Source organism: Cololabis saira, chromosome 17 (genome assembly GCF_033807715.1).
Source record: "Cololabis saira isolate AMF1-May2022 chromosome 17, fColSai1.1, whole genome shotgun sequence".
Lineage (NCBI taxonomy): Eukaryota > Metazoa > Chordata > Actinopteri > Beloniformes > Belonidae > Cololabis > Cololabis saira.
In genome coordinates, this window is record NC_084603.1 from 38,238,816 (window position 1) to 38,310,904 (window position 72,089).

The following is a 72,089-nucleotide window of genomic DNA, read 5'->3' on the forward strand; positions in this document are numbered from 1 at the left end:
AGACCATCAGTGTTAAAATATCTTTCTCTTCATTGTCTTCCCTTAACGAACAGTAAATATCTGAACTATTTTAACAGCCTAGTCACAAAACAGCAAACATTTTTACATATTAAACACCATTAAATGATTATCTCCTGTCCATCCATCCATTCAGACTATTTATTCTACATCTGCAGGAGGATTTATCATTTATTTTATTTATTTATTCATCATTTTAAAGTTGCAGCTGGTTCCACCATTCAGTTGGTCCCTGTTGGCTCTCTGTATCAGACAAATACAGCTCCACATCCTTCAATCCTTCCCCCCCGTGTTTCCTGAAGTAATGGTCTGCTGTCTGGCTTCATCCGTCCTGTAAGGTCTTAGGCGACGTTTGGGTTCATGCACAGCTCTGTTCAGGTTTTCCTAGCTGACCCCTTCCCCCCCCCCCCCCCCCGAAGCAACACGATGGACGGCAAAGATGTGAAGTACTTTTACAGAAAAAGACATGACTGCATCCCTTTCCAAAACACAAAGCCACCAAGGTCACCCTCTAAATCTCCTTCATTTCCTTCTGTTTCTCTCAAAACAAAAGGAGATGACAGAAAGAAGCGAAGAGAGATGGGAGTAAAAGTCTTGAGTAAGCATGGCCTGCTGAGAGAAGTTCTGTGCCACCATCAATCCTCACCAGGCGTCTGGCTCTCTTGCCTCGTTAGCTAATTGAATAAGTGAGAGATTGCTCTCCGGTCCTCGGGCGATGTGCATACCTTTGGTTTTGTCTCTTTTTTTTTTTTTTACCTTTCCCACTGCTCATTTGTGTCTTTTCTGTGCTGCCCTCCTTAATTTCATGTCAAAGCTGCTTACATTACAGCAGTGGCACCGGAGGTAAAAGTCTGTCCGCCGTGGATTTCCATGCACGTGTTTGAGGTCCTGAAGGGCTGCATGTTTCAAATGACACCTCCAGATGTGAAGTTGATGAGCAGGGAGAGGAGGGAAAGGACAAAAGAGATGAGAGGGGAGAGGGGGAGTAATCACATTGAAGCAGATAGATTGGAAAGGAGACCAGGAAAGGTTTAGGGGGGAGAAAGGGAAGGAGTAAAGGGGGAAAAATGTATGAAATAGAAATAAAATCATGTAATCACAGTGCTCAGAGTAGCAGTTCGTCGCTCCAGGTGATGTTGCTGGAAACGTTGAAGTGTGAGTGTTGCTTTAAAAATGCCAAGCGCAGTGCTGTTACCATCATTAAATGCTGATGTGCAGATGGTGGGAGTCTTTTAAAGAGCGTTCGTCTCACTTCTAGCCTCCGTACTGTTCACGGCCTGCCACAACAATGCCCCATAATGCACTGGCAGCCTTTCATTAGTGTCAGCACGGCTGGTGGGGACACGTACGTCCCTCTCCGAGCTCGGACCCACGCTGGCCGTCATCTTCAGACGGAGGCTGCGCCTGCACACTTCTTTTCTTTCTTTAAATGCACCCAGGTGGCCTGGTAGCTACAGTAGCACCGTTGCCTCCTAGCAGGACGGTTCCTGGTTCTCCTCCCAGGGCCAGCAGGAGTCAGGAGTCCTCGTCCTGGTGCTCGCCTGGGTTTGATCTGGGTGCTCCACAGTCCAAAAGCATTTGAAGCCGCTGGTGTGTTATGGCGCTTTTTCCACTAGTACCTACTCGGCTCTACTCAACTCAGCTCATCTCAACTTTTGGTTGACTTCTGTTTCTTTTCCTTAAAAGGAACCCTGGTTATTAAGACTTGTAGTCCGTAATTAGCCACAATTGTTCTCTTATACTAAAATATGTTGTTAGAAACACATAAAATAATCTAATTGCTTTAAAAATCTACAATGTTTATCACATATTTTGACCTGTGGGAGGCGCCATGTTCTACCTGCGCAATGGATTCTGGGGGCGATGACGTAGAGCGGTGGCTCTGGGAAGATAAGCCGCGTTAGTTTAACTGGGACAGGTATCTAAAACATAGTTGAGCAGCTCTCTCCCGGCCGTGGAGGCTGACGAGGGAGCCCATAAGACGCCTCGGTTCAGGCAAACTGGATCAAAGTTCTGTGATGCACGGGAGATCTGCAAAAATGATCAAAGTCGTGCGCATCTTACCAGTGCATTAGGCTACGGCGTAGACGGCGTAGCTGTGGCTCTAAAGCCTGCAGCGCACCTCCATCCGCTCTCCGCTCTCCGTCCTCCAGTCTCGCCAGGATGGAGACGCCCCCCTAAAACCGGCCTCGGCTGGGTGCTGGGTCCACCGTTTGATGACAGAGCAGAGGCTGAGGGGACTGGCCCGGGACTTTGACGAAACGGGAGGCGCAGACTTCGCGTCAAATAGGCAAGAACCTCTTTATTTAATTTAATGACGCCAGATCTGGCTGGGGTTTTTATTGTAGCATCGGCTATCTGCTAGTTGAAACGTGTGGTCTGTTAGTCTCTGAGTTTTATGGTGTTTTTATAGTTCATGCTTTATGGTGCTGTACTTTTTTTTTTTTACTTTTTTGTAGGTGCGCCGTCACCTTAATGTTTAGCTGTGTTTTCATCTGTTTCTGGGTGTCAAAACAGTGGACGGGGGCTAGCAGGTGCCACCGTCTGACGTCACTACCCAGAATACATTGCGGTGTAAACAACAATGGCGACCTACAAGTTAAATTATATTTTCAAATTTTATAAAAACGAAGACATCAAAAAGGTTTTTTATATCAAATTGTTATAATTGATACCAACATTTATCTTTTAAGACCTACATGTCTTAATAGCCAGGGTTCCTTTTAACAATTCAGCACCTGGAGCAGAAGTAGGAGGTTGGAGTGAAGCTGCTGTTACGTATTTGATTGTGTATCTAAATGAAGAAGACAACAACATTAAAGATGTAGAACCTGGAGGAGATGATAGATGTGCTGCTGGATCTGTGGCTTGTGTTTGATATCAAGTTAAAAAATGAGAGTGAAAGAAGCTTCAAGCGGCAACGCTTTTATAATTTTTGTAGTTTGTTTCGGCGCTGCTGAAAAGTCAGCTGGAGCCGTGAGCAGCTATGAAGTGACAGAACTCCTGGTAGATCTGGTCGTTCCTTATCTCCGTCTAGATCCCTTTTTAATTCTCTCCTCAGCACCAGGTTTATGAACATCTGACCCTTAGAGTTGGATCAGGAAACAGACTTTTGCTGCCATTGCCTGTTGAATAAAATGAACAAGAATCCGTCAGAGTGGTCGGGTCACGTGACCGGCCGGACAAGATGGCAGCTTAGGCTCTTCGCGCTTGCCCTAACCTCCCCGTTTTTACCTAGTTTATCCCTTTAAGTCTATTTTTACCCGGATATTTTTGACGTTTTTAATTGCTTGTGACAAAATGACGGAGGCTGGGAAGAAGAACAGTACAGGTGGAGGCTCTACGAAGTCGAACAAAGGAGCTCGTGTTTCCGAACAGGAAGCTATGGCAGACATGCTAATGGAGAGACAACGTGAATATCTAGAGCCGCGGTTCGTACAACTCAACGAGACGGCTAAATCCACAGAGGACAAGCTGGACACGATTCAATCTGAGCTGACCTCACTATCGGCCAGTATTGGTGTGGTGAAAGCGGATATTTTGACTCTGAAAAGCACCGTCAATGATAACTCGAGGACGGTTGCAAACCACGAGGCGGCGCTGGGCGCACTGGAACTCAAGATGGCGGACATGGAGGACAGGAATAGACGCTGCAACATACGCATCATCGGCTTGAAAGAGGGTGTCGAGGGATCGAACGGCGTGCAATACCTGAACCGCACACTCCCGAAGTGGTTCCCGTCTCTTCAGCCTGGGCAACCGGAGATCATGCGGGCCCACCGCATATACAATGGACGTCCTGCAGGAGACCGGCCCCGCACTCTCATCTTCAACGTACTCCGCTACACGACACGGCAGGATATTCTCCGGGCGGCGAGGAAAGACCCGGTCACCATTGACGGCAGGAGAGTGAGATTTGCCGCCGATTATAGTAATCACACAGTCAAGCGGCGTCAGGCTTTCACCCAGGCGATGGACACCGCGCGCGAGAGAGGGGTTGAATTTTTCCTCCTCTATCCAGCGACCCTCAAAGTCAAGGATGGTTCGGATTATCGTGTCTTCAACAACCCCAGAGAAGCGGAGGATTTCCTCAACTCTCAGCCGAGAACGACGCAGGAGAGGTCCCCTCGGGCTCTGGCTGGCGGGGCTGTGAGCCGACACACGCGGGCCGGCGCCTCGCAGACGGCGGCGGCGGAGGATCCATTATGTCCCCGTCACATCGCCTGGATGGATGTGGGACTCATCGGCTGATAATATTCCTGAACGATGTATGCCGCAGCGGATCACGGTGAATGGACATCTCTTTTTCTTTCACGCTTCATATTCCATTTGACTTTGTGCGCTTGCTCTAGTGGTGGAACAAGGTAATTCGCATATAAGACTTTATTTCTGCATTTTGAACATTCTTAAAGTGACTGTTTAGTTTAAAGACTGGATTTCTCCAGATGCGGGTTTAATCCCTCTTATATATTTTTTTTCTACTGCTCTTATTGACAGTCTGAGTTGCTCTAATATTTTAATTTATTTTATTTATTTATTTATTTTTAATTGATTGATTTATTTATTTTTTCTTTCTAAAGTGTCAGTCACTGCTGTCATAGTTATAAGTTGGCGTCGTTTATGCTCAGCATTTTGAACTTTCTTGAAGGGACTGTTTAGCTTCAAGGCTGGACATTTTTTTTTTTTTTTTTTTTTTAATTGATTTATTTATTTATTTTTTTTTTTTAATTGATTTATTAATTTTTTCTTTCTAAAATGTCACTCACTGCTGTCATAGTTATAAGTTGGCGACGTATATGCTCAACATTTTGAACTTCTTAAAGTGACTGTTTAGCTTCAAGACTGGATAGATTTTTTTTCTTTTTTTTTTTTTTCTTTCTCTCTCTTCTAATAATATCAGTCACTGCTGTCATGGTTATGTGCAATGTCAACAACTTTGATCTTCATGAGTGTTATAAGTTACCGTTGTCACCACAGAATTCCTGCTGGATTTGATTTATCTTTAGTTTTATGGTATATTGCAGCCTTAGCAGAGGGGCATTTCTGTTTTTACACGCTCAAGAGATTTTCTCACATCAGGGGGTAGATCTCAGTTTTGCCCTTGGTGTAGCCAACACCTTAATGGTAAGGCAGCTACCTCAGTCTTATAGTTTTAATTATGGCTATTGTGTTGTATCTCATGCATCATAAATAGGTCGGTACATTTTTACACGCAGCTCCTTGTGCACGGTTCATGCATGTAGTTCTAAGTATTGAAGGGATGACTTCTTTGACATGTTTTTCGTTATTGATACAGTCTGGGAGGGGAGGGGCTGGCTGCTGCTGCCCTATTGCTGCCCTATTTCCGACTATGGTCACGGAATCAAGTATTAGGGAAGGTTTGTTAGTTAGGGCATATTTCTGGCCCTTTCGGGGGGTGGGTTGGGTGGGGGGTGGGTTTAAACGTTTATTTTATTTTTTCACTATTTGTTTTGATGTGGAGCGGCTCACATCGTGGATTTTGTGTTCACATTCTGTTTGTGTGGTGGGAGAGAGGCTTGACTGTTTTAAGTTATACTCACATCTGCTTGGGTTCATCATTTCAGAGGGTCGCAGGGGCTGTTTTCATGTCTCTGTCCGCATCCGCTATAGAGGCTTCATTCTAAATTATGCCTGAACTTAATATTTTGAGCTGGAACGCGGGCGGCCTGAATAGCCCTCACAAGAGGATTAGCACCTTGAGTTTATTTCGCAGAAGGAGAATAGATGTTGCATTGGTACAGGAGACGCATCTCTTGGCTGCTGATGTCAGACGCCTGGCAGATAAACATTATCATGTGATAGCTTCCTCCTCGTCTGGTACGAAGACCAAGGGTGTGGCGGTTGTTGCCAGACGTAACTTTAAAGTTAAAATCCATGACACATGCTCTGACAAGGAGGGCAGGCTGGCAATTGTGAAGACAGAAATTAGCAGCAGGAAAGTTGCCTTCATATCGGTGTATGCACCAAACTGTTTTGATAGGGTCTTTTACGAAAACTTGACAAATAGTATGCTGGAACTGAATGATTATTCGTTAGTGGTGGGGGGAGACTTTAACGCTGTTTGGAGTGCAGCCAATGACAGGTCAAGTAAATCCGAGACAAGGGATCAGAAACTAGCGTCCACAGCTTTACAGACGTGGGCTAGCAGCTTGGGGCTCACAGATCTGTGGCGTTCGACTAATCCATCAATCAAAGACTACTCCTTTTTCTCTGCTCGACACAAATCATGCTCAAGAATTGACTACATATTTGCGTCCCCTAAACTCTTCTCTAATATTCACAGTGTTTCTCTGCTTCCCATGGCCCTCTCCGATCATAAAGGTGTGCTTTGTTCATCGGTGCTCATTAACGCTTCCCCTCGTGCACCAAAATGGCGCCTTAACACGACCCTGTTAAGACAAGAAGAGTTTGGGGCACAATTTATAGAAAAACTTAAGGAATTCTTGGAGTTCAATGTTGGTTCAGTAGACGATCCTAGAATACTTTGGGACTCAATTAAAGGTTTTATCAGGGGTAATGCCACATGGTTTTCCTCCAACCAGCGCAAGATGCAAATTTCTAAATTACATGAATTGGAAAACAAACTTGCAAAACTAGAATCCGCGTTGTCTGCTAATTACTCAGAACAGATAGTCTTGCAGCGTGAGGTGATCAAAAAAGAAATCAATGCCATCCTCAGACGCCGATCAGAATTCTTAATCCACAGGACTAGGCAGCGTTATTATTTTCATGGGTCAAGGCCCAGCCACCTTTTGGCGATGAAGATTAGGTCAAATGAGCAGTTTTCAGATATCTCCTCTATCAAGTTACAGTCAGGAGCTATTACCACCGACCCAATGCAGATTAATGACTCTTTTCGCAGTTTTTACTCTCACCTGTATGAATCAGACATACTTTTCGACAAAGATAAATGTGACGATTATTTGGCCCAATTAAAGTTACCTCGTCTTGCGGTGGAGGCGGCAAATGAGTTGGCAAAACCATTTTCTCTTGAAGAACTTAAGAGGGCTGTGCTCAGTATGCAAAGGGGCAAATCACCGGGTCTCGATGGCATTCCGCCAGAATTTTACGCGGCCTTCTGGGACCTTCTTGGCCCGCTGCTTCTCAGTATGATCCATTTTTCGATGGAGAAGGGCTCTTTTTCTAGGGATGTGAATACAGCTGTAATCACCTTACTACTGAAAAAGGATAAAAACCCGACGGAATGTGGTAATTACAGGCCCCTTAGTCTGTTGAACGCCGACGTAAAAATTTATGCCAAGGCTCTCTCTCGACGTCTGCAACCGCATATCTCGTCACTGGTTCACTGTGACCAGACAGGCTTTATGAAATCGCGTCTAGCCTCTGACAATGTCCGCCGACTGTTGCACGTAATCGACGCCGCAACAGACATCAAACATCCGGCAGCTGTTTTATCCCTTGACGCGATGAAGGCGTTCGATCGCCTTGAGTGGTCCTTTTTGTGGTCGGTGTTGGGGGCGATGGGTTTTGGAGACGATTTTGTGAAAATGGTACAGCTATTATACTCAAACCCCTCTGCAATGGTTCTTACAGGTAACATTTGCTCCACTCTGTTCCCAGTAACTAGATCATCTCGTCAGGGCTGTCCTTTGAGCCCGACGCTGTTTGCTCTGTCTCTTGAACCCCTAGCGCAGATGATCCGATTATCACCGGTTATTAAACCCATAACTGTTCATAACACACTCCACCACCTGGCGCTTTACGCTGACGATATTTTAATCTTTCTTGGCGACCCGTTACAGTCTGCCCCCCACCTCTTATCAATGTTGGATGAATTTGGCTCGCTATCAGGGTTCAAAATTAATTGGTCGAAGTCGGCTCTGCTGCCATTGAACAAAGTGACTAGGGACTCTGTTTTACCTCCTAATATTCCCTCGGTTCCACATTTCAAATATTTGGGCATTGAGATATTTCCCTCTTTACACCTTATTGTGAAGCACAATTATACTGAGGTACTGAATAAGGTCTTGAGTGATTTGGAGAGATGGTCCAGCCTGCCCAACTCACTTCAGGCTCGCATTTCTATTGTCAAAATGAATGTATTGCCCAGAATAAACTTTGTTAGCTCTATGGTCCCCCTCCCTCCCCCTACTGGATACTGGGGTAAACTGCAGGCGGCTGTTTCAAGATTTATCTGGAATGGCAAGAGACCCCGCCTCAGATCTGCCACTGTCCAGCGCAAGAGATTAGATGGAGGTTTAGCAGTTCCCAACTTCAAATTTTATCATTGGTCTTTCTCTCTCAGACCCCTGGTCACATGGTTTGACTCTCAGACGTCGGTTTCCTGGCGCACGATGGAAGAAAGAATGGTGCACCCTTGGTCTTTGGCAGATGTTTTATTTGCGAATATCTCTGTGAGGCAGTGTCAGCTGCGCTGCGGCCCCATTGTGTCCCATCTGATTCAGGTTTGGCGCTCTGTAGAAAGGATTTGTAATATATCTTGTAGATGGCACCTACAATCACCAATTTTCAATAATAAGGACTTGCTGATCGGGGGGAGACCTATCACCTATTCTCAGTGGGAAAGGGGAGGTGTACAGTTTTTGGGTGATATATTCAGCTTAGATGGTTTACGCTCTTTTCAGGACATTAAGAATAACTTCAATTTACCAGGCACTTCCTTTTTTTTTTATTTGCAGCTGAGAGCTTCTCTTAAAGCACACGGTGTACCTTGGCAGCACCCGCTACCTACACATCCACTTCACGAGTTGATCATTACTAATAGACCCTCGAGGGGAATGGTATCCACTTTGTATTTGTACATGCTTGAGGCCTCCTACAAAACGCTTCCAGTAGACAGGATGTGGAGGGGTGATGTCCCCGGACTGGTTCAGGATTTTGACTGGGACGAGGTGTGGGCCAATATCAAACTTGCCTCTCGAAATCCTGACCATCAACAGATCCATCATAATTTTGTGCATAGGACCTACCTGACCCCTCGTAGGCTACATTTTATAAAAGTTATCAGTGATCCCTCATGCACCCTGTGTACATTAAAAACTCCTGGCACTTTTCTCCACATGGTGTGGGAGTGCCCCCCCGTCGCTCGTTTTTGGCAGGGCGTGGCCGCTGAGCTGACGACACTCATATCAGAGACATTACCTGTGACCATACCAGTGTTATTACTGAATGATCTTTACGCACTTCCAGTCCCTGAACGTCAGAAACGGGTCATATTAGCAGGTCTAACAGCTGCTAAGAAAATGATAGCAGTACGTTGGAAGCCCCCTCATACTTTGTCCATCAAACAATGGATCTTGACTTTTCTTGATGTTACTTACATGGAGTTATCGACAGCCCGTATAAATGGGGCCAAAGAGGCGAATGTGAATATGTGGCTCACCACAGCTGAAGCACTGAAGCGCTTGCTTTGATCCTCGTGTCTTTTTTTTTTTTTTTTGTTGTGTATTTGACTTAACTTGCTTAGCACCGTGAGGTTCTATATTCACTGTTTCACAAATCCACGACTCTCTCTCTTTTTTTTTTTTTTTTTTTTTGTTGCTTGCTTTAGCCGCCCTGTCTCGATTTTATTTTAATTTCATATACAGACGGCAGATAATTGTCCTGGTCTTTAATAGTTTATTTCATTTTATGTGTGTCCGGGTGGGTAGGGTGGGGGTGGGGGGATCAATGTAACATATTCAGTGCCTGTACATCATTGTTGTTTTCTGTTTGAGTGAAAATAAAATAAAAATTTGATCAAAAAAAAAAAAGAATCCGTCAGAGTCTCTTTCTCTGATTTCCTCCTCTTGACTCAGACGTCTGACTCCAACCCCCCGACCAATCGGTGGTCTGTAGTGTGATGATGTCAGATACAGCCGACTCAGCAGCTTAGAACCTCGGCAGAATAGATACAGAAAAGTATCTACTCGACACGTTAGACCCCTAGTGGGAAAGAACCAAACTGAGTGGAGGCGACGCAGTATAGTGATGCGCGGGTCGACCCATAACCCGCGGGTCGGGTTGGGTTGGGTCAAGAAATTTTCACTTCATGGGCGGGGCGGGTGAGGCGGGCCAATCCCTCGCAAGTTGCGACCCGTAACCTAGGTTACCAAGACGTCACGAAATTGCAGACAGCGGCAGCGGGAAAATCAAATCAAGATGGATGAAACGGTGAGGAAAAAAATTCGGACAGGAGAATATAAACTGAGAAAAAAAAGAAGGTCAAGCTGCTAAATCTCAAGTTTGGGATAATTTCTGTGAGGTAGTTAGTGCATCAGATGACAGCTGTATCGGTTACGTGAAGTGCAATTCATGTAATAAAGTGTATAAACACGAGAGCCACAAGACCGGGACATCCAGCATGACAAGGCATGTTTGTGCAGGAGGATCTAAGACCTCTCAGAGTGGTATGATTACGTCGTTCCTTAAAGGTATTGTGACATGAAAAACACATTTTTCTTGATTTTTTGTGTTTTGTTGGGTGTCTTGACATCAATTACACCCAAAAAACAACAAACTTTTAACATTCAGTGTATTGTGTGCTTTCTGGGATTTTCCGCATAACTATGCAAAAACGGCGCATGTGGTTTGGTGGTGGGTCGTTACGTATAGACCCGCTAAATCACCGCCCCCTCCACCCAGCTCCCTGCCTCCTCTCCTCTCCAGCGCACCATAAAGGCTGATTTATGGTTCCGCGTTACACCGACGCAGAGCCTACGGCGTAGGGTTACGCGGCGACGCGCACCGTACGCTGAACCCTACGGCGTAGGCTCTGCGTCGATTTAACGCGGAACCATAAATCAGGCTTAACACGGAGCTGTTTAGAGCGTCTTTTGTTCTAATCACCGGAGGAAAACTGCTAAGAAGACCCGCGGCCACTGACTGGACTTAAGATAAGGGGACACTGCTGCTTGCATGCCTTTATTTTTATGATTGTTTGCTGTGGTTCGCCGTGCTGCTTTTCCGTGCATGCTTCGCCTGTCGCTCCCGGCTTAACTCTCCGACGCCGCTGTGAGCGTATGGCTGGAGGAGGAGGAGGTTGGGAGGAGGAGCGAGGCAATGATTGACAGGAAAGGGGGAAAAGGAAGCGTTTTTCACGGCGCAAAAAAACACTGTCATAAAAAGCCAGGAATGGAGTACTGGAGTGAAGTTTTTCTTGTTACACTCTTTTAGACACATTTGAGGGATGTTGGCCAAGACTTTTAATATTGTTAAAAGCATGTTAAAAATGATGTCACAATACCTTTAAGATCAATAAAATCCCAGCTCAAGTCAAATCTGAGGTCACCGACGCCTGCGTTAAATTGTGTTGTCAAGATCTCCGGCCCTTTAGTATAGTTTCAGGCGATGGATTTTGTGCGCTGGCCCAGTCTCTTATTAACGTGGGTGCACGTCATGGCTGTGTGGGCGTCAGCAGCGTACTCCCTCACAGGCAAACCGTCTGCGACAGAGCCAAAGCAACGGCGGCAGAAAAAAAAAGAAATCCTTGCAAAAGAGATGAACAAAGCTCTGGACTGTGGCATTGCAATCACCACTGACATGTGGACTGACGATTACAACAAACGGGCATACACAGCATTTACTGGTCACTTTATCACTGAAGACTGGAAATTGAAGAGTCGCGTCATAACGACAGCTGAATTTGACTCTACTCTCAAAAAGACAGCTTACAACCTTCACGAGCAACTAATCAAGGAGCTGCATGACTTTGGGATTGAAGCTGATCGTTTACCAAAAGTCATGTTCGTGAGTGACCAGGGAGCCAACATTAAAGCTGCGCTCCGCAGCCACAAGTGGATGCCATGCACAGCACATGTCATCAACATCATCCTCAAGCACACATTTGATGTTAAAGAGAACACACCAGCATACATGCAAGAAGTGAGTCATGTAATTGACAAGTGCAAAAGCCTTGTGCCTTACTTAAAGAAATCTGGTACCGTTGCTCACCTCCCGCACACTGTGATACAGGAATGTGAAACGCGGTGGAACAGTAAAGTCGCAATGATGCAGTCAGTCAGCAAACAGTACCGTGAGCCAACAGGCCATGGAAGAGAAAGATCAGCTTGACAGACTGGATGGCATTCAGCTAGACGTGTTGAACACGATCACTGAGTTCTTGTTGCCTTTTAAAACTGCGAATGAAGAGCTTGAAGGTGACAAGTATCCAACCATTCAACTAGTGGTGCTTTGGTTTTATAAACTGAAGAATCACTGCGAGCCACAGTACGGTGACCCGGAGTACATGGTTTATGTTCGAGCACGGACAACCCAGCTCTTGAACGAGAAACTGTCCATCGTCTTCGCCCACAAGCTTGGGACGTTTCTTTATCCACGTTTCAAGTCCCTCAAGATGTTTCCAGCTGAAGAGAGAAACGCTGTCTACGACCAGGCCAGACGACTTGCCAGGGAATTTGACAGATGGCAAACACAAACACCCCTCCCAGCGGGGGAGCCGGAGCCGGCCACGGTTAGAGGTAAGAACGTATTCATAAAAATAAACAATACGCTTGTTGCAGCCGTTCCAATAATATCATTATTGTTTATTGTTGCTGCATTTCAAAGGGCGATTATTGTTGATTATTCTGCATATTGTTTTATAATATTGTTTGGGTAGAAACTGAGTTGTTTTGATACCTGTTGGAAAGAGGCAGTAGTCAAAAAAGTTTTGTGACCGCTGTTTACGGTAAGTTAATTCGTTACCTAAAACGGTTTTTTCGTTATAGTATTATTTTGTTCAGTTTAAACAGTAATTTTAGATCATATTTTGTGTGGTAAAGTAAGTTAAATCTCTGCCGACTCTGCTCCACCTGCACCGACTCTGCGCCGAGTCCCCCCCCGGCGGTGTTCTATGTGAAAGTAGCTCAATAATGAAGTCCAAATAGTAAAACTATATTTTTCCATTTTATTTTAGTTGAGGACGCCGAAAGAGCCAAAAGAAAACTGGCTGCGTTCAGCGAGTGGGAGGACAATGGTGAAGAAGATGACCAGAAAGATGAGGTGCAGCGCTACATTGACAGCCAGCTATTGTGGGATGGGAATGACCTTTTAAGTTTCTGGCAGTCTCAGTCACAGGTCTTCCCTCTGCTTGGCAAGGTGGCCAGAATGATTCTCTGCATCCCTGCAACAAGTGCCTCGAGCGAGCGCACCTTCAGCTCAGCCGGCCGGGTGCTCGAGTCCAGGCCAAACAGACTAAACCCCGGCACAGTTGATGCAATTCTTTTTTTGCACAGTGCTAAATGACAATGCCTTGGTTAGATTAATGTGGTTAATAGCCAATGTTCCGTTATTCAGTTTATTGCAAATAACAAAAACCAAATTTTATTTAGATTTTTTGATTTATTGATTGTTTATTCAGGCGATTTGAATTTGTTGCAGTTTCCAGTGCACTGTAAAGCCTGTTTTCACCTTTGTGAGAGTGAGACTGAATAAACGCCTTATTCAATGGCATATTTAACGTGTAATCGTGTATTAATACCGGCGGGTGCGGGTTGGGGCGGGTTGTGCAAATAGATATGGTGGTGCGGGGCGGGATGGGGCGGGTCATATTTTCTCATTAATGCGGGACCCGCGGGTTGGAAAAACCCCGACCCGCGCATCACTAACGCAGTAGTATGAAAAACTTCCTCTACCGGGAATAACATTGTTGATTTGTGTGTTTTGATGAGGGACTCTTCTGTCTATGTGTCTGTCTATAGGGAGAAGTGTAGGAGTATGATGGAGCGTAGTTTACCACCAAAGTGGGAGGAGTCAGCCGTAACATCAGCACATCCCTCCAGGTCGTAGAAGATTGCAGCCAATCACCTTGCCAATTCAATTCAATTCAATTCAATTTTATTTGTATAGCGTCTAATAAAACAGATGTTGTCTGTAGGATCTTTCCAGAGACCTAGAACATAAACATAAACCCCCGAGCAATTATTACATAAACAGTGGCAAGAAAAACTCCCCTTTAGGAGGGAAGAAACCTGGACCAGGACCTGGATTATAAGGCGGGACCCTGCTGCCGAAGGCCAGACTGGGGGGGTCGGGGGGGGCAGCAAGGCAAGCACACAGCAGACATGTGGATTGTGGTTGTTGTGGCACCACTTGGTTCATATTAGGTATAAATCATTGTATAATATGTTGTGCTGAGATTTTCACACTCATAGTTAACATTAAAACAAAAATTGCAAGTGAATCTCCAAATGTATTTTGGGTAAAATCGTTGGTCATCAACAGCAGTTTATCAACGTCATACGTCATCATCCATCACTTGTCAACAGAGCACAGTAATCCTGCAGCCTAAACGTGAGCAGGAGTTATAAACACAAAGGTGGAGCCATAAAACGCAAAGAAAAAGAAAAAAGGGAGCAAGAAAAAGCCAAATTGATGCATATTTTGTTGGCCCTAATTCTCCTCCTGTGGGAGATGAAGCTGACGTTGTTAGCAGAGATTCATCCCCGGATCCGGGCCAGAAGCTGCATCCTGGTCAGGGAGCAGGTTTACAGGTAGCTACAGTTACAACAATCACAGACACACACTGGCAGCAAGAACATGGGAGTTTGTGGTAAATTGTATAGTAGCCCGGCCTTCTAGCTTATTTCCTTCTCTGTCTCTCGGCTGTAGCGATGATAATAGAGACTCAGCAGCTGCAAAGTACAATTTCGAGAAAAAAGTCTAAATGTATTTCGACTTTATTCACAAACTTTCAACTTTATTCTTGAAATTGTATTTAAACTTTATTCACGAAATTTCGACTTTATTCTTGAAATTGTATTTCAACATTATTCTCGACATTTCAACTTTTTTCTCGAAGTGCATAATAAAAAAAAAAGATCTTCCCCTCTCAAATATTTTTTCTCCTGCATTGCACTGCAAAAACTCAAAATCTTACCAGGAATATTTGTCTTATTTCTAGTTAAAATGTCTCATTTTTGGTCAAAAAATATTATTACACTTAAAACAAGAGTCATTACCAGAAACATAACTTGTTATTTGACAATTTTCACCTGTTTCAAGTAAATTTTCACTTGAAATAAGTAGAAAAATCTGCCAGTGGGACAAGATTTATCTTCTCATTACAAGCAAAAAAATCTTGTTCCACTGGCAGATTTTTCTACTTATTTTAAGTGAAAATCTACTTGAAACAGGTGAAAATTGTTGTTTTTTCCAGTGATGAGTCTTGTTTTAAGTGTAATGAGATTTTTTTGACAAAAAATTAGACATTTAAACTAGAAATAAGACAAATATTCTTGTTAAGATTTTGAGTTCTTGCAGTGTGGCCCTAATACTCTTCCGTAAGACTCTTATGTCAGCCTTGAAATGGAAATGATTTGCTAAACACATGTACTTGCATATGCGTGCTTGATGGTTTTCTGGAAGTGCCACTGTGTGCTGGAGTGCTGGTGGGATCTGTGCACGGGTCTGCGTGCTTCCTGTTAAAGAGTAACCTTCCGCGCTCACCTCCACTCTGCTGTGGAGTAAAAGTGTGTGTGTTGGAGAGTGTGTGTGCCGGGCGATGTGTGTGTGAGAGCACGCTCTGATAACGTGTCAGACTGAATTAGACTCCGCGTGACGTCGACCTGGCACACGCCGCCGCCTGCCCTCTGCCCACCACCACGCATATGTGCCTGAGATTACAATTAATAAGCAGCGCTGCCAATCATGCTTTAAGCACAATAACGCTGCGTTTAGGGGGAGCTGAAAGGTCACGGGCCTCTGGATGGCCAATCTGGAGCAGCTAATAAGGTGGGTTTGCGGGAGCGTGTGTCCGTCTGTCTCCCCCTGATGGACTCATTCTGAGTGTTGGAGCTGCAGCTGCTCAGGTGAGCTCCAGAGGCCGACAGGACGAGTGCAGGAGTTGCTTTTATGCCCCTTTTTTGTGCCTTTATCTGCACCTGTCTTATGTGCACCTGTCTTCATCTAAAATTGCAAAAAACATTGGAATTAAAGCTGCAAGCAGCGTTTAACGGGCCCTCGCACCCTTGTGCACATTCAGGCTGCAGTGGAAGCTTGTATGACTTACATGTAGATTCTTCAGGACTGTACATTTAGCGGATGACACCACCCACGACTCTCTATATCAAACCATTCAAAAGTTATTGCAGAAAGTAGGAACTATCAGATAATGATCAATCAGAAGAAGGGGTGGGGCGAAATTTGCACCAATTAAGGTGAAGGAGTCAAAACTAAGTCCGATGACACCACCCACAACTCTTTATTTCAAACCATTCAAAAGTTATGCCAGAAAATAGGGACTATCAAATATCGACCAATCAGAAGAAGGGGCGGGGCTAATTCATGCCAATGAAGGTCAAATACTCAATACTGAGTCCGATGACACCACCCACATGTCTTTATCACAACCCCTTCAAAAGTTATGGCAGAAAGTAGGAACTATTAAATATCGACCAATCAGAAGAAGGGGCGGGGCTAATTTGCACCAATTTTGTTCAAGGACTCAAAACCGAGTCCGATGACATCACCCACGACTCTTTATGTCAAACCATTCAAAAGTTATGGCAGAAAGTAGGAACTATCAAATATGGACCAATCAGATGAAGGGGGGGGGCGCGCTTTTTGGCATCTAGCGTCGCCATGGTAACGTTTTTGACTGAGAAAAGTAATGCGCGTTGTCGCAGGATGGAGACGCACATTTTGATGTATAACACACCTGCACGTTACGGTTCGGGCGAAGAAGCGGCTGAAGAAATGGCATAAAATGCGCCAAAATTACACGATTAATTCAAAATGGCCGACTTCCTGTTCGGTTTCGGCCATGGCGCCAAGAGACTTTTCTTTAAGTTGCGACATGATAGAGGTGTGTACCGATTTTCGTGCATGTACGTCAAACTGTATTGTGGGGCTGGTGTGTAGGAGCCATTTATGTTTATTGTTGGCAGTTTATTTAATTTAATTATTGGGTTGTGGTTACATCATTTGGAGACTAGGTGGTTGTGATTAGAGTTCACCATATATAGAGGTATAGGGCACAGGAAGAGGAGGGCACAGGAAGGGGAAGTCAAACAGTTCTCACCAGACCGCACAACAGATCACACAGACAAACGGAACAGAGCTGCACCTGCAACAGAAAACTGGTATGTTAACCTTTTCTTCAATAAACCACCAACTAACTGTAACTGTCACTGCCTGGAAATTAGTCATTTGGGTCTGCGTTGGTTCACTCGTGCCCCACCTGGGAAGTAATGATTCACATGAAATAGGAAAACTTTTTGGAAGTTGGACAAATTGTAATTGTAATACCGTCTTATTCATCACATCAACTCTGCTGTTTGACAATAATCTTGTAAATCAGAGGAAGGAACTGGAGCAGAGGGAGGAAGGAGGAAAGTTCAAGTGTGACGGAGCAGAAATCCAGTCCAGAAGAGTCCTGTTCATCTCTGAAAGAAGATCCAAGCGAGTCTATCGGGTTTTCCTCCACAACACAGCAGTCTCTGAAACACTGGTGAGTACAGAAGAAAACTTTTACTGTGTTTCTGTCAGCGGGACGGCAATACTTCAACTCAGTTTACTAAATGTTGTTCTAGAAAACTCAATATGAATCTGGTCACAGGAACGTTTAGAGGAAAATGATTCACGTGAAATAGTTCATTATTCTGGAATCGTGACAGTAATAATCTAAAATCTAAAGTTGTCTTCCAGGGCCGGCTCTACTGGCCCTGCTTCCTGGCTTCGGCCACCGCTCCCCCTCCTGCCCCCCCTACACGATTCATACGCACAAAGGCAGGGGCGGGGGATCCGGGGCGTGGGGGACACTGTCCTCACAGTTTTAATAACACGGATAGGTGAATGGATGAATGAATGGGATGCCTGGGTCTGGGGCCCTCCGTTGTCGGGCCCGAGCGGGTGTCGCCCTGTTGGGGGGTTCCCTCTCTCCGGGCCCGTCTCCGGTCCCCCTCCCTCCCTGTTGGGGGGTTCCCTCTCTCCGGGCCCGTCTCCGGTCCCCCCCCCCTCCCTGTTAGGGGGTTCCCTCTCTTCCCCCCCGCTGCCTCCGCGGCGGGGCACCCTTCTGGTCTTGGAGGGCCACTTTTGTGGGGGCGGGTGCACCTGCCCGCGTCGGTGGCCGGGGCGGCTCTGTCTCTTCGGGCAGGCTGGCCCCTCGCCGGTTGGGGGTCGTTGGCCTGGAGGGTGAGGGCCTCCTGGCCACGTGTCCGGCCCGGACCGGGTGGCCGGGGTTCGCCTGGGTCGCGGTCCGTCGCCGCGGGATCCCTGGCTGCTTCTCGCTGGCGGTGGGTTGCCTCCCTCCTACCTATCCCCTCTGTGGGGTTGCTGGTGGCCTGGGTTCCGGGTTCTTCCTTGTCGGCCTCTGGTCTCGCGGGTGGCGGATTGCTCCCCCCCCTCCCCCACTATAGATACACTTCAGGTGGAGCTTTGATAGGATTATTACACACACACACACACACGCACGCACGCACGCACGCATGCACGCACGCACGCACACACACACACACACACACACGCACACACACACACGCATGATCATATACATACACGCACACACACACACACACACACATAGACATACACACTGGCTTGTTCACCTGCATGCTTGCTCTGTAGTTTTTGGGGTTAGTTAGCGGTAGCTTAGCTCAGACTGTGATTGGATCTCGAGATTTGGGTCGATTGCTGCTCGTGTTTTGGTCGGCTCCGTGTCGGTTTCGTGTTTCGTTTGTGGTTTTTGTTTCCAGTGCTTGACGTGAGGCCTCTGTGTGTTCTTGCTTCCTGTATTGGCAGCGGATGTCACCCCCCTCCTCCCCACCCCAAAAAAACCCCCCAAAAAACCACTGGGTTTGTATGTGTATATATATGTATGTGTATGCGTATGTATGCGTATATATATTAAATATAGTAACAATGCACATATACTATATGCCTTAGGTTTTTTTTTTTTTTTTTGCCTTAGGTTTTTACCAGCATGGTATTAACCATTAATATGTGTGCATACAAGGTAAAAAAAAAAATCCAAAGTTGCGTTGATGAAACGTTCCTCCTTTTACTATCAGACGGTGTTTTCTCTGAGGATTCATGACATTCTTTGTTCCATCTGTTTCCTTCTCTCTTGTTGTTTTTCTCTTCTTCTTGTCATTATTGCAGCTTTGATGTTTCACACTTTCACTTTTGTTTCCAGAGAACCAACATGTCTGCCGGCAGCAACCTGAGATCTGCAGATCAGTTCCTGTGCTCCATCTGTCTGGATGTGTTCACTGATCCAGTCAGCACACCATGTGGACACAACTATTGTAAAACCTGCATCACTCATCACTGGGATGATAATGTTCTCTACAAGTGTCCCATGTGTCAGGAGACCTTCAACACCAGACCTCAGCTGAAAGTCAACACCTTATTCAGAGAGATGGTTTCTGAGTTCAGACGTGAAGCTCAACAGAAATCCAGCAGCAGCAGCTCAGAGCAACAAGCTGCAGAACCAGGAGGAGTTCCCTGTGACGTCTGCACTGGAACCAGACTGAAGGCCCTGAAGTCCTGCTTGGTGTGTCTGCTGTCCTACTGCGAGACTCACCTGGAGCCTCATCTCACAATGTCAGGTCTGAAAAGACATCAGCTGGTGGAGCCTGTGGAGAACCTGGAGGACAGGATTTGTACGAAGCACGATAAACCTCTGGAGCTGTTCTGTAAGACCGACCAGACATGTGTCTGCATGCTCTGCCCTGTTTTAGACCACAAGACTCATGAGTTTGTTCCTCTGAGAGAAGAATATGAAGGAAAGAAGGCAGAGCTGCAGAAGACAGACGCTGAGATTCAGCAGATGATCCAGAAGAGACGACTGAAGATTCAGGAGATCAGAGAGTCTCTGAAGATCAGTAACGATGCTGCAGACAGAGAGAAAGCAGAAGGTGTTCAGGTCTTCACTGATCTGAAGGAGTCTGTTGAAAGACGTCTGAAGGAGTTCATGAAGGAGATGGAAGACAAACAGAAAACTGCAGAGAAACAGGCTGAAGACTTCATCAAAGATCTGGAACAGGAAATCTGTGAGCTGAAGAAGAGGAGCTCTGAGGTGGAGCAGCTCTCACGCTCTGAAGATCACCTGCACCTCCTCCAAAGATTCTCATCCCTGGAAGATGCTCCTCCCACCAAGAACTGGACAGAGGTCAGAGTCCATCCACCTTCACATGAGGAGACTGTGGTGAGAGCTGTGGACCAGCTGGAGAAGAACCTCACAGAAAAGATCAAGAAGCTGCACGCTGAAGTTGAGCTGAGGAGGATCCAGCAGTTTGAAGCTGATGTGACTCTTGATCCTGATACAGCAAATCCCTGGCTCATCCTGTCTGATGATGGAAAACAAGTGTATCTTGGTGATGTGGAGAAGAATCTTCCAGATAATCCAGAGAGATTCTCTCCATGTCCTTGTGTTTTAGGAAAACAGAGTTTCTCTTCAGGCAGATTTTACTTTGAGGTTCAGGTTAAAGGAAAGACTGAATGGACTTTAGGAGTGGCCAGAGAGTCGATCAACAGGAAGGGAAAAATCACTCTGAGTCCTCAGAATGGTTACTGGACTGTTTGGCTGAGAAATGGAAATGAGTATGAAGCTATTAATGATCCTTCAGTCCTTCTCCATCCCAGTTCTCCTCCTGAGAAGTTGGGGGTGTTTGTGGATTATGAGGAGGGTCTGATCTCCTTTCATGATGTAGATGCTGCAGCACTTCTCTACTCCTTTACTCGCTGCTCCTTCAGGGAGAAACTCCACCCGTTCTTCAGTCCTGAACCCAATGATGGAGGTGAAAACTCTGCTCCTCTGATCATCTGTCCTGTCAATCAAGCTGTCTGATCTTTGATGTAATGAATCTTCCTCAACTCTGAAAGTTCATTTAAAATGATTAAAGATTCACTCTGATTGATGGAAACAAATGCTATAGTTCCCTCCAAAGTTCCTTCATTCTCATTAAAGTGATCATTTTGTTTGACCATATCATTGGCGTATCTAGCTTCTTTTTAGGGGAGCTACAGCACTGAACCCTAAAATGTAAGAGATTTTAAATTTTTTGTTGTATGTTTAATAAGCTAAGGAAATGTCAAAACCTTATACAGTATATGGTTTAAATGTAATATTTTAATAACAAAGTACAGCAGCACCCAACCTGCTCCGAAAATGGTGTGTGTGTGTGTGTGTTAGTGTGTGTGTGTGTGTAGACAGACAGAAGGCCTTATCATGGACGTACAGAGGTTTTTTAGAAAAAAAGATCCAGGTTCAGGTAGGAGTGTATGATCATATGATGCGACTTCATTTCTCATTGCAACCAAATATTCAATTAGAATGATGTAATTTTGATCAATTTATATTGTTTATTAGATATAAATTATTTCATATTATATAGACTATTATACAGACTATTTCACATTTGGTTGACAGTACAAAGAAAGAGAGGAGCAGAGATAGCACTTTATTAGTATTTTTATTATATTTTTTTATTAATATAAGGAGACAGAAAAGGAGCTTACAGACCACAAATAAGAATGCACCTACTTGTGTGGTGTCATGGGTCATCCACCATGAATTGCACTTCAATTTGATCAAAATGTTGGGGTCGCCCATATGCCCATGTGAATTCTGAACTTATAAAATGTATGAACACTTTGTGAATGTGTATATTCAACTTTGAAACTGCTCAGCTGAAAATCGGCTGTAATGTGCCTCCAAAAATGGCCGCCTGTCCATGAACTACAACCCCCAGCATGCCTTGCGCGGGGGGGGGGGGGGTGGCGCCTACAAGCGGCGCGCATCCAATCGCAATGAGGCACTGATGACGTCACCGCAGCGCGCGTAGGATCAAAACGCTGCGCTGCTCCTCCATTCTGTCCCCTTTTTCCTTCATCAACCGGTGGGCCAGCACGTACTTTTGGCTCCGGGCCAAGGTCCCATCTTCCTTTCTCCCCCCGGCTGGGGGGAGGTGTAAGGCCCCCCATCGGATCGGGCCGCTCCGTTGGACCTGCAGCCCGTTGAAGCCGCGGAGCCGCTCCCATTAACTCGGTCTCAACTTTTCATCCGGAGCTCCGACTCCTGCTTCACGTGTCCCCGGTCCCTGGGAGATGGAAAGGGGGGGGGAAGCCGCTTCGAAGCTCGGCCCCGGCCCAGGGTGAGACCCGTTCCTCTTTCCTAACTTCTCTCTCTCTGCTCTTGAGTTCACCTGAAAGGACCTGTGGCCAGCCTGCCCCGCGCAGAACCGAGACGCATCCCGCCGCCCCGTCCCGGGCCACGCGCTCAGCCCGACGGGCACCCGCACTCTGAAGAAGTGGACCGGCCCCGCGCGCACCCGAGACGACGTGATAGCCTCCGGACCGGGGGGGGAGCGACCCCCCGTCCTCTCGTGATTCCAGAGTCAGGAGGAGGAGCGGGAGAGGCGGGAGGACTCTTGGATCGGACTCCGACCAAAGACCCGGCAGGAACCCCTGATCGGCACCCGGAGACCCGAGGAGGCGTGAGGTTTTGAGACCTGGGTGTATGAGTTTAACTGGGAGTGTTACAGAGCTAAATCTGTGGTCAGAGCTGAGATTACATCAGCATCATTATCATGACTGTTGTCATTAATTTGTAGTCACTACTTTCTGCTAGTCATTCATGTTTTAAAGCGCTGTTTTCTGCCGTAGTCACGTTTAAAACACCGGGAGTAACATCCGGTCTAGATCTGCACGTGGTTTAAAGAGGTTTCCGCCATCTTTAAATACCCCGGCTTCTTTAAACACCGCAGCCATGTTTTAAACCGTACATGTTCGTGATATCATTTTTATTATTGCTTTGATTTCTTTTTCCCATTCCATGCATTTAACTTTCATTTCATTTTTATTGATTGTTGTTTTCCTAGTTAATTAATTGTTTTATAATAAGTAGTGTGCCGTCAGGATTTATTGGGTATCTATTCACATCTTCTTTGATACCCGTATGTAAATAAACTCTGATTGATTTTTAATGAGTGGTTGTTGTTATTTCATGCAAGATTTGGTCACAAATTGATTTGTTTAAAGCAGAACCAGTGCTCGGATCTCACACCTTCAACTGTTATCCTGTAAGTGATGGTAAGATTTGCTGTTATGCAGGATAATTCAAATCATATGAGACTGATTTTCTGCTGTTTAGTTATCATTTTCCTCCGGAGTAAGGCCCGGGGGTGGTGCCCCTACGAGAATTATTATCATTTTGATAATACGATTTGATAAATAGTCAACTTTATTAATTATTAATAATTATTAATAATATTCATTAATATCCTTGGATAACTGATCAGCTTAGCTACCTGAGTTGAACAACAAAAATCACGCTCGGGTCCAATTATTCTTTGATAATACATTAATAAAAAGTTTTGTTCTTGCAAGTTTCAGTTAAGTTGTATTTTTCAGTCTGTAAAGTGTAATGTGGAGTTATTTGACCCTTTCTTTTAACATATTCGGAATAATACACTTGAATTTGGTTTGTTACGGTTTAATTTACTTTTTAAGATTTAGAAAAAATATTCTTCAGATTTAAACTGGAAAATGGAAATGGGTCAATTTACCCCCAGATGCAGATTAATTTACCCCTAAACTGGGGCAAGTTGAGCCACAAGACAATTTTCCTTGAGAAGTCAAATTTTCATTGCCCGTTGTCATGGAGACATTCATATCATTTCCATTGACAGGATCCTGAAATTAAGGTAGTTGTGTTTCTTTTTTGATGATGATGATGATGATGATGATGATGATGATGATAAGCAATGGACAATGAAACAACAACAATTTAGTGAAGTTTATCTTGCCTCGCCAGCCGGCACTGGATCATATTATATTTAAGGCCCTATTGTATCTGTAGGAAATGTTTTTGTTTTTCTCGTTCTCGTTTTTCTTCCGACAAAATGAGGCCCTTTTTGCCCCCCTAAACATGCCCCAAAAGTCACCAAATTTTGCAGGCCTGGTGAAAAATTTGATATTTCATGGTTTTCATTAATGGGCGTGGCCTAATGGCTCAACAGCGCCCCCTAGAAAACTTTGTGCCTCAAGCCCCACAATACGGTTTGACGTACATGCACGAAAATCGGTACACACCTGTATCATGTCGCAACTTAAAGAAAAGTCTCTTGGCGCAATGGCCAAAACCGAACAGGAAGTCGGCCATTTTGAATTAATCGTGTAATTTTGGCGCAATTTATGCCATTTCTTCGGCCGTTTCTTCGCCCGAACCGTAACGTGCACCCAGGTGTGTTATACATCAAAATGTGCGTCTCCATTCTGCGACTACACGCATTACTTTTCTCTTTCAAAAGCATTACCGTGGCAACGCTAGACGCCAAAAAGCACGCCCCCCCCCCCCTTCATCTGATTGGTCCATATGTGATAGTTCCTACTTTCTGCCATAACTTTTGAATGGTTTGACATAAAGACTCGTGGGTGGTGTCATCGGACTCGGTTTTCAATTCAATTCAATTTTATTTATATAGCGTCTAATACAACAGAGTTGTCTCTAAACGCTTTACAGAGACCCATACCCAGAACATGACCCCCGAGCAGTTATTACATAAACAATGGCAGGTAAAAACTCCCCTGGTGGGAGAAAAACCTTAAGCCAAACAGTGGCAAGGAAAAACTCCCCTTTAGGAGGGAAGAAACCTTGAGCAGGACCAGGCTCATCAGGGGGGACCCTCCTGCCGAGGGCCAGACTGGTGGGTCAGGGACGGCAACAGCACAGCAGGCAGGTGGAAGCAGCAACGGGATGACCGGGGGTGGGGACCGCAGGCCAGCACGCAGCTCCCGAAGCTCCGGCCCAATCAGCAAGTCCCAGGTTGGGGTGCAGGGTCAGGAAAAGACTTGTGCTCCGTAATGCAAGCTACAGCCACCCACAACCACCTGCAGGACAAAATAGAGAAAAGGGAGGAGAAGGGGGGGCCAGCAACGGGATGACCAGGGGTGGGGACCGCAGGCCAGCACGCAGCTCCCGAAGCTCCGGCCCAATTTTGAGTCCTTGAACATAATTAGTGCAAATTAGCCCCGCCCCTTCTTCTGATTGGTCGATATTTGATAGCCCCTATTTTCTGCCATAACTTTTGAATGGTTTGACCCAACAAAATTACAACCAATTCTTAGGTTGCAAAAAACGAGTAGTGAGAATCATTGCCTCTTCGCCTCTAAGAAGTCACTCGTTACCTTTGTTTCGTAAATTTGGCATCCTTAATATCTATCAGATGAATAACCTCCAACTTGCTCGATTTGTATATATGTGATTTTCTTTAAATAAAACTCTTCCTAACTTTTTTCACAATTTATTTTCCCCGAACAATGAATTTCATAATTATTCAACCCGTAAAGCCTCCCAGCTTCGGCCCACACAAATGATTTCCTTTCAGTTTCAGATCTCTAACAGAGGTTCCAAGATGTGTGAATTCACTTCCTCCACACCTTGTCAAACTTTCTCATTAATTATTTAAAAAATCTGTGAAACATTTTGCTATATAAATAGCTTAATAATACGATGTAAACTTCTACTTACTTACATTTGGCTTTTTTCCTCATTTTTTACAGTATTGTAGTTTTTTCTTTCTTTTCTATTTTTTGGGGGGGGGGGTATGTACTTTTTTCTTTTCTTTGTGTGACCGTGGTGTGCGCAGGGGTGTATGTGTGTGTAGTGTATGTGCTGCGTATGATATGCATTTATGTCCATTTTTATGCTCATTTAAGGAAGTCCTCTTGTCAAGCCCCTAGAGGGTTTTATTGGACCTCCTTCATATGTGCTGTCTATTGTGTTTTTTATGGTAATTGTATTACTGACTTTTGAATATGTGCTAAATAAATAAACAAACAAACAAACAAACACAGCTGTGCTTCCATTACAGTTTAGAAGCAAAACTAAAGCAATATTTCAAAATGTCAGTAAAACAGCTGTGAAATCACTGTGTTTAATGTTTTTGGACAAAGTTGTGAGGTTTTCTTCTTCCTTCAAATAATAATGTTGGATGTCCAGAACTGCTTTCCTGTTGACGGCTTCATTTTTATTCCTACAACCCCTCACGTCACTGAACACACAGAGAACTGTCACACAGTTCACTGGTCACGTCTGGGGGATTTCTGGTAGGTCATTTTCCACTTTATAGAGGTGCAGTGGCTTAAGAGTGGCTCTGGATAATCTGGGTCCAACTAAAAAGCCGGATTGTGGGAACCTTGTCTCACATACATTGCTTAGACTTGTGGTAAAACCACAGACTGTATCAAACCAACTAGACAAACAGGTTTGATACAGAGAACTTTGTTTTTACAGAGACATGGTTGGCTGGAACTCTATACCAGTTCATATTTCTCATGTAGGTAGCAAAAATTGGCTTAAGATTCATCTTTTAAAATTTAATTAATTATGATTTGACATTTGGAAGGAACTGAATGAAGTTTGAATAGAATTACAGGTAGTGTAAACCCTTTCACACTAAAGGTGAAAAGTGGTCAAGAATTCTAAGACACTATAAGGTCATTTCAGGCAGGTATTGGTTTGAAGGTGTTTTATTTGATTTCATTTCTATGTATTTATGTCTGAGAATGATGGTGATTTAGTTTCCTCTGTGTTGTTTGTGACTAAGGGAGTTGTGTCTAATATTGTTTTGTTTGTCATGTATAATGTATGTCTGTTATGTATTAAGTGTTAATGTGTGTGTTGTGTGTGTCGGACCCCAGGAAGAATAGCTAATGCTGTTGCTAATGCTAATGGGGATCTTAAATAAAACAAAGAGACCTTTCTGTGACATAAGCCGTAGGTTTCTAAAAAGTCATATGGAGCCTGAGTTGTAGATCTACGGAGGACACCGTCTCGCCGGGAGCTGACGCAGCCCAACAAAGGTTTATCTAGAGGGCAGAACAATCAGGCCTGTTGGTTGGCGGGAACAAAGCACCTATACACCAACTTACATGCTGAAACTTTGGGAGAATTAAGAAAAAGCAATGACCCCTAGGGTCTGACTTTTACAGACTGCCCCTAGTGGTCAGTCAAGAAACTGCGGGTTTAGCAGTGTTGTGCATGAACGAGTTAATTGAACACGTTCATATCTGTGAGAACGTTGAACTGAACGCAACATATTTGCAAAAAAAGAACTTGAACGTGAACTTGTTTATTATGCAGATCACGAACTGGAATTTTAACTATTCACATTATGTGAGTTTCAGCTTCACTGTTTACGTCCAATTATTACAGAATACATTTCAGCAGCGGGCGGCACATTTAAAATACTCGAGACGATGATTTCACACTACATTACCCACAATGCAGTGCACACACCAGCATAACAACGGGCACCATCTCCATGGCAACGGCGGCCCGAGCCCGGTGCATCTTTACATGACCAGTGAAGAGAGAGACGTTGCAGACGCAGCGTCAGCGAGACGTCACATGATGATCCTTATCTGCGGGAATTTTACAAATCCGAACGTTAATTTGTCAACTTCAAATTTGAAAGGTCATGTGTGAGAAAAGTGTCCAGTGTGAGAAAATATCTGCAAGTCCTTGACAATCAAACAAAGTTATCACGAAAGAGCAAGAAGACCCAACAGCCCAGAACGACCCCAGTCACTGCTGCTCCTTCAGGGGGAGGATTTACCTGCAACAGGTAGAAACACTGATAATGGACTACATTGTTGGAGATTTACAGCCTCTGAGTAAAGTTGAAAAGCCACTAGGACAATAATGATTGTATAGTGAACAGTTTTAGGATAGGGGGGCGTTTCATTTGCACTTCTCACCTAAAAATATTGAAATGAACTGAATTTGAACTAGTTCAAAGTGAAAATAGTGAACTATGAATGTGTTCAACTATGTTCATTTTTAAACTATGTGAACTGAACTTTGAACTAGCTCATGAGAAGTAGGAACTTGCAAAACTCTGGTCAGTTCAGCAGGATGTCTGCAGGCGCTGGAGGAACGTAACCCGCATCAGGTTTACATGAAGACACAGAAAGAGCCCTCTAGTGGTTGTGATCAAGTCTTCCCTCAGCTGCAGGTTAAACTACAACAGTGCAACGGGGTTGAAAGGTCACATGACCTCCTTTAATCACCTAGTCGTTAAAAACAACCTCTATAACTATTGTACGCCTCTGCTCAGCCAGCCCCAATACCGTTGACATTCTAACCTCAAATGGTAGGTTCAAACCTAAATACACATTTAATTAGCACAAAACATAAGAAACAGGACTTTTATTTGACACACTACATTTTACATTTTTTCTAGACATTGAAAGACATTGAGACATTAAGACATTGAAATTAGTTTCAGTTTAAGTACATTTTTATCAACACATGCATATTAAAACCCGTTTTGTCAGGTACTGACAAAAACAATATTGATTATCGTACAGCCTTGAATGACAATTCAACCAATAATCAATAGTGCTTCTAAAAATCCCTTTCCAGACATTTAAGAACATTTATAAGAGACAACTCCAGGTCAGTCTAAATCTGGGTAGAATCTGAATAAAAGAACAATTCAAGGTGATTTTTTGATCATCTTAACACAATCCGTAGACGGTTTAATCCAAACCTGCACCTCATCAAGCTGCAGAACGGCGGCCATTTGCATAAATAATATTCAGTTGGTTCGGAGCTTCCTGCAGTCTCCGCTTTTGGACACTGTGACGCATCCCGTAGGCGAAGTATATGATCAGGCCTGGAGAAGGCGACAGCATGCCATTTACTTTACTGTTTTTAATCACCTTTTTTTGTTTTACAAGCCTGGAACAGCACATGAGCCTTTCTAGGGGTTTGAATACGCACCGACTGCCATCCAAACAGCATAGCTGATCCATGTTTCTCCTTCCAGCTGAACCATCAGGTAGGTGTTGACCAAGACACTTAAAAGTGGAATTACAGGTACACAAGGAACCTGCAAAAAACATGTTCAAATTGTGACTTAAGATCGTCCAAGTTACTTGACTTTTATTCTTACGCGTAAGGGTCATAGATCGTATTCCTTAACCGGACTGTGGGATCAGTCACAGGCAGTGTGTGCTCCTGCTCCATTTCTTCCCTTACTGATGAGCCGGTGCCCGAGGTAAGTGCAGTCCTCCACTGGCGCTTTTCCACTAGTACCTACTCAGCCCGACTTGACTTGGTTTGGTTCTTTCCCACTAGGGGTCTAACGTGCCGAGTAGATACTTTTCTGTAACTATTCTGCCGAGGTTCTAAGCGGCTGAGTCGGCTGTATCTGACATCATCACACTACAGGCCACCGATTGGTCGGGGGGTTGGAGTCAGACGTCTGAGTCAGGAGGAGGAAATCAGAGAAAGAGACTCTGACGGATTCTTGTTCATTTTATTCAACCAGCAATGGCAGCGCAAAAGTCTGTTTCATGATCCAACTCTGAGGTGCAGATGTTCATAAACCTGGTGCTGAGGAGAGAATTAAAAAGGGATCTAGACGGCGATAAGGAACGACCAGATCTACCAGGAGCTCTGTCTCTTCATAGCTGCTCACGGCTCCAGCTGACAAACAAAATTAAAAAAGCACCCCCGCTTGAAGCTTCTCTCACTCTCATTTTTTAACTTGATATTGAACACAAGTCACAGATCCAGCAGCACATCTATCATCTCCTCCAGGTTCTACATCTTTAGTGTTGTCTTCTCCGTTTAGATACACAATCAAATATGTCACAGCAGCTTCACTCCAACCTCCTACTTCTGATCTGGGTATTGAAGAAATGAGGGCGAGGCGAGTTGAGGCGGGCTGAGTAGGTAGTAGTGGAAAAGCGCCACACTCGAGGCACCATCTCGCTCCCTACCCAGAGAGGAGACTCCCCTGATGTGGTCTCAGACTCAGAGGGCTGATTCTCATCCCCACTATGACACCACGACTTGATGAAGCCAACAGCAGCTCATCATCTGAACAAGCAGAGATGGAGTCCTTTGACCACCAAACCGGAGCTCCTCCGCCATGAAATGTTGCCTATGAAAGTTATAAATGGAATCAGCGATGAAAGACAGTCCAGAGTACAACTCCCACCGGGAAAGAATATGGAGGGTTTGCATTGACGTCACTTCCCCACTGGACCAGCCCCCTTACTCACACTGAGTGGTAAAACATCAGCAAAAACAGCTGCAACTAGTGGAGAAGACGGGATGACAGACGGTTATCGGCTTAAATTAAAGGCAGTTGGACTTGACAGTGACCCGTACAGTTACCAAGAACCAGTGGTCCATGGACATTAATATTTGGTACAGTTACCAAGAACCAGTGGTCCATGGACATTAATATTTGGTACAGTTACCAAGAACCAGTGGTCCATGGACATTAATATTTGGTACAGTTACCAAGAACCAGTGGTCCATGGACATTAATATTTGGTACAGTTACCAAGAACCAGTGGTCCATGGACATTAATATTTGGACACGAAACCAGTTTCCTGATATTTACATGTACTTAATTTCTACGCCGGGGAAATACACGAAGCAAAGCTTGAAGGCTTACAAAAGTCTTGATGCTGAGCCGCTTGGTGGCGCAGTGGGTTAAGGGAGTGGCTCATATACTGAGGATACAGTCCTCCTGCAGCGGTCACAGGTTCCAATCCCGGCCTGCACACCTTTGCTGCATGTCATCCTCATTCTCTCTCTCTCAAAAATAAAAGTCTTGACGCTTGGTCCGACTTCAAGGCAGGATTTGTTGTAGAAATTAAAGTAATGAGGACACCGAACTTTATGATTTGTCCGTTTAACGTTAGCTACCCAAAAATTGCAGTCGTTTCTGTGAATTGCAGCGACTCATTTCTTGCTAAATATATGAGTACAGTCGATCCCACAACAGCTCTCTCATTTTAGATGTTTTCCAGTTGCTCAAACTGAAAGTTTACGCTGCCAATCTGTGACGTCATGCGCATTCCCTCCATTGCTACTGATTATGTGGACCAAACTCTCACCCCATTTATACGGGACCTGCATAGTCCAAAGCAACGGATCCAGTTCCCCCATACACCACCAACATACATCAAATTTACCTTAAAAGCTGCTTCATTGGTGTTCTGTGGCTGTCTCCAGATGAGGAAGACGGTGAAGAGCAGGGCCAGCCCGAGGACAGAGACCAGCAGGACGCTCCAGACCTCAGGTCTGAGGAAGGACTCCATGGCCTCGGTCAGCAGGACGCTTAAAATGATCCCCAGGACCACTGGAGAGAGACTCCTGCTGGGTTATCCTCACATATTTACAAATAGTAGAAGTGCATGCAGTCAAGCCTTTGAGGCTCTGGAAAATGACAGCTGCCACGAATGGCACCATGGCAACGAAAGACGATTGCAAACGAGTACTGTGAGGAGAGCAAGCCTCAGTGACTACGTTTCCATGCATCAATAACCCTTTTCTAACCGGATTAATCAGCAATAACCCGGTTGCTCACGGCCATGTAAACACCAATAACCCCTTTGAATAACCTGAATTTGCTCATATTCCGGTTTTTAAAAACACAAAAAACGGTCATGTAAACGCCAAACGGAATATCCCCATCAAACGGAACATGAATTTGTTTTCTGCGCATGTTCTTTTCACAAGGAATCCTGGTCTTTTGAGTCCAGGAAGTTCTTATAAACACGGAGAAACCAAGACCAGGAGGAGACTAATCACTTCATAAATGTAATGGAAGATTTGTAGATTTGTCCTGTTGTTGGCATTTGTAGACGGTAGAAAGTACCGGGATAGACAGATTTACAAAAAGGTGAGCGAAAAGTTGCGTGAAGCAGGATTTGTAGGAACGCCAGACCAGATCAAGCTCTGCTGGAAGACGCTGAAAAAGGAGAACTAAAGGACCAAGAAACAAAACGACTTCTACTGGGCTGTTGATTATCCGCCGTGCTGCTGTTATTGTTGTTGTTTTGGATTTGGATACAGGAAGAAGAAGCAGAAATGAGGGGAATGAGGTTTTCCACGCGTCGCTGGTTTGATCCAGATATCCCAAATGATTAATCACCATGTAAACAGGGATAACCCTGTTTGCTCACGCATGGAAACAGATTATTCCGAATGTTTCAGTAACTGGAATATTGACCTTAACCCGAATTTTGACTGCATGTAAACGTAGTCTACGTCTCACAGGTGGAGGAGGAGAAACGGCGAGGACTCGCAGGTAATGACGATGAGGATGTTGACATTTTTAGAGGTGCGGTGGGTGGCTAAAGACGGAGGCCTGAAGAGCCCCTTTATTGTGAACGGTTCTGGTCTGTGGACAGAGTTGTTGTCTTCAGTGTACCTGGAATTAGAAAAAAAACAAAAACATCCTTGAAAAACTGTTCAGTGACGGGGAGCTGTGGGATAAAGCTATCCGTAGCATACGATCTAGCACGCCTTGCGCTAGATTTGAACTTATTCAATTTAAGGTGCTGCATAGAGCCCACCTATCAAAATCTCGATTATCGGAAATATATCCGAATGTTGCAGACCTATGCGACAGATGCCAGGGCTCTCCATGCAATTTAAGTCATATGTTTTTCTCCTGTCCTAGGTTACAGAAATTTTGGAGTGATTATTCTGTGATCATGTCTAAAGTTCTGGGTAAAAAAGTTGTTATGGCCCCTCTCTTAGCAATATTCGGACTCACTGTTGACTCCTCACATATCAGCCACACACAGTCAGAAGTATTGGCTTTCACATCCCTTTTAGCAAGACGTCGTATCTTACTTCTATGGAAATCCCCCAAGTCCCCGTCTATTTCTATTTGGCTTAGTGATGTTATGTTTTTTCTTAAATTGGAGAAGGTGAGATACTCTGTAAAAGGCAACGCAGCTAAATTCGTTCGCAAATGGCAATCTTTCATAGACCACTTTACCGCGTTGAAGACTCTACCCACCGACTGACCCCCCCCCTCCCTTAATTTTCTTTTCATCTCCTTAATTTGTTTTTTTTATGTTTTATTTATTTCCAGTTAATGGGATATCACTTATGGGCATCTACATTCACCACTGCATTTGTTTTTTGTATGCATTTTTGCTCATACATTACTTTCCTCCTTTGATCATTTCTTGCTCATCTGTTTATTTATTATTTAACGCTACAGAGACTCTGTTCCTTAGTTAGGTTTTGTGTGTTTTAAAAAAAAAAAAAAAAAAAGGAGACAATGTATAATGCGTGTGTTTGACTACAGATTTCCATGTTTTCGTTGTATGTTGTTTCCTATAAAAAGATCAATAAAAAAAAAAAAAAAAAAGAAAAACTGTTCAGTGACACTTTCAGTGACCTTTCAGTAAAGATTTCCTAATAAACTGAAGATTATGTTTTGACGTTACTTGGGTGGGACCCATAAATGGGCGGAGCCGTTTTCAGGCCTTTGCTTCAGGTAAAGACAAAGCTGCATATTTTTGAGTCTTTTTTGAACTACTTCTCAGTTGTTGCACCTTCCGACTTCATGTGTTTTGCAGGAAAACACCAGCTGAGTCTGTTAAAGTTGCTTGGTGCTGCTTCATTAAGGGACTGTGCATGTTTGCAGGCCGGAGCTTCGGGAGCTGCGTGCCGGCCTGCCGCCCACCCCCGGTCACCCCGCTGCTGCTTCCACCTGCCTGCTGTGCTGCTGCTGACGTCCCCAACCCCCTCCAGTCTAGCAGGAGGGTCCCCCCTTATGATCCAGGTCCTGGTTTCTTCCCTCCTAAAGGGGAGTTTTTTCTTGCCACTGTTTGGCTTAAGGTTTTTCTCCCACTAGGGGAGTTTTTACCTGCCATTGTTTATGTAATAATTGCTCGGGGGTTTATGTTTATGTTTATGTTCATGTTCTGGATCTCTGGAAAGCGTCTAGAGACAACATCTGTTGTATTAGACACTATATAAATAAAATTGAATTGACTGTATAGTTTTACTGTTACAGTGCTCGTTACATATCAGTGGGTAATCAGCTGGAGCTAGATATTTAAGTGTTGTTGGAACAGTTGTTGCCATTTTTTTATTTCACGTTTGTGCATGAATGAAAGTGCAAATTATTCTGATTAATCTGAGGTTTAAATTGTCCATCCATCCATTATCTATACCTGCTTTATCTTTTGCAGGGTCACGGGGTTCTGCTGGAGCCTATCCCAGCTATTTTCAGGTGAGAGGCAGGGGTTACACCCTGGACAGGTCACCAGTCCATCACAGGGTTTAAAACTGCTTAAACTAAATCTTTTTTTAAAATAATTTTGAGAACTTAAAAAATATCCATCATTTAGGGATGATGGTGGGTCCTGAAGCTGGACTAGTTGGGAACCAAAGCTCTAATGAACCTGTTGACGCACAATCCAGCAAGTCATTTTACATTAAAAAAAAAAAAGTTGTGTTAGGGTGATGTTCACCTCTGTGTATCATCTCCTCCTCTTGGCACAACAGTCCATCCATGTCTGGGAACTGAGGACACCAATTGATGGAGTTCGGCAGACAAATGTTGTCGCTTTCTTGTCCGATTCAGTATTATGGTTCTTTTCCAATAGTACCTACTCAGCCCGACTCGACTCGCCTTGGTGCTTTTCCACCAGGGGTCTAACGTGCCGAGTAGATACTTTTCATGCTCGTACCACCAGAAATTAAGGTTTTGCACTGAAAACAAGGCAGATGGTCCCTCTCCTCTTTAGTCTTGACCACTTTTCATTTCCACCAAGAAGAATTCAAATCCTGCCTGATTGCTCTGATAGCTGCCTTTTGCCCCAAAGGTGTTGGGATTGTCTCCAGCAGATTCTGTGACCCTGACTGAGTAAGCAAATACAGATAATGTATGGATCGATGGATCGATCTGAGCACAAGACAGTCTTCGACTTTGTCTCGGTCCATCTTTGAATGAATGTGGGTCCACAGAAGACAGCCGTGTCTCTGGATCATGTTCTTCTTTGCATGATACAGATTTAATCTGCATTCTTGGATTGTTGTGGGAGATTTGGGGAAGTGTTCCTGAGATGAGCGGCTTCCAGAGCTGCTTTACAGACTCCTCCCCTGCACATCTCCAGATTGTCTCAACATTTATGTGCTGTGGATGATGAGATAGTCAAACTCTTCAGTTTTCCATTAAGAGGAACATTATTGTGACATTGTTCCACAATTTGGAGATGCCATTTTCCCCAGATACACTTATGCATGTCAATTTCTTTTAGATGTGTCGCTGCCATTAAATTCAAATTGATATGTTTTTCATGAAATTGTGAAAATGTTGAGGCCCTGGAGAGCTCAGTGGGTTGAGCTCTCTCTCTACCCATTTCCTGTCTGTTTATTTTCAAAATAACGGCCACAAGAAAAAAAAATAAAAAATCATTCAAGAGTGTTGGGGAAAACTAAATCGTAATGAGTTTTGAAAGGAAGACACTTTGAATTACATTTTTTTTAAATGTACAGTAAATGACCTCACCCCTCATTGCAATATATACATTTCCAATTCTAATAATTATTCTTGGCATTATCATGATAGATTGTTTCATAGTGTATTATTATATTAAGTTATGAAATCTCATGGGATGTTATATTATTATATATTATAGTATGGTGATATCATTTTGTTATATGTTATAATATTATAAAAATGATTAGCTTATATTAGGATATTACTATATTATTATAGTATTACATATATTTATATTATATGGTGGTACACCACTCTATATGATAATTATTTGTTTATTCTCGAATTAATATTCTTAATCTATTTATCTATTTTCATTATATTATACGCACACACACACCTAGATACATATCATTGTAACTGATGTCTTTCGTCGCTGTTTGTACTGTATGTTAAAAAAATAAATAAATGTAAATGACTAATCAATATTTGAAGATGCTGAAATAAGATTATTTATTCTAACAACGAGTTAAACTTTAGGGAATTACACACACACACACACACACACACACACACTTTAATGGAAGAGAGTGCCTACCTTAACACCAGAATACACACTGCAACAAGAGAGTATGCAGAGATGGTTCCAATGGAGCTCAGGTCTACGAGGGCCTTCAGGTCAAATAAGAGCACCATGAAAGCTGGAACGACATTCAAATACAAGCTTGGTTACTCACAAGACAGAACTACAGTATGTACACAGTAACATTTCAGCGATTATCATGAATTGCATCTTTTCCGACTGGCTAATCGTGTAAATGTAGTTGTTGAAACACATCCACGCTCCGTCCTCTGTTGCAACACATCTGCACCACATGTGTTGCTGTTTGAATCATTTCCGGTGAGTGATCACTTGTGCTTCAAAAGAAAATCATTCACTTACAATGTTTATTGAATGAGAGTTCTAAATCATTTGAAAGTACAATTTTAACATTTTAAAACCTTTACACAAGTTCAAATTTCACTCAATTTAACCACTATTCCTGGAGGTCCACAAATGTACTGTATGTAGTTAACAAGGATGGGTTATCAGATCATTGACCCTCACAGATAAATGTGTGTAATATCTTTGGCTGAAAGGAAAGTGGATTCACTATATCTGGTCTTATTTCAGGACATATTAAAATCTGAGGGTGTAATCCGATAAAAACAGAGTAATTTTTGTTCTGTAAGCAGCTTCCTCACCCGCCATAGCTCCTGCTGCCAGCGTGGCTAAGACCGGGCTCTGTCTGGAGCTCATGTAGCGCAGCGGCTTGAAGAGCAGGCCGTCTCTGGCCATGGCAAACATCACCCGCGGCATCGGAAACATCACTCCCAGGAGGCTGGAAGAGTCACATCTGGAATGAGGTACAAGCTAACCAGGAGCAGGTACATTCATTCATTCATCAATTAGAGTTATAAACAAAGCAGATTATTGACAACCAACAAATAGATTATTCATACATTCAAATGTGCTTAAATTCAGAGATTTTGTGGACCTTAAAAAAGTGCAATTTATGTTTAAAATCAACAATAAAACACTTCCTGACAGCATTCAGAAGCTTTTCCAAAGCAGAGTTAGACAATATGAACTAAGAGGAACATTTATGTTCAGGAAAACAAAGAACCAACGTTAAACAACGATGATCTCAGTGACAGTAAATCTGTGGAACAGCTGAGATACAGAAATGAAAATATGTAGCACGTTATTACAATTCAAAAGCACCTATAAATACAAAATGATTAATACATATAAAACAAGGTATAATACACATAGGCATGTACCTATGGATATGTGAATGTATACAGTATGTGTGTATATATATATATATATATAAAGAGTATGCGTGTGTGTATGTATATGTGTAGGTATGTATAAATATTTATACTGAATGGAATGATATTTAGTAATGATATGTGGAATATGCTGTATGTTTGTGTACAGTTATTTTGTTTATACTCGGACAACTTGTCATAAGGATTTATTTATGCATTTGTTTCATTCTCTAAATCCTAAATGCATTAGTTTATAAAAGCTAACATTTTTCTTTTCTTGTGAAAAGCGTAGGCGTCATAAGCTTAGGCTTCAGTCTACACCTTTTGGTCCTTGGTTTTTAGTTTGTTTTACACACACACACACACACACACACACACACACACACACACACACACACACACACACACACACACACACACACACACACACACACACACACACACACACACACACACACACACACACACACACACACACACACACACACACTTTGTGTTACACTGATGATTTCCACCTGTACTTTGGGTTATTTGTGTTGTAGAAAGTGAAAGGACCAAAAAACTAACTAATTTCTACACATGAACTTTATCCCTGGAAGCTCTTGGCCCTGATGAGCTCAGTACTTCACTGCAAACTCCGGTTTAGTACCTTGTTGAGAGTGCGCTGAGAGAGCCCACGGCCACGGCGTACTTGGCCGGCTCCCAGCCCACGTACTCAAAGGCCACTGGGAGAGGACTGTGGCCGTCCAGAAGGTAGTAGGGCATCATTAGTGTCAACGCAGCAGAGACGCCAAAATAGGCCAAGAAGCAGATCGTCAGGGACACCACAATCCCAACAGGGATGGCTTTTTGTGGATTCTTCACCTCCTCACCTAGAGGAGGGATTAGCGTTATACTTTATTGTTTACGACCAACAACTGACCTATGGCGCTTTTCCACCAGTACCTACTCAGCCCGACTCGCCTCAGTTTGGTTCTTTCCCACTAGGGGTCTAACGTGCAGAGTAGATACTTTTTCTGTATCTATTCTGCCGAGGTTCTAAGCTGCTGAGTTGGCTGTATCTGACATCATCACACTACAGACCACCGATTGGTCGGGGGGTTGGAGTCAGACGTCTGAGTCAGGAGGAGGAAATCAGAGAAAGAGACTCTGACGGATTCTGGTTCATTTTATTCAACCAGCAATGGCAGCAAAAGTCTGTTTCATGATCCAACTCTGAGGGTCAGATGTTCATAAACCTGGTGCTGAAGAGAGAATTAAAAAGGGATCTAGACGGGTGATAAGGAACCACCAGATCTACCAGGAGCTCTGTCACTTCATAGCTGCTTGCGGCTCCAGATGGCCTTTCACCAGTGCCGAGACAAACAACAACAAAAAAAATTAAAAAGCGTCGCCGCTTGAAGCTTCTCTCACTCTCATTTTTAACTTTATATGGAACACAAGCCACAGACCCAGCAGCACATATATTGACCTCACTTGCACGCTTACAGTTAGTCCAAAACGCGGCTGCTCGTCTTTTAACAGGAACCCACAAGCATGATCACATCACCCCCGTTCTGGCCTCCCTTCACTGGCTCCCTGTCTCTTTTAGAAATCATTTTAAAATATTATTGTTGGTTTTTAAGTCATTAAATGGGTTGGCACCAAAGTACATCTCAGACCTCCTACATGTTTCCACTCCCTCCAGGTCTTTGAGGTTTCTGCTCAGTCACGTCTTGTCGTTCCCAAAACTAGGCAAAAAACCAGGGGCGACCGAGCCTTTTCAGTTATAGCCCCTAAACTCTGGAAGGAGCTTCCTCCCCACATCAAAATGGCCCCCACCCTTGAAATTTTAAATCTCGTTTTAAAACGTATTTTTATTCTTTGGTTTTTAATCCAGCATGAGAGTTGGGTGGTCTCTGTATTGTCTTTTATGTTTATGAATCACTGGTTGTTGTCTGTCTGGTGTGTTTTTATTTCGTGCTTTTATGTGCTCTTATCTATTTTACTCTGTTTTTAGTTTTTACTATTTTTATTATGTCTTGCTTTACTTATTGTGCAGCACTTTGGTAACTTTGTTTAATGTGCTATATAAATAAAGTGGATTGGATCTATCATCTCCTCCAGGTTCTACATCTTTAGTGTTGTTGTCTTCTCCGTTTAGATCACACAATCAAATACGTCACAGCAGCTTCACTCCAACCTCCTACTTCTCATCTGGGTATTGAAAAGAAACGAGGGCAAGGAGAGTCGAGTCGGGCTGAGTAGGTACTAGTGTAAAAGCGCCACTAGACATTAAGAAGTATGCACCAATGAGCCAAAACATTATCAGCCTATACATCGCTTTGGAAAAATGGAAAAACAACATTTTGCAAAAACCCCATACATTGTGAAAACATCTTTACACAATTTTTCACTAAACTGAAATGGAAACCCCTTTTGCAAATCACATGATCATAATCATGTTGACATTTCTATATAAACAAAATAAGTTAAGGCCTAAAAGAAGTAGTCCTAATGTTTCCAATCCACTGCTCCTCAATGACCCGCAGAAATCCTTCAGACGGCTGCCTTCATGTATAAAACACAGGAGCTTGTGAGATGTTCTGACAGAGGTCTAGCCGCTAAGTAAGAATAATAACAGCTGGAGTTGTTGCAGAAACAGAAATTAATCTGCCAAAATTACCAGATTGCCAATTGGAACAACTTGAGGTGAAACAGTGATTTTGTTGCATCGTATGACTCAACCGTCATTTTGCAGCCAGCATATTAAGAAGAGATGGTCAATAATGTTTTGGCTCACTGGCGTAAGGGATTATATTTGTATGTAGAGTCCTGTGCTACAAAAAATAAATTATACCTGTTGTGGCAATGCAGTCAAATCCAACAAAAGCATAGAAACAGGTTGCTGCTCCGGCTAAAGTTCCATCAACGCCGAAGGGGAAGAACCCGCCAACGCCAAACTCTGAAGCCGGGGTTTGGGCTTCAGTAAGGTTCCTTAGAAGCAGTTATTTAATTCACATAGAGTAAAGAAAGGTTATAAGAGAAGAATTAAATGAGTAGACAAAATAAAAAAACAACAGAGCATAGCTGACCATTATTGGGACCTGATCTGATCTTTGGTCTTAATAACTGGTAGTGGGGAAGTAGCAGAGATGCTAAGTGAGCAACATTCACTACGTTTACATGCAGTCAAAATTCGGGTTATTGCTAATATTCCGGTTACTGAAACATTGGGAATATTCCGTTTACATGGTAATTAATCATTTGGGATATCTGGATCAAACCAGCGACGCGCGGAGAACATGATTATGCAATTCCCGTAATTTCTGCTTCTTCTTCCTGTATCCAAATTCAAATCAAATGCTGCTTCGCGCAACTTTTTGCTCATCTTCTCATAAATCTGGCTATCCCGGTACTTTCTACCGTCTACAAATGCAGAAATGTTCATATCCTTCATTACATTTATGAAGTGATTAGTCTCCTCCTGGTCTTGGTTTCTCCGTGTTTATAAGAACTTCCTGGACTCAAAAGACCAGGATTCCTTGTGAACAGAGCATGTGCAGAAAACTAATTCATGTTCCGTTTGATGGGGATATTCCGTTTGGCGTTTACATGACCCAATATTCGGGTTTTAAAAGGAGTAACCCAGGGCTCATATTCGGGTTTTTAACGTTTTTATATTCAGGTATTTTTAATTTTTTAAAACCTGAATATGAGCAAATTCCGTGGCATTCCAAATGGCCGTGCAAATTCGGGTTATTGCCAATATTCGGGTTTTAAAAGGGTTATTGATGCATGGAAACACAGTCATTGTAGTTAGTTTCATTCAGACGACTTCTTCATCTGAATTTACGTCAATTACTTGAATGTGAAACTGACAAATACAACTTACTCCTTTTCCAGAGTTGCATTGGCAATAGTTTCCTCACTGATGCGCCAGTTGTTGAGATCTCCTTTTATGAAGCCAGAGATGATGATAAAAATCAACACCGCCACGTTTACAGCCGTAAAAACAGTGTTCAGGATCGCAGACTCCCTCACGCCGTATGCAAGTATCCCTGGAAAAGGCAGAGAGGGGGGCAAGCACAGCGTGACATTTCAATTTTGGAATATCTTGCATCTCCATTCTTTGTTTTATCAAATGTTATAAGATAAAAGTTGAAGATATCACCAGCAAGCAACATGATCAGCGCAGCAGCAAAGAAGTCTGGGTACAGAGCCAGGCCTGGCGCCTCCATGCGTGCGTGCTCCTGCAGGGTTTCAGCGATGACGTTATCTAGCAGGTCATCAAAAGCCCCAGTCCAGGCTTTAGCTCTGCTAGAAGTTCCTAAGAAGAAGAAAAAGACTTGAAAAATTAGATATGCATTTCTCTATCTGTAAGTGAGTGGAAATTAAAGATGGATATCATTAAGAACTCTAATAAACAACTAGATTAGAGACACCTAAGACTTCTGCACAGTACAGTAAATCCATAGAATCAGGAACAATCTCAATTTAGTTATCCCTGCATGTTTTTCCCCTAAATTAAGCAATAGTTACAAAAAATAACCAAGGAGTATTTTTAAATACTGGTTTCAATTTCATTTGGTTATTTTCAGGAAGCATTATCCAACTTTTGCAATCTCATTCCCACCGTCGCCAACCAAAGATACTCTGGCCTAGCACTGCCCCTAAATCATTTACACGACAGTGGGAAGTGTGGACACAGCTTCTCATACAAATATAGAGAAAAGTGTGTCCAGACCGTTGACTGGTAGTGACATCATCCTATCTTGGCATAGTGACTGGGAATGTTGTGTTAAAAACTTTGTTAGCAGCTTGTTAGAAAGCAACCACAAGAAAGTGACATAAAACAGATCCTCCAACACAAAGTGACTGTAAACGCAACTAATAAAAGCCTCAAAAGAACAATGTCAAGAAAATGTCCAACTTCAGCTTTATTAGGAACAACCTAACTCCTGAGACAGCAAAATTATATTTTGATACCATGATCATACCACACGTCCTACTGCATAACAAGCTGGGCAACAGCCTGTAACACTAAAACAAATTGAAATAGTCTACAAACAAGCCCTGAAAGTATTGGATGAAAAACCCAAAACATACCATCCCTGTCAGATATTGAAAAAAAAGCATGAAAGCTTAAACTGGAACAACATTGTAAAATATGAAGCTATTTTGATCTATACAATCTTTCATGGCCAGGCTCCACCCCCACTACAAGAATCTGTGAAAATAAATTCAAACAGATGAACCACAGCTGGTGTTAGAGGCGACTGTATACTTCCTTTAAGAAAAAGTGCTTTTAGTCTAGCCACTTTTTCAGTTTGTGCCTCTCACACCTGGAATGTAACACCAAGCACGATACGTGAACTTCCCACTCTGACCTCTTTCACCAAACATTTTAAATCACGGCTACTGGAGAACAATACTGTTATCACAACCAGGCTTAAACTTGTGTAGTTTTTCTTAATGTTAATTACCTGTTTTAATTTGTATGTACTAGGGCAATGTCCAAAGCAACACACACTTTGTATGTCACGCAACTTGGATACTCTCAGTACCATAATATTACCATCGCTGGTATTTCATTATTGTAATATGCATTTTTTGCTCAAGTCACTTTAAACTCAAGTCACTTTAGATACAATCCATACTGCTTTTAAATGCTGCTAAATCAATTTTGCTACTATGTATGTTTTATGTTTGTTCCCTTGTTTGATTGTATTGTTTGACTGAATTGTTTTTATGTTTTCTGTGGGGACTACGGGTGGAAACTAGCATTTCTGCTAAAATCCAGTGTATTTACACTGCTTAATGTAGTGTTCATTAATATGCATTGTCCCATCTAAAAAAAACTTTGATTTGATTTGAAAAATGGACTGTTTACATGTCAATGACAGGAATTTCATACTGATAATAAAGGAAAAGTTAGTAGAGACTAAATTATTTTAATTCTTGTTGTTTGTTTGTTTTCATACAGAGGCATATTGCATTCACTTGAAAAAAATGTTTTTCTGTTTTTCTGAATTAACAAGTTAATTATCTCAGAATTCCGAGAAAAGTTTTTTTTTTTTTTTACCTTGTCTGCACACATATTAATGATTGATACCATGACGGTAGAAACCAAAAGTATATATATGTGCATTATTACTATATTTAATATATATATACATATATATACGCATACATATGCATACACATACATAAATATACACATACAAACCCAGTGATTTTTTTTTTTTTTTTTTTTTTGGGGGGGGGGGGGGTGACGACATCCACTGCCAATCCAGGAAGCAGGAACACACGGAAACACACGTCAAGCACTGGAAATCTGCAACAAAAAACCACAAACAAAGCACGAAACCGGCACGGAGCCGACCAAAACAACAACAGCAATCGACCTAAATCTTGAGATCTGATCGCAGTCTGAGCTAAGCTATCGCTACCGCTACCTAAACCCAAAAACTAGAGAGCCAGCATGCAGGTGAACAACCCAGTGTGTATGTGTGTATGTATATGATCATGTGTGTGTGTGTGTGTGTGTGTGTATATGCATGTGACTAAGTGACTATGTGTGTGTGTGTGTGTGTGTGTGTGTGTGTGTGTATATGCGTGTGTGTGTGTGTGTGTGTGTGTGTGTGTGTAATAAACCAAACAAAGTTCGAGAAAGTCCGAGAAAAGTTTTAATGAAAAAAAACAAAAAATCTGCTCCAAGATTTCTCTCTCAGATTTTTTTTTTTTTTTTTCATAAAAGTTTTTCTCGGAATTCTGAATTATCTCGTTAATTCAGAAAAACAGAGCAGATTTTTTTTTTCCCCCCAAGTCAATGCAATACGCTTCTGTATTTTCATGTTCCCAAAAAGAAAAAAACTAATTTTTTATCCATTGTTGGTTCTGGAGTCTCGGTTCCACACAGGAAAGGATTAATGTGAAACATCTGGTTGGATCAAAGGAGAACTGGACATCAAATCCCAACAACTCTAGCAAAACCCCGTTCAGACTACATGATTTCTCTTCTGGAGCGCCAAAAATGAAAGACTGTGTACGTTACCGATGACGTAGGACAGCAGCAGGTTCCAGCCCGCCACGAACGCCCACACCTCTCCCACGGTCACGTAGGTGTACAGGTAGGCCGAGCCCGTCCGGGGGACGCGGGCCCCGAACTCAGCGTAGCACAGCCCTGCGAACACGGAGGCCACGGCGGCTACCAGGAAGGAGACGACGATGCTGGGGCCGGTCACCTGCCTGGAGAGCTCTCCGGACAGCACGTACACCCCGGCCCCCAGCGTGCTGCCCACGCCCAGCCCCACCAGGTCCATGGTGCTCAGGCACCGGCACAAACCCGACTCCTCACCTTCAGGCTCCACGGGCTTCCTCCTCGTTATGCTGTGGAGGAACCGCAACACTTTGGTGCAGCATGTTCTGAAACCACAAATGAAACCTGTCAGTGTCCTGACCTGACTTTTAATATGTGGAGCTCCCCTTAAGACTTGAGTGAAAGTGATTTACCCGCCAGCAGTTTCTAGGGCTCTGCCTTCAGGGTAACTTGACATTTTTTAAATGAATGAAACAGGGTGGGTCTGCATCAGGTGTGTGATGGCTGCAGAAGAGGATGTGCTTCTCTCTTCAAGCAGCAGCTCAACACAGCCCTGCAGATTCAGGTAAGTGCATAGTTTCAATCTTCTTCTTCTGAGTTTTATGGCAGTGTTCATCCTAAAAGCTGCACTACTGCCACTCCCTGGATTCAGCTACAACCTTCAGCTGTTCCTGCACAGCTGAAACCACTTCAGGGGATCAGGAGTGGAGGATTCATCACTCACCTCCTCTTCAAATCAATTTCCAGGGAGGCGTTAATGTCTGAAAGAAGAAGAGGTCATCTGTAAATGTACATTTGATTTTTTCTGAATTTTTTTTTTTGGTCCTAAAAGTGAAAGTTGGATGTTTTTGCAAGAAGAAAATAATTTTTCTTTAAAAATTCTTTCACATTCACCAATGTTACGGTTTTGGTAGTTTCCTGTTTTATTTTGAAGCCCATGTCTTTGTGTTTCAGTTTTAGTTTGACTTCCCTTGTTTCCCATCTGCCCTGATTGTCTGCACCTGTGTCTCGTTAACCCTTCTGTATATCTGGTCTTGTCTTTCACTTCTCCCTGCTGGTCCGTATTGTTTCCTCCCTCCGTGGTTTCCATGTCAGGTTTTGGTAGTTTTACTTTGTCACATTCGTGTTGTGGTTTTTGTATCCTGCCCTTTGAGGTGTCCCTCCAATCATCAAGTTTTAATGCACTTTGAGTAAGACGGTTCACGGCTCTACGTTAACCATTCAAACTTCTTAATGGACACCACATTATCCCTAACTTAAATGTAATTGAGGTAAAAAGTTCTATTGATCATGGTTTTGACTTCAAACCTTATGTACAAGTAATTACTTCAATTCAAAATGACTGACTTAAACTCTAAAACATGTAAATATTCAAATAATTTACCTCCAAAGCTGCTTTTTTGCCATCAGCTCTCTTCTCTCTTCTCTCTTTCTTCAGGCCCTCAATCATTTTGTCTGAGGCCTCTTTTGCAGGACAGGTGGCCTTTGTTGTCTTTTGCTGTCAAAATTACAGTTAAAAGGTTAATAGTAGGGATGTGCTTAAATAAAATATTTTGTACTTAGAATCAGGTGGTACCAGGTTTTTTACTAACTTCTTACTGATTGAGAAAGTAAAGATAGACAGGGAAAGGGGGAGAGAGAGGGAATGACATGAATTAATTAATAATTAATTAAATCACAGACAACAAAATTCCTTGACTTTTCCAAAACCTTTGAAGATTTTACTTAATTTCAAGACTTTTCCAGTCCTGGAAAGTTACTTTTGAAACTTCCATTACTTTTCCAGGTTTTCCATGACCCATTCCCTATTAGTTTTTGATGAAGCGATCAAGTAAGGTCAGAAGAATAAAGGGAAGGTTTTACTTTTCACTATACGACATGAATGATGTGTAAGAAAGAAGTAAGCATGTAATTTCTCTATTGAATTGTATGCTTTTCAATCAAGAGCTTCTCCACTGTACTGTCTACTGTTGATCTACTGTATTTATTTACCTGTTTTGTTTATTTATTTTCGTCTTCATTCTCCACCCACTTGCTGTTGGGAATTATCCTCCTCCTAGCGTTTTTTTTCCAGATGTCTCCACCATTGATAAAATCTTCCCTCTTTTGGCAGAGGTCGTTGTAGTTGTCTATGTGTAAAACGTTTTGGCAGAATGAGCCAAAAAAGTGCATAAGAAGTTAGTTTGGAAAAGTTACACAACGTGTGCTTCAATTCAAACATCTCATATGACCCCAAACTATGATAGCACAAACTAGCAAGTCCAGTCATCCCCACAACCTTGATTAACAGGCTGATACGTTATGCTAATACTAATCTTAAATTAACCTTGGCTAACATTACATTCTATCAAGCTAGTTATGTGACACATATTAAATTATATAATTTTATGCTGCATGACTTACCGCCGATCATTAAAACTTTGGCCGGAAAAATGGTTCGACTGTCTTTCTTTTTCTTTCCCGGCTTATCCCACTTCACACTCATCCATCCATCTTCATCCTCAAGATCTGGGCACTGTGTAATGTCTTTTGAACATGTTTTTTTCTGGTCCCCATTGTACATCCAGTCGATTTTCCCCACTTCAACGCTTTTGTCTTTAAAAAAATATATTGCATAAGCCATATTGAGGAATAACCGAGTTTTAACTCCAGTCTATGCTCCTAACGGCTGCTCCTTATCCTCCGTTGACCGTGACGTCCGCTGCTACCGTTAGAATGAGCGTGAGCAGCGAAGGTGCATAACCTTCACATCACTTGTTCCACAAAGAATTTGGAAGATCAGCTACAGTTGAAGTTCACTTTTATTGTGAAAGCTGTTTAAAATACCTTGGCATTAGAGCTGACTGTCCCTCTCAATGTGACTCTTGCAACACACTGTTTGATGCCAACGCAAACCTGAAAAAAGTCCCCTGCGTGCACAGATTAAGCAGCTTCTGCACAGTGCCAGGCTTAATGACAAAACTAAAACTTCAGGTATTCTCTCTGACATACAGTGTGGTGACGAATATCAAAAGTTATGTGACAGTGGCGTTCTTGGGAAAGATGACTTGACCCTAATTTGGAATTGCGTACCGGTCTTCAAAAGTTCAAAATGCAGCCTTTGGCCAATTCAGTGTCAGGTCATTGAACTGCAACCAGATGTGAGGAAAAACCACATTTTGATATCAGCTTAATGGTTTGGACCTAGTAAACCATCCATGTTGACATTACTAACGCCATTTGTTTCAGAAGAGTCGTCATTAGAGACTGAAGGGGTTGATTGTCTAGACATACAGGGAAACTGTCGTGTATCTAAAGTGTTTGTTCTGATTTGTAGCTCTGATTCAATTGCTCGACCCCTGCTTTGTAACACAAAGCAGTTCAATGGCTTTTACGGTTGTGATTTTTGTTATCACAAAGGTGGGAAATCATATCCATATGATAGACCTGAGCCCCCCCTGCGAAATGTGAGAGATCATTTCAGCCATGCTATGTGAGCATCAGTTGATGAGCCAGTGTTTGGAGTCAAAGGCCCATCTCCTTTAATGAAGCTTGGTCACTTCCAAATGATAAATGGTTTAATTCCTGAATATCAACACAACGTGTGCCTTGGAGTAACTCGGCAACTGTCTACATTGTGGTTTGATACAGCGAACAGTGAAGCCCCGTGGTACATTGGTAAACAGATGAAAGACGTTGATTTGCGACTTGAAAAAATTAAACCTCCTGTTGAGATGACCAGGACACCAACGTCAATGAGTGAAAGGAAATTCTGGAAAGCTTCAGAGTGGCGAGCCTTTCTCATCTTCTATGCTCTCCCTGTATTGAAAGGCATACTCCCTGCCAGATTTTGGAATCATCTGTTCCTATTAGTGTTCAACATATATACATTACTCCAGGATAAAATCAAAACTAGCAGCATCTTGATGACAGAACTGGCTCTCAAAAAATTTGTAATTGAATTTCAAAGACTTTATGGGAAAGACCACATGACTTTCAACATACACTTGCTCACACATGTCCCACAAAGTGTAAAACACTGGGGGCCTTTATTTCTGTTGTGGAGAGAATTGCCAGAAAAGGCCAAGCATACTATCACCTCGACAAATACAAAGGTTCAGTCATTCGTTGAAGAACTTTATTTTAATAAGTGAAGAACAGAAAAATGTGATACACTAAATGGAAGTGTCAAGGGTTTTGGGCAGCCCCCACTACAGGAAAATATCCCAGCTTGCCATTGCCAAGTTGTGTGGAAATCTAAGTAACTGCTTCTGGTCTTAAAGCCGTTTTTTGGTTGATGGAGTTCTGTATCACAGTCAAAAATATAACCGACTAAAGTGCTGTATACTTGAAAGATGGTAAATTGTGTTTACTTAATGACTTGGTTGTGTTTAAACAAACGTGTGAACATCAAAACTCATATATATTGTACATGTACCAAACATTGCTGTGTGTTGGTTGAGGTACTTGCTAAATCTAGCAGGCCTTTATGTAAAGATTCACAGATAAAATGTACAGAGTACTTTCATACATGAGGTTAAAAAGACTGGAACCTTAAAGCGATTGTGACATGAAAAACACATTTTTCTTGATTTTTTGTGTTTTGTTGGGTGTCTTGACATCAATTACACCCAAAAAACAACAAACTTTTAACATTCAGTGTATTGTGTGCTTTCTGGGATTTTCCGCATAACTATGCAAAAACGGCGCATGTGGTTTGCTGGCGCGTCGTTACGCATAAACCCGCTAAATCACCGCCCCCTCCACCCAGCTCCCTGCCTCCTCTCCTCTCCAGCGCACCATAAAGGCTGATTTATGGTTCCGCGTTACACCGACGCAGAGCCTACGGCGTAGGGTTACGCGGCGACGCGCACCGTACGCTGAACCCTACGGCGTAGGCTCTGCGTCGATTTAACGCGGAACCTTAAATCAGGCTTAACACGGAGCTGTTTAGAGCCTCTTCTCTTCTCATCACCGGAGGAAAACTGCTAAGAAGACCCGCGGCCACTGACTGGACTTAAGATAAGGGGACACTGCTGCTTGCATGCCTTTATTTTTATGATTGTTTGCGGTGGACTGCTTTTCTGTGCATGCTTCGCCTGTCGCTCCCGGCTTAACTCTCCGACGCCGCTGTTAGAAGTCCGGTTCGGTGTGCGCACGGACTTCATCCCCGGGCTGTAGTCGCCCTGTCTGGGCTGTGTGTGTGGGTGTTTGTGGTCGGTGTGCGCGCGTGTGTGTGGAGACGCCGGCAGAAGTGTGTAGCAGTTGGGTTGGAGGAGGTTTGGAGGAGGAGCGGAGCAATGATTGACAGGAAAGGGGGTAAAGGAAGCGTTTTTCACGGCGAAAAAAAAAACACTGTCATAAAAAGCCAGGAATGGAGTACTAGAGTGAAGTTTTTCTTGTTACACTCTTTTAGACACATTTGAGGGATGTTGGCCAAGACTTTTAATAGTGTTAAAAGCATTTTAAAAATGATGTCACAATACCTTTAAGTGCCATCTGGCCAGATATGATATCAATGAAATGTGTTCTTTTTAAAACAGTTGATCAATTGTACATTACACCTTTGCCTAATCCCTATGAACGTGACTAAAAGCAGTAATGAGTCCTATCACAAGTCCAGTGTTGTAATAGCTAAGATGTATGTGGAGACTGTTCCTTTTGCAATTTTAATTGTTTTTGATCAATTTTATAAAGTTACATGTATTTTGGTATGAAGTCTGTCAAATGAGAATGGTCAGATTTGGTCTCCAATAAAAATCTGATAAGTATTTATCTGTCTCTGTGTGGGTTAATAACACTGTGCATCAGGTGCAGTTACACCACTGCTCATTATTCAGCTTTTTACCCCAAAGCTGACCTGTTACATCAAACTTAACCCTTAAACAGGCAACGTGCACCAGGAGATACACACCCTTGAACATCCTAGCATTTATCAGAAGTCTTGTTTGGTATTATCCTGTAGAACACATGATGTGGTTCATGCTATCTGTCATCTTTTCATCAGCCTGATCAGAATACATCATGGATCAGTGGTGGCCAACATGCTTCCTTGGGCATAAGTAATCATAAATTAGTCCATACACCCTGAGGAAGGTGCAAGCCGACACGCGTTGGTGTTTTTTAGATGTAACCCAGTCAAAATAAAGGTTTTTTTTTAACTTTTTTCAATCCACCAGAGTGCCTGCATTTTTATTTATTTTAATACTTAATTTACTTTTGTAGAGTATATCTGAATCAGAAGTTTAAGTGTAAGTATTGGCTATGTATACTTAGACTTTTTATATCATTTTCAGTATAAGCCAAGTATACTTAACTATAACTTAGTATAAGTATATTTAGTATAAAGTATATTTCTTTAAAAGTACATAAAAATTAAAATGAAAGTATACTTGAAACATACTTAAATAAACTTCTGATGTTTTAATGTCCAGCTTTGTTTATGTTTATGTCATAATTGATTGGGGGTCATGTTCTGGGTCTGGAAAGCGCCTAGAGCAGTGATCATCAACTGGCGGCCCGCAGAACCGTCCAATCCGGTTTCGTTGCAAATGAGGCGAACAGGTGATGCATTCCGGAAGGTTGGCATGATGAATGCGTACTTTGGATCTGTTTTCTTAGGATCTGTTTTACACATGAACTTTTCATTTCATGGCCTTTGAGAGCCATTTTACCTGTTAATTGAGTTGAGGCTAAATGTCTCTATCACTCCTGGTGGATGACTGTGGTTTAGGTGATAGGAGACTGACTCATTAAGGCTAAAAATGCCTTCAGTTTTGTAATGAAATGGAAAAAAAATATAAACAATAAACATCAAATAATAATGTTATGACAAAATGTGATTTTAATTAATTTTTATTTGAGGGTCCCAAGGTGACTGTCTGGTAAAATTCTGGCCCTCTGACAAATATAGTTGGTGACCCCTGGCCCAGAGTGAACCTTTATATTGAATTGAATTGAATACCTGTAAGACCTGTAATACCTACGTTTTACCACCAGATGGCAGCATGAGAATAAAGGATAAACAAGTAACTGACGGCTTTTTTTCCCGTTCACATTTCCAGCGATGACATAATCCCCCCACCGATGACATGAAGGGATAGGTATTAAATCTGTTTTAGGAGTACATTCATATTCAGTGATATTTCATATTTTAATCTTTAATTTAAACATGTTTCCATAATAATGATAATAAACTGTATGGGTAGTTCTTCCCTCCTCCACCCCGTGTTGCTCGCTCTGTGAGGGCTACCCTTGACTTGCAGTGTATAAATAATTTAGACAATTAATGTGGAACTATGGATGTAAAAATTAATTCAGCCCCTCCTCACATCCTCTCCCGCCACACATTTAGTTTTAGTGGTAATAGTGATGGTGGGGATGGCAGGAAGCCAAGTGTGTGTGTGTGTGTGTGTGTGTGTGTGTGTGTGTGTGTGTGTGTGTGTGTGTGTGTGTGTGTGTGTGTGTGTGTGTGTGTGTGTGTGTGTGTGTGTGTGTGTGTAGGCCTGGGTCCTTGTAAACTTGTTCTCTTGCTCTCTATTGGCTCTAATGGAGAGGTAATTGTGACCGTTGTGCTGAAGTCATATTTCCACCTCATCCTGGCAGCAGCAGGAATCGATGCATTGTTTCATTGGTGTTATTGTGTCGTACATCATCGCACCTGAGTAAATGTGTGCCTGGATCTGAGTTTGGTCCTGTGAGCAGAGCGGATCAGGAGTTGTGAGTGGTCGCCATGGAAACCCCCGATCCAAGAGCAATTTGGCAAACAGCCTCCTGGGTGGGGTGACGTTTATTGGGGATGCTGCTAGAGAAACAGGACTACACAAGGTGAAGCATCAGCCGCCTGCAAACCTGCAACACACTGGAAATCCAGCAGTAAAGCATGAAGTGGCCCCTCCATCTCAGATGAGGCAAGGCAAGGCGAGTTTATTTGTATAGCATAATTCAACACAAGGTAATTCGAAGTGCTTTACATCAGCATTACACAATTTCATTTTTTAAAGTAAGGGCAGTAGAGTACAGCAGGTACTCATTCTTACAATGGCAAGAATTAGCCTACGTTTCTATATGGTCAAAACGTACAAAGACCGGGTCAAATACAGTATTACAAAAGTAATCTGTAACAATTCCTACGGTGAATTAAACCAAATTGACAATTCTATGCCACAATGCCTGTTTCCAGGTCTTATTTCACACAACTGACGAGAATTACGTTTCTATACGGTCAAAACGTACAAAGACCAGGTCAAATACATTATTACAAAAGTAATCTGTTCCGATTCGTACTGTGAATTAAACCAATTAGACAATTCTACGTCACAATGCCTGCATTCAGGGCTTATCCATAACCTTGCGCGTTTTTCAAAAAGTATTTAATTTGAGAGTACGCTTAAATAACAAATAAAATTATATGAAAAGAGGTAAAATAATAAAAAGCACAAGTTGTTAAAAAGTAAGGGCAATTCAATTCAATTCAATTTTATTTGTATAGCGTCTAATACAACAGATGTTGTCTCTAGACGCTTTCCAGAGACCCAGAACATAAACCCCCGAGCAATTATTACATAAACAATGGGGGCACTAGAGTACAGCAGGTAAGTATTTAATTTAAGAGTAAGCTTCAGTAAACAGTAATGTTTTTATCCTGATTTAAAGGATCTACAGTTGCAGCAGACCTCAGGTCTACAGGAAGTTTGTTCCACCGGTGAGGAGCAGAATAACTGAACGCTGCCTCACCTTGCTTGATTAGTGATGGGATTTACTGTAAGCGTCTGGTTTTCTCTGTATGGCATCAAATAGGAGCCTTTTATGACGCATTTTGAGCCGTGCTGTCAAGATTTTGTCAGTTCCAGTTATTTTTTAAACCCGTGTCTTTGTGTTTCAGTTCTGTCTTGACTTCCCTTGATCCATCTGCCCTGATCATCTGCACATGTGTCTCGTTAACCCCTCTGTGTATATCTGCTCTGGTTTTTCCCTTGATCCCAACTGGTCCGTACTGTTTCCTCCCTCCATGTTTCTGGTCAGGCTTGTCACGTTCATGTTCTGTTTTATTTTGGATCCTGCTCAGCAGCGCTTTTTGTTAATAAATCATTGGTTTTTTTTGGAACTCCTGCCTCCTGGTCTCCTACGTCTGGGTCCTAATCCAACAATCCCAACAGGTGCTACTGGATCCAGCCTGAGCCGTCTGGGAGATTTGCGAGGCCCTGTGCGAAATGGCCTGGGTTTAGACAATTAATTTTTGGGTTTTTCGGGTCGGATCGGGTTTCTATATGCGCAATTTTAACTCTCCAATTAGCAAAATACTGGATACCTTCCCCTGCCTCATCATCATCTGGGCTTGCCTCGAAGCAGGGCCCCACGGCTGCTTGAGACCCGGTCGGATCTGTGATTTTTGTAACAAATTTATCAAATGAGCCTTTCAGAGATGCATTAAACTCTTCCATTTTCTTTAGTTTTTTTCTTTTTTCATTCCCTGATTGGAAATTTCCTGAATCTGTGTCGTTCTCTCGACATGGTGTGACAGTTTGTTCCAATTCCACCCGTCTGGATCAGAGCAGCTTGTGTCTGCGCTTGGTTTGATCAGTTGTATTGAACAACAGACATGCACATCATTGCACATATATTTATTGATATGCACAGACTAGTACACATTTAGGTCTGTAATGGAACGTGACTGTTGATATTTATGAAGGAAAAGAAACGAAAAGGAAAAAAAAACAAAACGCCCACAGCGCGAGGCCCCGTGCGGTTGCGCGGTTCGCACACCCCTTGTGGCGGCCCTGGATCCAGCTAATGGTTTCCAGCACAATTCTGTGCAAAACCTGCTAAAGTGCACCAAAAACTATCCAGACTATATGATCAATATATTGTTTCAGTATCTTATACGCCTCGACTGTGTTAGGATTTTTTTCTATAAGATTGTACTCTGATGGTTGCTCTCAGCGCAGAACCTCCTCCTGATTTTATGACCGGACTGATTAGCTGAGTTCTTCTTTAGGGGAGGACGGTGAAGAGGAACGGATGTCTAAGATTGATGGGTCCCCTCCTGTTTTTCTCTGGGTTTTGGTTGTCGTAGATCTTTGCTGGGTTGGCATGTCGGATTAGAGATAGAAAAAAGAAAATATATGGCTGAAAGTGTGACATGTTTAAGTTTCTTTCACTGCAGTTGACCTCCCAGATAAGGTTCAACAGATAAGGTTCAACATCGGCTCTTACAACGTACAAAACACCTCCTTTTTTCAGCCATTTTAATATTTAACAGCTAGACTGGATGTGTTGCAGATAAGCGTAATTCGATTCTTCCCAGTCATAAATAGCATTTCATATATCTACAATTACATTCTTCCTGTCCACAATTGTCATTTCAGATATCCACAACGTCATTCTGCCATTCATGTGTGTGGGGTTTCTAATTTCAGATATCTACAATTCAGTTGCAAATATCCGCAATGTGAATTACGGATATCTATCTCTGCTACTGAATTACGACTAGCCGTAGTTCCAGTTTCAGATATCTACAATTTAATTCTGACTAGTCAGAATTCCAGTTCAAGATATCTGTAATTCCCCTCAATTCATAGAGATAGATATATTCATCATCCATTTTATATATTATAAAATATAAATTAAGTTTTGATTAATCAGAACGAAGTTGTAGATACTGTATCTTGAACTGGAATTATGACTAGTCAAAATGACGTTGTAGATATCTCAAATTGGAATTACGGATAGTCATAATTTAATTGTAGATATCTGTAAACAAGTTATCTTGAAATGAATTTTAATTAGAGATTTCTCAAATTGGAGATATCTTTAACTTCCATTCTATAGTCAAAATGTAATTACAGATATCTTGAATGACAATTCTGACTAGTCACAATGTAATTACGACTAGCCAAATGCAGTTGTAGATATCTGCAATGTTAATTCTGGATAGTCAAACTTAGCCATTAAATGTTAAAACGGCTTGCCATATTGCTAGAGCATCCACAAGATGTGTCTGCGATGACAAAACAACAAAGTCGACCATGGAACTGCCGCCCCTGCTGTTCACATTTATGCAATCTAGCTTTTCTTTACTTTTTTCCGCCTGGGTTTGTGTTTCTTGGAATAAACAATAGAAGAAGTCTGAAATTGATTTATGTCTTTTACATTTTAAAACCTGCTATTTCATAAGGTTGTATTTTGTTTAATTTCTACAATTACAGAAACCTCATGAAAATACAAAAAAAGCAGTAACCTTTTCTTACATTTATCTTCTCCAGCAGACCCCCTGGCAAAGGATAAAGCGGCTTTAGAAAATGGATAGATGGAAGTTAACCAAAAATAAAATAAAACCGCAAAATGATTTCAATGTTAACGAGCAAATGGCTCAAATGCAAGACACATGAAACAAGAAATCCTTGTAAAAAAGAGGAGAAAGAAGAGGCGGAGGCAGACGAGCTGAAGATGTGAAGGGACATGATTTGGGTGAAGATGCAGATCATCACAGGCAGCTGTCAGGAAGCTGCACTGAAGCCGGAGATGTTGTTTCTCCTCCGTCAGAGCTGCTCGGGTGTCAATTAAGGAGAGAGGAACTGGGGAAGCGACAGGTTCACGGTGACTGAGACACACACACACACACACACACACACACACACACACACACACACACACACACACACACACACACACACACACACACACACACACACACACACACACACACACACACTGTTACGTACTGTAGCACTTGCAGAGTTGACTGCTCACTCTTGCATCGCCGTGATGCTCGATGGACGGTGTGTCTGACACTTCTCGTCCTTCGTGATGAGCAACAATCAACAACTCAACTCACGTCCCACTCCGTTCCGAGGAAAGTTGTGTGCCTGTTAGCTTTGACGCAGCTCTGAAACAGCCCTCCTGTGATCATTCTGACTCTGTGCCAAGTGCAGGGACGATGCCTCTAATACTGAGAGAGTTACCATGCAATGAAGAGAAGTGGCTCATGTCTACAAGTACACAAGTACAGCCCTCTGAACTCAGAGTGCTGAGTGTCCGCCTCTTCTCTGCAGCCTTTATTTCTGAGATTAGGATGTGACTGCCTTGGCCTTGTGAAATGGACCACGTCTTGTTTTGATGCTCAGTCACTCAGTCAGTTCAGATTTATTTCAAGCGGTACAACATTTTTACAACATAAGTGACCTGCGTGCAACAGAAAAATTAAGCAAATACCTTTAACAGTAGACGTGCAGGTTCAATATTCAAATTAATTCATTAACACTCGAAAGGGAGTGGGAAGAAGAAAATTAATTTAATCCCACCCCTGTTTCTCATCAATAACTTCACAGATTTTTAAGGCTTCCTCCTGTCTTAACATTTAAACCAGAACAATGAACAAAAGACCTATATCAAATTATAATAAAATTATTCTACAGTATTTGCATTCCATAACCACAATTTGTTAAAAAATTAAAATTAGGAACAATGTACATATTGTCACCACAGGTGACAGTTAACTGTTAACTTACATTTATAATACATACCAGCACTGGTAAGGACAACAATACCAGAAGGTAATGGACAATACATACCAACTTGATGAGGAACAACAAGTACACGTCAACATTTCAAGACCAAAGATGATTTAACATAGTGTTACAACCCACTCTCTTTATACTTTCACCAGACCATGTGTTTATATAGCAATTTAAATCTGTGGATATTTTTGTCACACCGCGGTGAGGGATGTCCTGTCTTGAGGGTTTTGTCTGGCAAACTTCCTGTTTTATGTTGAAAACTAACCTCCCTCTCGTTTCAGGTCACTTGCCCTTCCTCCTGTGTCACCAGTCTGATGTCTCCCCTGATTCCCTGATTGTTTCCTCCTGTGTCACCAGTCTGATGTCTCCCCTGATTGTTTCCACCTGTGTCACCAGTCTGATGTCTCCCCTGATTCCCTGATTGTTTCCACCTGTGTCACCAGTCTGATGTCTCCCCTGATTGTTTCCACCTGTGTCACCAGTCTGATGTCTCCCCTGATTCCCTGATTGTTTCCACCTGTGTCACCAGTCTGATGTCTCCCCTGATTCCCTGATTGTTTCCACCTGTGTCACCAGTCTGATGTCTCCCCTGATTGTTTCCTCTTGTGTCACCAGTCTGATGTCTCCCCTGATTCCCTGATTGTTTCCTCCTGTGTCACCAGTCTGATGTCTCCCCTGATTCCCTGATTGTTTCCACCTGTGTCACCAGTCTGATGTCTCCCCTGATTCCCTGATTGTTTCCACCTGTGTCACCAGTCTGATGTCTCCCCTGATTGTTTCCTCTTGTGTCACCAGTCTGATGTCTCCCCTGATTCCCTGATTGTTTCCTCCTGTGTCACCAGTCTGATGTCTCCCCTGATTCCCTGATTGTTTCCACCTGTGTCACCAGTCTGATGTCTCCCCTGATTCCCTGATTGTTTCCACCTGTGTCACTCCTCCTCATGTGTATTAAGTCTTTGTCTTCCCCTGTCTGGCTGCCAGAGTATCTCGTCCTAGCGAGTACATCCAGCCTGTCACAGCCTTGACTAAGAACCTTCGACCTTTTGCCAAGTTTATATTTCTATGTTTTTGTAATTCCTCTGAAGAAGAGTGACCTTGTTTTTTTGATAAGATTTTTGGTTAGACATTAGAAGTAGTTTTGATTCCTTTTCATGTTTCCTCCCTTTTGGAGCGCCTTTTGTTTCTTTATAGTCCTGACTAGTGTAGCTTAGGTTTTTACTATTGTCAGCTTCGTTTTTTTCCCTCTGTGAGAGTATTTGATTTTGAGATTTATATAGTGTATTTAGATCAGTGTAGCGTTTTTCCTCTGGTTGGAGTGATTTTTATTTTCATTTCATTTTCATTTCCTGGGTTTTGTCTCCGCGCCTTTTGGTGACGTCTAGTTTTTCGTAGCCTGTTTGTTTGTCACCCTGTCTTAAGAGCTTCAAGAACATCTAAATAAAAACCTGTCATTACCGTTCTCGGTCTGCAGCCGAGTCCTCCTTTAAACCCAGGTCTGACAATTTTGGCATTGCATGTATTGGATATCCAGACTGTTCCAAAGTCTCACACCACAGACACACCCACAAAAGCTTTTACGAGTGGTTCGAACTTTAGGTATTTTAAAATCTCCATATCCTCTCAAATTATGAGTTCTCTCCTGAATTGTGAATAATCTTGTATATTACTTGGCAGTAATTTGTTAAATGCTTTAAATAAATCTGCTCACGTTGATGTCTCTACTACAGATGAACTCAGCTGATCCAGAGGCAATGCGCCGTCTGACTGTCTGTCCTTGAGGCAGTAGCTGTCTTTCCTGCCACAGTTCCATGCAGATAACAACCCCTGTAGAACTAGGTGTTCATCTGTAATAGGAATGTGAACACTTCCCCAAAACAAACATAAAATACATGTGCTCTTATTTTTCTATGTTCACCAGCAAGGAAAAAAATGCTCAAGTCCTGAAATATTGTTTAGACACTTTAACAAAACCTAGTATCATACTGCATTTGAACAGAAAATATCTTTATGGTCTATGCTTCTTAATTAATCACCCTTGTAGAACTAGGTGGTGCTCTGTCACTCACTGTAAGTATTAGTTTCCAAAGAAACAAATCTCTTATTTTGCTAATTGATATCTATGTTTACCATTAATGTTGTAACACAATTGAATTAAAAGTCCTCACAAAAGTCACAATGTTGGATAAGCAGTCCACTCTTATGTCCACAGACTAGCCCTACGGTTTCCAGTAAAGTCCAGTAAGACTACTTTTTTTTGTTTGCATTTAAAAGCAGTTGCTTCTCAAAGATGGCATCTCCCAATCTGTTTCGCCTGGGCCTAAATATCTGGCCTCCAGAACTGAAGGGCCTCTCTACTGGAGCGCTTGAAGAGAGTGCTGTGTTGTATTTGATGAACAGCTGTTTCAGTTGGGCAGGAGCACGTACAGGTACTCAGTAAAATCATCAGAGGTCTGTGCATCCAGGTAGATGTCCACCTCAGATTTGTTGATGCTTGATGGGATGCGGTTGAACTTGAAAAAGGATGAAGCACTGCTTTTCCTCTCAAGATCATCAGAGGTCTGGGCTTGATCAGAGTCGTTAGGCACGTCAACAGATTGCAACTCTTGCTTCAGCATCACTCGTTATTGCAAACACTTAATCTCGTCCTCCGCCCAGTCCATCTTGAACACTAGAAGTAGTATAGCTGCTAGTATGTGTTCTTTCTTGTCAAGCATGCCCTCCAGACTTGTTGAGTGACTGCATCATGTTCTGGATGAGGGGACGACATGCAGTCAGATCTTATGTGGCAGTAGGCTTTAAACTCTCATCGTAAAGGCCATTCAAATCACTTTTCAATTGGACAATGGTGGGAGCCAGGTACCCAAGGAAGGTGTTTTTCTCCCCCTGAAGGATGTTTAGTGCAGATGTTAAGGGCTGCATTACACTCACAAACCTGTGTATGAACTCAATTTCATCTGGAGTGAATCGACGAAGACCAAATTCATCGCAGACTTTGTGCAGAAGGAGTCTGTCATATGCAGGAGTAGGATCCAAGGACAGACTGCTGGCCTGGGGAGTTAAGGTGGCTATGTGAGACAGTCGCTGCATGGAGAAGAACATAGAGTTCCAACGGCTCTCGTTTGGAGTGACAAAACTAATCCCAAGTTTTTCATCAACAAAATCTGAGGCTTTCGGACTTTGTTTTACTCTGTTCCACAGAGCTGATGCTTTTGAAAACACAGGCCTCGCTAGTGCTTTGTACTGGCTATCAGTTACCTTTTCTGTGTCTTTGGCAACTAGATTTAAAGTGTGAGCCATGCATCTTCTGTGAGGGGAAGGATAAGGATCATCTAAATCTGATAGAGGTGCAGGCTCAATCCCATCATCGTCATCTTCACCCGAGCTCTCACTAACAGGGGAAGCTTCTGATTCATTATCTTCAGTTGCTTCAGCAGCTGCTGCCTTAGCAACAGTGACACTCTCTCCAAAACAGTTAAATGCCTTAACAAAATTTGAGGCATTGTCAGTCACTGTGCACACAATTTTGAATTTTAAATTTCTTATACACATCTGCCAACATCTTTGCCAGCACATTATGTGTGTGTGCTCCTCTGATGCGACAGCATGCAAGGGCTGCTGATCTCCTGTGTGATACATCATTTTTGTCAAGCCAATGAATGGTAATGCCCATAAATCCTTTGTTGACAGCTGACCAGCAGTCTGCTGTTGTGCATACACAGTCAATATCAGCAAGTTGAGCTTTTAGGTTAGTGATAACCTCATTATATTCTTTAACAGTGCCTGCACCTGCCTTCTTGAGGTCTGCTTGGTTGCAAACCAGTCACTAGCTTGATGATGAAGGAGGGCTTTTCAACTTTACTCAGAGGCTGTAAATCTCCAACAATGTAGTCCATTATCAGTTTATCTACCTGTTGCAGGTAAATCCTCCCCCTGAAGGAGCAGCAGTGGGGCTGGGGTCGTTTGGGGCTGTTGGGTCTTCTTGGTCTTTCCTGATGACTTTGTTTGATCTTCGAGGACTTGCCTTGACTTGACTTGCGTTCAGTTCAACGTTGTCACAGAAATGAACGTGTTGGCTGATATCAACTCCACTTTTAAAACCAAACTTCAAACGTTAGTGTTTAGTAAACCTCCAGTTAGTGTAACTCTATTGCAGTGGTTCCCAAACTGTGGGATATTGCAGGGGGGGCGCGGCGAGGTTGGAAGGTAGATTATTTAAGAAACTTTTTTTTTTAAAGATCATTTATTTCTTTTAAGATGTTGCATTTAATACATATGTGCAGTGAGAGAGAGACAGGAAATAGGAGGAAGAGAGAAGGGGAATGACATGAAGTAATGGTCTGGCTGGCGGGAATCTAAATACTGATTTATGGGTTCTGCGTTACACCAACGCAGAGCCTACGTCGTAGGTTACGCGGCGACGCGCACCCTATGTCGTAGGCTACGCTGTCGATTTGACGCGGAACCATAAATCAGGCTTAACCGGGGACCTGCTGCTTCAGGTGCGCGCGCCCCACAGCTACCCGGCGCTCCTGGAAGATGGATGAATGTGAGGCTAACTTCAGCACCGCTAGCGAAACAATGGATACATTTGTGACAGGACTCTCGGCCAGTAAACGTAAAGCAGAGGATGAATCTTCACAGAATTTGTCAATTACCAAAGGAAAGAAAGTAACAAATATGACGAGGCATATCTTGCCTTTGGTTTCACCGGTACAACGGTTGGTGATGAGGAGAGACCACAGTGTGTTGTGTGTTTGAAAATATTAGCCAGTGACAGTTTGAAGCCAACCAAGTTAAAACGTCACTTGGAGACGACACATCCTGAGCACAAAGACAAGCCAGTGGATTTTTTCAGAAAAAAGTTCATCAATTGTCGTGTACAACAGAGTCGCTTCACAAAAGCCGCATCCGTGCCCTCCAATGCTCAACTCGCTTCATATAAAGTTGCATACAGAGTTGCTCAATGTAAAAAGCTGCACACTATTGCGGAGGAATTAATACTTACTTATAATACTAATGATTAATGAAGCATCAGATAGCAAACTAAAGGCCATTCCTCTGTCAAAAAATACCATCGCCTGGCGCATTGATGATATGTAAAAGGACATGGAGGAACAGCTTAATGAGAAGGTACGAGAGCCGCTTCACTCTACAGATGGATGAAGCCACTGTCTGGAACCAGGAGTGTTTACTGATAACATATGTCAGATTCATTGATGCAGATGACATGAAGGAGGATTTGCTTTTTTGCAAACAAATCACCAGCAGAGCCACGGCAGATGAAATGTTTAAAATCATTGACACTTATTTGAAAGAGGCAGATCTGAAATGGGGGAACTGTGTGGGAATCTGCACAGATGGGGCTCGGGCTACGGCTGGGAAACGAGGAGCTGCAAGCTCATCAAGCGTCTCCCCCAACGCGCAGTGGACGCACTGCATGATACATGGAGAGGTGCTGGCATCTAAACAGCTGAGCCCCGAAATGAACGATGTAATGAACGACGCCATTGCCGCAATTAACTACATAAAAACCCGACCTCTCAGAACCCAGCTTTTTTCTGCGCTGTGCCAGGAAATGGGCTCCGACCACAGAGCTGTGTTGTTTCACAGTGAGGCCCGATGGCTGTCACGTGGGAAAGCGTTATCCAGGGTCTTTGAACTGCGGGATGAGATCCTCATCTTTTTGGAGGAAGAGGGTAGTGATCTTGCCCACAAGTTAAATGATAAGAAGTTCATCACGAAACTTGCATAGCCTACCTCAGTGACATGTTTCTGAAACTCAATGAACTAAATCTGCAGATGCAGGGAACCCACACACCTTCCACATCTGGCAGATAAACTCAACTCATTCACAAGAAAATTGAGATGTGGGAGCAGCGAGTGAAGGAGGGAAATATAGACTCGTTTGAGAACCTGAAGTCATTCATGAGGTCAACAAGCTGAAAAGATCCCATGCATGACAGCTCATATCTCTACTCTTCGGGAACATTTCCAGAGGTATTTTCCAGAGGATTACAAAGAATATGACTGGATCAGAAACCCCTTCAGCGCAACACCACCTGACAATTTCAGCCCTGCAGAGGAGGAAGAGCTCATTGATGTCACCTCTGACTCAACACTGAGCCTGCAGTTTAAGTCAAAGACACTGGCTGCATTTTGGATTGGAGTGGAGAAGGATTAGCCACTGCTAGGCAGGAGATTCCTGGCCAGTCTTCTTCCTTTTGCCAAATCCTACCTATGCGAAATAGGTTTTTCTGCAGTGGCCTCAATCAAGACCAAAGCTACAGGTCAAAGCTGGACATTGACAATGAACTCAGAGTGGCAATCTCTCACCTGCAACCCCGGTTTGAGATGATCTGTAACATGAAGCAAGCCCACCCCGGTCACTGAAAAGGTGTGGTGATTAAAGCTGACATTTTTGCAAGGCAATTGTTGAAATTTTGGTTATTTGTTTAGCTGTTGCTGCTGTTTTTTTCCTCAGGGAGCTGGTTATTTTTTTGAAAAGAATATGTTAAAAATAATGCATACTGTTGTACAGTAAAAAGGAAAAAAAGAAATGTGTTGCACTGTTGCGTGTGGCCATGACTCTCTCTCTGCCAACACACAGCATTCTCAATCATTTAATTAATCTTGTCTCCTCCCATCTCAGATTACCACACCTGGACTGGCACACCTGAACTGATTTCCATCAGCCTATAAAGCTCCTCTCTGCTCAGTGTGCCAGGAGACACAGACCAAGCAACACCAAACTGGATGCTCTTTTGTTAGCTTTTGTTTAATTTGATCCTTAGTTTAGTTTGGGCCTGAAGATGGCCGGTAGTCTTTATTTTAGGTTGTTTGCTCATTTGTTTATAGTTAGTTGGGTTTTGAGTTAGGGAGGGGGGTCCAGCTTCGACGTCCCTTTAAAGGGGTGGGCTGTGCCACCCCCATCCTCCTTAGTTCAGCCGGCATCTCCAGGTCCCTTTTTTCCTTAGTGAGTATTATGATTTCCGCTCAGTGTATTTATGTTGGGGAGGTTGCTTAAATAAAAGCTGTTAAACTTGTGCTCTTTTGTTGGTGTCCTTCCTGATGTTGTGGTTTCCATTTTCGAGCCATATTCCAATGTTATTTGTGTGGAGACCGCAACATGATGGGGGCTCGTCATGACATGAAGCAAGCCCACTCACATCACTGAAAAGATGTGGGGGATTAAAGGTGTAATTTTTGTAGAGCAAATGTTCAGATTTTGGCTCCTGTTTGTATTGTTTCAATCTCTGTGAGCTGGTCAGGTTGAAAATCAATTTTTTAGCATATATGTTTAATATATGAAAGAAATTGCAGTCGCATTTGAATGCGTGTGTGTGTGTGTGTGTGCGTGTGCGCGCGCGTGCGTGTGTTGGGGTCGGGGGCTCGAATGTTCTGTTATGTACAAAAGGGGGGCCTGGCAAAAAAAGTTTGTTAACCACTGCTCTAGTGTGTTAGTGTCAGTGTCAGTTTCTACCCCCTTATGATCCTGGTCCTGGTCCAGGTTTCTTCCCTCCTAAAGGGGAGTTTTTTCTTGCCACTGTTTGGCTTAAGGTTTTTCTCCCACTAGGGGAGTTTTTACCTGCCATTGTTTATGTTATGTTTATGTAATAATTGCTCAGGGGTTATATTCTGGTCTCTGGAAAGATCCTAGAGACAACTTCTGTTGTACTAGACGCTATATAAATAAAATTAAAGTGAATTGAATTGAATTTCATGGCCATATTGTGCAAACCCCAGCAACCTAGTATTATTTTCCCCACCTTGTTGGGTTTGTAGAAGTCTGACTCGAGGTAAATAGTATGCAAAGGCGCATCTAAGTACTGCGTCCCAAACCCACGCACAAGGACACCAGAATCCCCAGCTGACTCCTTAGAAAATGGCAGCACATGACTCAACATGAAGGACTGTGACGCTGCTGTATCCCTCAAAATCGTTACGGGAACCCTATCCTCCTTCTCAGTCAAGGACACAAAACCTTCCATAAGAAATGGAGCATACACGCCAAGCTCAGACTCATTTGGCAGTGAAGCCAACTGGCACACAGGACTAGCCGTTTTAACCAAGGCAACAGATTTTACAGGCCCCTTCTCCTTATTCAAAGCATAACAATTTGCAACAATGTGTCCTCGCTTGCTGCAATAGAAACACACTGGGCGTTCCCTAGTTCCCCAATCCTCCCTGGTAGGCCTCCCCTCCGCACCATCAGAACCACTTGCCTTAGATGGCACCACAAATGCATTTGAACCTTCCTTAGGAGTGTTGCCACCAAACCGAGCCTGCACATCAGATCGCTCACCAAACACAGACTTATGGGGACTTATCTTGTGCTGCAAGGGCAAGGTCTCGGAAGGCTTCTGCTCTTTCCTTTGCAGAGAGTGTCGAGCCACTTGCCTCCCACTTTGGCGAGTCCAGGGGGGGCCGCCTTCTCAGCCATGTCTCCGCTGCTCGTCGAACCCAGGCTACCGCTCCACACAACTTTCCCAGTGCGCTGAAGCGTTGTGGCTCCACAAGGCTGACCAGTCCAATGCTCCAGCGTCTTTTCCTCCTCGCTGGCACAGATGTTGGATTTTCGCCAGTCTGAGTCTCTCGTTGGGCCTCGTCACCTTCGACGTCTGCCTTGGAGTCAGATGTACCACCGGTATTTTTCTGTTTTGACTGGGCTCTGGTGAGCGCTGCCGAGAAAGCCTTCCGCTGAAGTTTTTTGACGTCTTCAGCAGCAGAGGATGTTATCTCACTGGCCGTTTTTGTAGGCCAATCACTTTCTGGCCATTTCAGGAACTCTGGGCCTTTCTGCCACTGTGACTCTTCATTGAGTTCTTCAGGAGTGGCTCCCCTGGTGACCATATCAGCAATGTTGCATTTGCCTTCGACCCACCTCCAGTCTTCCACTTGTCCGTTCTTTTGTATTTCACCAATGCGGTTGGCAAAAAAGGTCTGGTAGCCATAACTGTCCTTTTGAATGGCCGCCAGGATGGTTTGACTGTCCACAAAGTGAAACCAGCGCTCTACCTTTATGTGACAGTGCCTTTCAAAGTATTTTTTCAGCCGGCTGGCGAAGACTGCACCGCAGAGTTCTGCTTTGATGACATCTCCTTTTTGGTCGAGTGGGGTCAGTTTGGCCTTCGACTCCACCAGCTTGACAACAACGTTGTTTAGCGTCTTCCACCAGAGGTAAAGCTCAGCTCCATAAGAAGATTCGCTCCCGTCCGAGAAGGTGATGCCAGTTGGCGGACCCATGGTTTCAGGAGGGGTGAGGCTTCTGTCAAACCTGACTTGGCCAAGTTTCACATATTCCTCAAAGAGTGTGATTGCGGCCTCCCGGAGCCTTGGTGAGAGGGGGATGTCCCAGGTGTCTGTGGGTGGATTGTCTTTGCTGGCTTCCTGGAAAGCTTCCCTGACTAGCATCGCACCCTTCTGTTTGGCTGGTGAGGCGAGGCCAATTGGGTCGTAAAATGCAGCAATCTGACTTAACAACATGCGTCGAGTGAGTGGTTCCGGTGTTCCACTCCTGACCTCCTCCACCCGCAGGTCAAGACCCGTTCTCATTTTTCCACGTTTTTTTGAGAAGTTTATCGAGGTCATCAAACGCAGTTTGTCAGTCTCAGGCTCATATCCGACCCCCAGTGCTTTGTTGTCTTCCTCATGCAACTGATTAGGCAGCACTAGCGTCTTCGGTGATGTGTATTTTGGACTGGAGTCAGCCGGGATCTCATTCCTCCCACTTTGGCAAGATAGGACCCACGGCTTGAGGGCGAAACCTCCGGCATTCAATATTTCCTCTATCCCTTTGGTTATTCTTTCCAGGGTTTCAGGGTCGTTGTGTGACGTGAGGATGTCATCCACATAGCTGTCCTCCGTGAGAGCTCTACGTTCCTCTACCATTTCGGTGAACTGGGGAAGGTTGGCCGTCTCCCTCATCGCAACCTGAGCGATACATCCTGCCGGTCTCACAACAGCGAAGACCTCGATGTTATCCTCAGGATGGTCTCTCCATAGAAATCGGTGGAGGTGGACCTCCTTGTCTTTCAACAACACAGAGTTATACCTTTTTTTTAATGTCGCCCAGTGCGGCATGCAGTCCACTCCTAAATCTCAGGAGGACTCCTCTGATTGGATTGAGGACATCAGGACCCTTGTGAAGGAGGTCGTTCAGGCTTACCCCACGGAACTCCTGGCTGCTGTTCCACACGATCCTCACCGGAGTTGAGGTAGAGTGAGGGTTTGGCGCAACCAGGTGACTAATATACCACTTTGGCCCTTTCCAGCATTCCAGTTCCCCCTTGGTGAGTTTGACGGCAGCTCCTCTCGAGACCATGTCGTGGATTTGCTCTGTGTAAGCATTTTTCCATGCAGGTTCCCTCTCCAGACGCCTCTCCATGTTTATGAATGTTGCCTCCACAGCGTATCGGTTGTCCGGCAATGTTGAGGGGTTTGCTCTCCAAGGATATGCTGCGTCCCAATGGGGGGAACTGCTGTGTTTGTCTGCTAACACATAAGTGAGACACTCCTTTATTTTCTCTAGGTCTCTCTCTTCTTTTAGGGTCATTTCCTTTCCTCCAGGAGGACACTTTCCACACTTGCAGCTGCCACACAGGGGAGTGCAGGCCGCGCCAATGCTGTCCCACTTAAACCATTCAAGCACTTCCTTGTTGGTGGTTGTTGTGGTTCGTGCTACTTTGTCTCCCTCTGCTGGAGCTATAATTGTCTCCTTGTACGCCATAGAGGCTGCTCTCATGGTTCTTGCAAGATGAGTCTCAGATCGGTGCACAGCCAGGTCGACGGTTTCAATGAGGTTAGGATGAGTTCCACCAACGGTCTTTCCCAACGGTCCGTCCCAGAGGACGAAGTCACCTATGATCTTAGTCGGCTGGGGAACAAGACGACCTTCACGGTGACTGATGAGGAGGTAAATTTTTGTTGGCCGAGCCAGCTCGTCTCTAGTGACATTGGGGAAGAATTTCTGCAATTGTTTGGGGGAAACGGGTTGAGTCACCTCAGCAATGTTTTCTAGCCCATAGCAGAGGATTTTGTGTTCGGCCACCTTTCCTTTGGGTGTCTTGACCTTTTAGCTGCAGGAAGTACCGTTTGGTCACAACCGTTTTTTTCATCCCACCGATGCCGTGAACAATGAGCTTGATTGTCTCGCCATGCAATCTAAGGCGATCAGCTGCTTTGTTGGTGATGTAATTCGTATCAGAGGCGAGGTCTATTAAAGTTCCAATCAGAGAGCCTGAATTTGTCGTCACCTTCATCAGCATCATCACGACTGGATGTTCCCTCAGTGTATCACCAGACTTGGTGCACACCGTTGAGGATATTTTGTTTGAAAATGCCTCTTTATATTTTTCCCTTTGCTCTGGGGTGAGATCAGCCAGGAACCTCTCCTGCTTTTCAGTGAGACCAAGCCTCTTTCCTCCAGTTCTTACGGTGCGGTGATCCTGACTGTCGGTGTCTTTCTTCGGAAAAGAGGGCTTCGGACACAACTTTGAACACAACTCCAGCCTTTTTAAGTGAGCTCGCTTGCTGGAGAGGTCTTGGTCCCTGAAGGTCTTGCATGTAAAGAGCTTGCCAGTATGTGAGCTATCGCCGCAGACAGCACAGTTGGGACAGTCCATCAAGCCTGCAGTAGATTTACTGAACGATTTTTTCAGCCTTTTCTCCGAAGTGTCTGACGGGCCCTTTTCCACAGTGCTTTTCTCCGCGGGGTTTGGCTCCAGCTGATCCAATTCCTCAAGGATTTCCTCCTGTTTCTTCAGAAATGTTAGCAGGCAGTCGAAATGGTTCAGTGTGGAGAACTGGTTTGCAGGGTCGGGAAGTTTGCTCTCTAGGGACTGGGCGACAATGTGGTTCTTCATTGCGTCTTCTTCTCCAAGGATCTTGAGGTTACAAAGTGCTCTCTCCACAGCCTGAATTACTCAATTGTCCTCCTGGAATGATTTCCTTTGACAGGAGGAAGAGACTGAACCTCGTTGCAGATCATCAGCACAATTTTGGACTTGTTTCCATATTTGTTGTCCAGCAATCTGAAGACGTCGTCTGCGGATCCACAACTGGACAAGACAAGGTCCTTTTTCACGTTCTCACTGAGGCTGCCCAGCAGGTGGAACTTCCTCACGCAGTCTGCCCCATGTGGATTTCCAAGTTGTTGCAGGTTCTCCCATTCTGCTTTCCAGCGGTAATAGTCCCTCATGTCGCCAGTGAATGTGGGCAGCCGTGCTCTCTCGAGGCTGATTTGGGGCCTTAAGTCAAAAGATCCCTGGGAAATGTTGGGGCTGCTTCGCTGGAGGAGGGGCTGGGTGCTTGTGTTTGCGCTGGCCTCCAGCTTGAGGTTGGAGGGCCCTTTAGAGGGCCATGAGGGCGCTGGGTTTTCCCCTGAAGTCAGTAAGCCATCAGCCTCGCTGTCCTGTCTTGAGTCCCTCCCTGCAACGTCCACAGGATCCTCTCCCTCCATTGCAAGCTTGTCAGACAAAGCCAAGACCCTTTTCTTTAATGTCCTGTGGCGGGTTTGGAGATCCACAGCTCTAAGACCAGGAATGAGGTCTTGCCATTCCAGCAGCATTTCTTCAAGCTCTGTGACCTCTCTGTCCAAGCCTTTAATTCTAAGTCGGTGGTCCTTTAATGATCGGTGCGGACTAATTTCTTCTTCCTCCGCCTGAACAATGGCCACCTCAGCCGTCTTGGCTTGAATGAAGAACGTGGGTTCAGCATAGCCATTCCAGAAGATTTCCTGGGTGGCCTTCTTTACCTTGAGGAACCTGTCGGCGCACTCAGCGGTTTTCTCATCAATTTGAGTTGCTGATGCTCTGATTTCTTCATCATTTGATTCCCTTAGGGCTTCTGCATATTCGTACCCTGCGTCTGATACTTTGCAGAAGTCTGCTTTAAAGTGTTTCCATTCTGTAAGGATTTCACTTGGTTCCAAGAGTTCAAATCTTGTGAGGGTGTGACTCCTTTTTGTAAATGAAGCTTGTGCCCTCGATCACACACTCTTGAGTTTCTCCAGGTCTGCCATTTTTTTCTTTGCTGTTGACTGGGAGCTGGTTATCACTAACAGTGGGTTCTTCTACAGGGGACTTTGTTCCACTCTTTGTGTGTAGTGCAGACTCTTTTGTTCAGTGCAGCTTTAATGGCAGTTGGAACGTGTTTTGTTTTGTTTTGTTTTATTTTATTTTATTTTAATTGATTTATTTTTTATTCATCCACTGCACAGATCCGGTGCAGCAGCAGGAATTGGTTTATAACTGTTCCGGTTTTTTCAAATCCCCCCGGACAGGGTGTAGGGAGAGTGGACGAGGAATAACTCAGCTTTTCTTTGTTTTTATTTCTTGAAATTAATGTACTGCTTCTGTGGCAACAAGACGTACATTTGGGTTGTAGCAGGTTATAAACCTGTGAAAAAGAAATGAAATCCAAGTACAACGTAGTTAATTACCTCAAACATAATCATATAATCATTAACAACAAAAAGCAATAACCATCGTCATCATCATTGTCATAATTAAATACAATTAAATGGGGATTTATAAATACAAAATAAATTGCTTTGCACTTTTGCAAGTAAACACAAAAAGTTAATCTTATGTTAAGTTTTGAGCCACGATGTTCAGAATAACTTAAACGGCGTGCTCCGCCACACCCACAAACACACACATTCCCAGGTGCCGACAGCGCGACGGCGCATCATCAGCACAGCAACCATGTCACACACAAGCGATCGCGGCCGCGAGATGTGGATCCAGCACAGCATGGATAAACAAAAACCGTCACATTAATAAACGGAGCTCTTACCAGTACCGCATCACTCTCCCGACAATTTTACGTCACCGCACGGATCGCTTCCGCTTATGGCGCAACCGGCGGCACACAGCTGATTAATAATGACATCACACCCGGACTCGTGGACCACCCACCTTACACCTCGCTCCTCCCACTGTGATTTATTGGAAGTGATTTATAACTTAACATACATACTCATCCGCAAGAGACGCAGCGCCAGACAACTTCACAGCCTTCTGCTCATTCAGATACGTGGCAACCCTTTCAGGCACACAATTTTTAAACTCCTCAATAAGCACTAAGGCCCTAAGATCTTCCAGAGTTTTAACACCCACACCTGCGCACCACCGATCAAATAACGTCTCCTTCTCACAAGCAAACTCCACATATGTCTGAGACTCCTACTTCTTACACCTGCGAAATTTCTGGCGATAAGCCTGTGGCACCAGCTCATATGCCTTCAAAATACTAGCCCTAACCTGATCATAATCAAGGCTACTTTCAGAAGACAACGCTGTGTAAACCTCCTGAGCTTTGCCAGTAAGTACACACTGTAACAACAGTGACCATTTATCCTTGGGCCAACCCAACGATGTCGCAACTCGCTCAAAGAGAATGAAATACGTATCCACATCATCCCCGCGAAATGCGGGGACAAGCCGAATACACAGACTCACATCAAAACCAGGTGACTGCACAGATGAAGGCTGTGAAGCCTGCAAAGACGCAGCAAGCTCCAATTCTTTCAAACGTACCACACGTTTTGTCTCTTCCTCAAGCCTTCTTATATCAAAATCAATCTCCTTTTCTCTCAAATCCAGCCGACACAACTCTAACTCAATCTCCTTCAACCTCACCTGCTCAGCGAGACCCGCCTCCCCAGATCCAGAAGAGGCACCCCCGCCCTGCGCACCCACACCAGCTGACAACAATCCCCGCTCCACCAACGCAGCCACCAGCTGATATTTAATCACCTGTTTCTTTCCCTGATTGACAAAAATCTCAAACATTTCCGCAATAAGGGTAAGATTATCCTTGGTACAACCCTCCAATATAGATTAACAAATTAATCTATATTAAATTCTATTTTAGCGCAACCAACTACTAACAGAAGCAACCTCACAAACGCACAACTCGAGATGGCATCCCCACACAATGACACACCAATACCCTATTTCACACCACAGTAATACAACTACTACCAACAAATCCTGTTTGACGAGCTCCCAAATGTTACGATCACAAGTTGGAACACTCGGCTCAACTCTGTAACCAGAACATAGAAGGACACCACACTCGAGTTTAAGTTGCATATATTATAAAAACCAGGTTTATTCTCGAACCAAGGAAAACACCATAACAACAAGAGTCTGGAGGCCTGACCAAACAAAATAAAGGAAAAGACCATGAGGGAAGCCTGAGCCAACCACGCAATGGGCTGTCGGACCCAGAACCTCCCTCCTTGACCTAACAAGAACAGGAACCTAACCTCAAAACAAAAACAGAGGAAAGAAAACCAAACTGACAAACCTCCATCCTCAAAGCAACACAAACAAAAGAAACACAGGAACAACCCTGGCACCAAGGTGAGGCTGCCTGGTCTGAGAGAGAGCATCTGCTCCTCCCGTCCCCCTTAAATACAGACAGAGCCAGATAATCGCCTGATGCGGAGCACCTGAAGGGAGACAAGAAAA

General features: G+C 43.5%; 2 protein-coding genes across 2 annotated transcripts; one reads left to right on the forward strand and one right to left on the reverse strand.

The window, feature by feature from the left end:
• The first annotated feature begins 17,035 nt into the window (after nucleotides 1-17,035).
• On the forward strand, nucleotides 17,036-21,229 carry LOC133463374 (E3 ubiquitin-protein ligase TRIM21-like). The gene is made up of 3 exons (XM_061744883.1): nucleotides 17,036-17,081; nucleotides 17,300-17,449; nucleotides 19,133-21,229. Exon 3 carries the CDS (start codon nucleotides 19,142-19,144, stop codon nucleotides 20,786-20,788), a length of 1,647 nt encoding a protein of 548 aa, XP_061600867.1. The 5' UTR covers nucleotides 17,036-17,081; nucleotides 17,300-17,449; nucleotides 19,133-19,141; the 3' UTR covers nucleotides 20,789-21,229.
• Nucleotides 21,230-28,506: 7,277 nt separating this feature from the next.
• On the reverse strand, nucleotides 28,507-59,228 carry LOC133463578 (cationic amino acid transporter 2-like). The gene is made up of 12 exons (XM_061745173.1): nucleotides 59,038-59,228; nucleotides 44,072-44,442; nucleotides 41,189-41,344; nucleotides 40,910-41,075; nucleotides 39,875-40,011; nucleotides 37,685-37,907; nucleotides 36,466-36,602; nucleotides 35,819-35,921; nucleotides 32,029-32,184; nucleotides 30,944-31,124; nucleotides 28,730-28,838; nucleotides 28,507-28,622 (listed from the first exon to the last, which is right to left on the reverse strand). Exons 1-12 carry the CDS (start codon nucleotides 59,226-59,228, stop codon nucleotides 28,507-28,509), a joined length of 2,046 nt encoding a protein of 681 aa, XP_061601157.1.
• Nucleotides 59,229-72,089: the final 12,861 nt, after the last annotated feature.

Excerpts from the sequence above, each read along its gene's own strand:
- LOC133463578 (XM_061745173.1), bottom strand. The coding sequence starts at position 59,228 with ATGCTGAAGCAAGAGTTGCAATCTGTTGACGTGCCTAACGACTCTGAT. Across the intron at positions 41,076-41,188 it reads GCTGATCATGTTGCTTGCTG|GGATACTTGCATACGGCGTG; the intron begins GTGATATCTTCA and ends TGCCTTTTCCAG. Across the intron at positions 28,839-30,943 it reads CCAATGAAGCAGCTTTTAAG|GTTCCTTGTGTACCTGTAAT; the intron begins GTAAATTTGATG and ends TGTTTTTTGCAG.
- LOC133463374 (XM_061744883.1), top strand. The coding sequence starts at position 19,142 with ATGTCTGCCGGCAGCAACCTGAGATCTGCAGATCAGTTCCTGTGCTCC.